The sequence below is a fragment of the Anser brachyrhynchus genome (assembly GCF_964034855.1).
Source record: "Anser brachyrhynchus genome assembly, chromosome: W".
Classification (NCBI taxonomy): domain Eukaryota; kingdom Metazoa; phylum Chordata; class Aves; order Anseriformes; family Anatidae; genus Anser; species Anser brachyrhynchus.
Genome location: NC_137704.1, coordinates 26,494,990 through 26,566,369, shown reverse-complemented (window position 1 = coordinate 26,566,369; position 71,380 = coordinate 26,494,990). Strand labels below are relative to the sequence as shown.

Sequence of the window (71,380 nt, the reverse complement as noted above, 5' to 3'; positions counted from 1 at the left end):
CACACTAGTGAATCGCTCCCCCTAATATCCTGGATTTCACTGGCATTGCTTTTGCCCCTTTAGCCTTATTCTGTATTTAGAAATTAACTAGTAAAATTAAAGTTTCTCTTCCCACATCTCTCCCCTGGCAGGTGACAGGTAATTAATTATTCACCCTGCTTTTCCCACCTTCCTGCCACGCAGGAGCCGGGTGGCTGCGTTTGGCCCTGGGGGGCAGACACCTCCTCTTTGCTGTCACAAGGCATCTTGTCGTGGCTCTGAGAAGAAGGCATGAAAGGAAAGAAACATTCAAGCTCATAAAGAAGGAACGCAAAATCATGTCCAATTATCACAGCTTTCCTAAAGATTCTAAAATATTGCTTCCATAAGTCAGTCTGAGACAGAGAATCACATTCATTTTATCCTCCTGAGATTAGAGAAGAAGTTCAAGTTTCTGTTCTAGATAAATAAGATTTCCTTAAAGCAGTTTAACAGCTGCAACAAAAAAAAAAAAAAAAAAAAAAAAAAGGAAAGAAAAAGTGAAGACATCCATTTTCTGCAATCAGTCGTACAGTGGCAGGTGCAAGTCAAGGGGCATGGCCTTTAGCAGGACCCAAGGGTTGGCCAGAGCATTGCCAATTAATCATCCAGTAAAATGCACTTGACAGCTTGGAGAAGTCTCCAATTCTTTTTCTCATGATTGCATTGCTAATTTGGTCTTTAAACTTACTACGAACAGGCAAGACTTAAAGAAAAGCTGTCATGTTTTCTAAAATATTTTTTTTTAAAGGGAAGCTTCTCTAAGTTGGTTCAGTCAGTTACAGCTTGCAAACTGCTAATATAGCTCAGCGAGAAAGCATTTGAAAAAGCATTTCACCAGTGATGGGTATTCTCCATGGTGTTATTCTATATGAGCTAACAAACATTTTCTTTTACGCATGATGTCAGCCCCTCTTTTATTTCATCCACCTGTTTTATCTTAGGCTAGGCTGGCGAGAGCTGGTGCCTGAAGGCACAGTTTAGGTGCCAAAGCCCATTCAGAAAGGGCACATCGGCATGCCCTGCTGCCTCAGGGAGGTGCAAGAATGGGGCTGAACGTGGAAACCACTCTGCCCCAAAAGCCTCCTGGCTGTTTTTCCGCAGGCTGAAAGTTGAGGCAATCCCATAGGCTCAGCAGCCTGTGCTGATCACTGATTGCCACGCAGGAGGTGACGCCCCAGTATTGCTCTTCCAGCACAGACATAACTTGGGTATTGCTCTTCAGCTTGATGCCGTCCCCACCATGCTCTCTGACTCCTGCAGGTCCCCATCCATTCCTGCATTGGACAAAGTTAACATTCACTGCAGGTCAAGGAGAGCGGCCGTCCAGAGCATTTACAAATCAAACTGAGTGACTTAGTTTCTGAAGAGAACAGTGACAAGAGTCTTATAGCCAGGAGACGAGCTCCAACGCGTCTGACAGCTACAGACTGAATGGATGTGGCAGTGCACCTTGTGTCCCTTTAAAACTAATAAATAATAATAATAAAAAAGGCAATAGTCATTTCTGTATTAGAGTTGTTATCATTATACTTGAGGTGAAGAGGGTGATGGAGAAAATGCAGTTTAAGAGTCAGATCAGGATGACACTCCCACATGGGAGGGGAAGGGACCAGAGTTATCGTGGGGTGGTGCAAGGTGGCACCACCACTCCTGGCTACTGAGGCTCAGCTCACGCCCAGGCGAGTGCTCGTCCCTCTGCGCGCGAGTACTGGAGCCGTAAAGGAGACAGAAAGCTGTCCCCAGCCTCCTCTGCACCATCTGCCCCGTGGCGGGGTGCGCTGGGCTCCTGCACATTGCTGCTCAGAAATGCAGCGTGTGTTCATGCGTGTCTGTGTGCACACGTGTGAGTGTGTGTTCGTGTGGTTGTGTTGGTGCCCATGTGCATGCAGTACTCCACACCCAAACCATTACATTATATTGTGGGGAAAATCCATAAAGCAAAGACATGACCTTGTGCTTACAGCATTTAGACAAAAGCACAAGAGTAGCTTTTTAGTGTGTTTTCCTATTTTCTCAAAATAGTCAACTTGTTTGTTTGATGCCAACATCTCACAGACCTGAACAGCTCACTGGGGGATTTGGGCATGAGTTGGCACGTGTTACTTCCAGTTTATGTAAGGTCTTACTGCAGTTTCTATTTTTAACCACGTTAATAAAAAGGATTGTTCATCATTATACCAGCTTAGCAGACACAAATCACATGCCTAGGCAAATCTTAAGGGGAAGTAAGGTGATTCATTCCATTAATCCTCTACTGCACAAAGTCACAGTAAATCCTGGTTCTAATAAGTGGGTTGAAGGCTAAGACCTTAGGGTTCCTCTGTCTAGCTTTTGGCTCTACGTGCTTTTGGGATGTCAGATTTTCATTTCTAATACACATTATTTTTTCTCTCACCAAACTAGAACGAAAAAAAATAAAAAAGAGAACAGAAACAGGGCCCTCTATCAACACAGAAGACTGATGTTAAATCAGTAACAGACAAAAATTAATAACGTGCAGTCTAAATAAGCATTGAAAAGTTTGAAAGCTTTTTTTTTTTAATTATAAAAATAAACATGAAAAATGTTTTGTCCTAGAAACTGAGCCAGCAGTGTTTTATCTCAGCAGACTGCAGCTGGACAGCAAATGACATGAGATTGTATTTTGGTTCCTCTACTTCAAGTGAAACATTATAGAGCCAAGTACATGCAGAAGCTGTGCTGGCAGTGTGAGAAGAGGAAATGCAAGTGTACGTGAAGTTAGCGGGGTTACTCGGGTGCAAAGCGGTGAATCAGACGCTTTCCTGTAAACAGCCAGGCAGTGCCATTTGCACAAACACAACTACTGTCAATGACAGAGAAATTTTTAATCTGAATGAATTAAGAAATATATGTTCTCCTTTCCATTGGCACCCACTCTGTCTTGATGTATTTATGGTCTCTTGTTCCTAAAAAACATATGCTCTTCAATGAAAAAGGCAGATGTAGTGGATTACAAGGAAAATAAAAGCTCTTGAAATATACTGAGGATGTCAAGCCCAGGAGGAGCTGTTAATATTTACTTTGGCGTCAATTCACAGCAGTGATAAGGTAACTTGAGTGTTGTCTCAAAGAGAATGTTAAAGTACATGCTAATGTACATAATGTACATGTTAATGACGTCCAAGTTGTCCACTCACCTTTCAGCTTCACAGTGAAGCTGTCATCTCCCTGATATCTCTCATCAGGACCTACCTCCACTTGGAAGGCTGAGTAGTGATGGGTGTATCACCCAGATAAGTCCATAACACCAAAACTAAAACTTCCTTCCAATTGTGGATGCTGCTACAGCAATATAAAGGTACCTGGAAAGGGAAATGAAATAAACTGTGCTGGTTGTAGACAGTTTTATTTTGCTGCGAAAGAAACCTCATCCGTGTTTGGGCTTGGATGAGATTATAGAACACAGCACTATTAGGAAGAATTAAGAAAATTCAGAATCTGCTGCAGATGACACGAAAAGATTTCAGAAAGATCTGCAGGACATCAAAAGGTCTAAAAGCCTTTTGTCATATGGGAATAAGTGGGTGCCAAGCCAGGACCCTGTGGCCATATCCTGCAGTGTCCCGAGCTGAGCGGGGCGCTCTGCTCACCCCAGCAGGCTGGTTTCAAGGCCTGAGCTCGTGTCCCAGCACAGCCCCTCGCTGCCGACATGGGTGTGCAGCGGCCAGCTCAACGCCGGGCCCTTACCTGCTCTGGACATGCCTAGAGCGGGCTGGAGTGAAGATGTGGTGGAAAAGTGACAGCGATTAAGGTGTTACGGGTGGACTGGTGAGCACCCGGCTGGTGCAGGCCACCACTGTGCATGGCACCTGCATGGTCAAGGGTCTTTCTGCAGTGATTCTGCCACTCTTCTGTGAAACCAAGTAGCAGGAAAGAAGAAAAGCAAGGGACGTAATTTATCTTAAAGGTCTCTTATAAATCCCCCTGCTCATTCCTTCAATCAAAAAAAAAATAAAAATCACCAAGACTTAAACCACTCAACCGCCTGTCTGTTACTGTAACATTAAGCATCTTATATTCAGAATTAATCCAATAAAGCGCAGAAATTTGGAGTTAAGTATGACACCCTGTCTTTAAATCAGACTGCTGCATTAATAGAAAGGTGCAATTAGGTAAGCAGAGGCCTGAATGCCACGTTGGAGCTGTGTGCCACTGCTAGGCCGCAGCGCCAGGCCCTGCCCGGCCTGCTGCCCTGCTCCGGGCAGGATCCCAGCTCCTCGCGTCCCCCCGGCCCCTCTCCCTGTCCCTGCCCCTCTCATTCACACCCGGGGTTCCCAGGGCACTCTCGTCCACTGCCACAAGTGGAGCTTCTCTGAAGAGCCTTAAATAAATGAATAAATGCAGCGCCTCGGCTGCTTTGACACTGGCATGAGGTGGGGAGTTTGCATCTCTGAGCTGGCTGTTGCACCCCGGCCCAGCAATGATTTTCATTGCTTTTGAGAGTCAGGATTAGATTAGGATTACATTTCTCAACCGAAAGAAAAAAAAAAAAAAGGAAAGGATGAAATCTGGGATTAACAGCTCTGGGCAACAATCTAGGGAAAGCTGTTGGTCACTCAAAGATCTTGAACTTTAGGGTAATACAGAGATTTTGTAAAATTAGGAGTTTGAAATGCTGCTTGTAGCAGTCTGTACTGGGCATATGGCTAAAGCTGTCCTAATCTCTGAGCTATCCAAATCCATGTGAAGAGCTGGAAGATGCCACTAGGCTCTCCCCTTTTGCCATAAAAATACACAATTTTGAATGTGAAGAAATAACAAACAACAATACTTGTGTGGAAATAACAAAAAGCGGTGCTGCTGTTCAGAAAAGCGCGCCCTTACTGTCCGTCCCATGCAGTCAGTGTGCCCAAAGCTGCTGAAAATTATTAGTAAAAGCCATGGACTCTTGTGTCACAGGTGATCCCAAACCACAAACTAAAATGCAATTAGATATTATTTCCAGTTTCTAATAACTTCTCATGCAAACATTACACTTTCTTTAAGGCCGATAGTCAGGAAGCACCTTGTGGCTGCTGCAGAGATTATGATAACACTCCAACCTGTTTTAAAATGGAGGGAAAGTGTCATTATCAAAATGTCATTCTGGCATGCTTGCTGGCTGCTTTCATGTCTTTGTGCTGCCTTTAATAACAGGAAAAAGACATCTGATGCATAAGGATAGTCTTCCCTACTTGTTTCCACCCTCTGTTTTGAGCCCGTGCAGGCTGGGGCATGGCTTGTGTCTCTGCACGTGGGTATGGGTGCACTGCTGGAGAGAACAGTGACCCTGGTGGGCAGCAGGGCTTGGATCTCCATCCCCAGCCCATCGCTGACCCCCGAGCCAAGGGGCTGTGGCTGGCTGCACGGCCCACCAGAGGGCTGATGGATGGGCTCCTTCGGTGGGCACGACTGCTCTGAAAGCCACGTGCTGTTACAGCGTCCCACGTTCGGCGGATTGACCATCATCTAAGCATGGAAACCCCCATCTGCCTCATTGCCTCTGATAGGAAATGTAACATATTGCCTGATTCAACATAACGATAATGCAATAATAATAAATAATAACATTACACTCCTGTTGTCTTACTACCGAGGTTCAACGAAAAGGGGAATTTTGCCAATATCGCTTGGCTGGGAAATGAAGCAGAGAGCGTTAATAGCAGAATCATTAAGTTCTCTGCATAAATTCAGAAGTGACTGGTCCTGTATGGTAATGTCACGGGAACGGGCACAAGGCAGGTACGGTTGCAGACATATCACTGGGTGTCTAACTCCTCCAGGCAGCAAGCAGGCTCGGTGGGGAGCGTGGCTGCATACCTGCTCGGGGAACACAGATGGATGGCATCAAAGCCATGCATCTTTATTAGCAGCCGTGGTGCAGCATCTGGAAATGGAGCAGGAAGGTCTCGGTAATTACTGTGCAGTACCTGTCCCTGGGACAGGTGTATTGTTCCAGGGTGTTTCCATGGCTTGTTTGAGGCTTCCTGAGATTGATGGAAATCATTACACTTTTGTGTAGTCAGCAGCCTGGTACTGATGCCACATGATCTGGTTTGTATGTTCTTCAGGGGGAATGCAGACCAGAAACTGTGGAAAAACAAGGGTACTGCTTTGTATACCTGTCACTTACAGTAAATGGGGGGTGGTGGTGTCAGATTTTTATATTTTATAGCAACCTTTAAGGCTTTCTATATCAGGACGTGAAGGAAAGTTAACTGGAATTAATAAAAGGTGTGAATTTGTAATGAGTTAGTTAAATTCAGGCATTGTAGAAGCATGTGCATTAGGAATTAAAGTGACCTTAATCTAATGTAGCTTGATTTTCTGCAAAGTGGGGTGAGTTAGACTGAATTAAGGCAATTTTAATTCTAAGTAGGGTGTGGTCAGATTCTCATCTAGCAAGAGCTGTGGTTTGAGATATTACCACCTTCCCACACGGTTTTACTTCCTGACTCCGTACTCGGATATTGCCAAGCCATGGCATTGCAACTGCTTTTGACCACGTGTCCTTATTCCTAAAAGTGAGGTGTTAATACAATTTACTAATTAATATTATTTTTTTAAAAAATATTAATTTACTAATTAATATTAATATGCCTTGATTAATTGGCAGAGCCAAAAGGCAGTGGGTGGAGCGAGGGGTCACGAGTGGCTGCGGGGCAGGCAGGGGGCCCTGGCACGCCGGTGGGACCACAGGGTCAGGCAGCCCAGGGGATTTCTTTTGCGGGCTAATAGGTATGTCTTTGTTTTGAAATCAAGCTAGCAAGGAACAGGCAAATTTCTTCATTTCAAACGTTCAAATTTATAAAAAAAAAAGTTGTCTGACAGAGCAGTGAGTGACGTGGGGTGGGTATGGAAATCAGAAGGAAACAGAGGGGACAGTGAAGGAGAGCACGTGAGCACTGAAGTCAAGAAATGCGAATGCTTTGGAGGGCCAAATCCATCCGGTTGGGACTGATCTCCTGGGTCCCAGCAGAGCTCCAGTCAGGGAGGAGTAATGCAGGCTTCACAGGGAAGAACAATGCAAAATGAGAGATCTATTTCAGAGCTTGATTTACGGCTTTTACTTTGCTTTCTTGGAACAAAGGATTCCATGAAAATTCTGTGCTGATGTTCTTACTTCCAGAAGGGTGCTAGTGATTTTACTAGCTTTTTTTTTTTTTTTTTTTTTTTAATAAGTTACATACAAACATTTTTCAGCTCTGGCCATGCATATTAACAAATATTAACAATTAATAGCAATTACTGTTATTTATTTTTTTTAAATTTTGAGTTATTCCTAGGTAATAGTGACGCTATTGACCGATTTCAAACAAACTTTCAAACCCCAGGCGTGGGGTTGTGCCGGGGGATGGCGGGGCGCCTGCCCGCACGGTGTGCTTTGGGCTCCTAATGAAAACATATTGCCATAGTCAGCCAGTTACTGCTGTGTGAGCAGACGGAAGGCTAATAAGGACATTATGGGGGAAAACATATATGAGTCAGGAAGACGCATTCTTTTCCCAACATATAAACATCCCAGAATGATGAAGATGTCTGCCATTCCCCGATAACTACAGGCTGTGCATCAAACGCAGTGCCGTGGACAGTAATACCATCCCCATGACTAATGCCACAGGAATATCTAATAGAATCAGGTCCCAAAATATCCCTTTTTTACCTGCATTTTTTGTACCTCATATTTCCATCCTGTCATTCCAAGCTTCATTTTTCCTAATACAATTTAAAAACTTCCTGATATGATTATATTATTCATTGTATCCTATTAGTGAAAACAAAATTACTCAAATGAACCTATTAGGACATGACAGAAAACTGCTGACATGATGGAAAGTTTCGGGGGTTCTTCTGGTCGGATCCACCGAGCCATTCCTCTCCATTACGGCCGGCGCTCCTGTCACAGCGCGGGGGGTGCGGATCCCACCGGGCTTTTGGCAGGTCCAGGGCTCTTGTTTGGGTGGGCACGAGGCTTGGGAGCCCAGCGGGGCAGAGATATGGGATCAAGAGCTGGGTGGCCCCGCCGAGGCCAGCAGAAGCCCTGGTGGGAGCATCGGGCCTGCTGTGCCGCTGCGCCCTCGCCACAGTGACGAGGCCAGTGACGAGGCCCTCCGCCTCCTCTTCCCCGAGGAGCGACAGCCTAAGAGAATTAGAGGAATTTATCCAAGCGCTACAAGTTTAACGTCCCTTTTCCCCCGTCAGGTTCAAGGATTTAGAGCAAAAGTTGATTCAAATGAGCGTAAATTGAAATATTAACTAGGCGATGCTTGCAGGCGGAAGGTAAATGTCGTGGCGCCCGTTGGACAGACAGATTAAAGGTGACAGCGAAGGTGAGCACAGCAACACAACAACTTGTGGAAATAGCTGATTTGCCTGAAAATCACCTGTGCTGGCTGAGAAACGCAAGAGAAAAAGGCATATGCTGTAACTACTTGTGACCCCTTCATTGCCAGCAATAACGGCACAAACGTTTCTCCTTCTTATTCCTGCCCTCTGTTTTTTTAGGATTTCAAAGGCTGAAATCCGTATTTTATTCCACGGCTAAAAGGCAACGCACTCTGATTACAATACTACCAAAAGGAGTATTATAGTTACGGAAAATAGCAACCATTGTGCTTTCCTTGAAAGTTGCTTTAAAAGATTTAATTTATAGTTTTGATGATGAGTGAAATTTTTTTACTTAAAAAAAATTAATCAGCTGTCAGTGCTGGAAATTTTAATTCTCTATTCACTAATGTTTAATAATGCCATTATATAATAATACATTAAGAAGCAAAATAAGACTACCCACTTCATTTTGCTTTGGTCTGCCTTGAGGACTGGCACTTGAATCCCACAGATGAAAGGCTAATACTTTTATCCCTTAAACTACTCAGTCAGCCCCTGAAACTAAAGGACTTAAAGAAGAATAATTGGCTCTTTACAGAAGAAGAACAGAACAATGTGCTCTCTGCCTCTCAAGTTCTGTTTTGCATCTGTCTCCATATTCATTTCTTTGTACAAATAAATTAAATAATGCTACCTAAAGAATTAGATCACAAAAATGTTCTCTATTTACACTTTGTTCAGAATTAATCTCCAGATGGCCATTCTCCTATGTCTGGCCGACAAGGTAGAGAAGGTCTCGGCCCGTGTGAACCACGGCGGAGGATGGAGGCAGTACTGTCACTTCGTCTTTGTATGTTTTAATTGTAAAGGCATCGCAAGCTGATGTCCACAAAGAACAATGTGAGGACAGAGTAGCATTTGCTTTGAATAGTCTAAATTTGCAGCACTCAGAGAGAGGAAGGAAGCAGGAGAAAATAGAGGCAGAATTGTATGGCCAGTCTTCATTTGTGTCCTGAGATCCATAAAGGATGCTTTCACTTGGGAGAGGACACTTGTGCTCTCCGTTTTGTCTCGGCAAGGGCGGTCTCAGGCTCCTGAGCGCTGGCTGTAACAGCACACACTCGCCAAACCTTGATCAAGGCTCAATGCCAAGAGGATTTCATCTAGCTGAAGCAAGAATTCAATGTTCACTTGAGCTGAAAACATCCCCGTGCTGTGGCCGGCACAAGGTTATGAACACTTATGTCCTACTTAAACCCTATTTTGAGACTGTAAATGTGACATAAGTGCTCTGCAGGATGAATAACAATCTTCAGCACAAAGGTGAGATTCAGCCCAGGTTTTAGGTATGTTGTATCTATTTTTTTCTGCTTCTTGTTTAAGTTGCTGCATGCACTCGTTGTGCATTTGCTCTTTTTGCAAGCTAACTTTCCTCCCCTTGAAGCTGCTCCCATCGCTTCTGTGTCCACAGGCATTGCAGCTCCCTCCTTATTCACCTGATGCGCCTAACAAGCACCATTGGCTTTGCCAATGAAGCTTGCAAGTTCCTTTTTTTCCACAGCTATTTGCAAATCCATCATGTAGATCTTGCATGCTTGGTTTGTAACTTGGCCATCAGAGCTTGTAAAATCTTTCAGCCAACAAATATGCACACATGTGCAGTAACCTTGATTTAGGATTTTAATCTTAGGGATGTTTATGTAAGCAAAGACACATTGCACTTTGGTTGCCAGTGAACTTTAAACATATGTGAAAGTATAAGGGCATGTGTAACTCCAAGTGTGTGAGTAGGCTGCTGAAACTAATCACATTATGGAGTTCCCAACTGAACTCCACGATAGCAGCACCCAGTGGATTATATCTATCTTCACAAGTCATAACTGATTAAGGGTCAGATGGGGAGACAAGCTGATGTTCTTGCAGTTCGTCCTTAGCTGTAGAAAAGGATACAAGGCTGAGAAGTCCTCCCTGCTCGGGCTCAGATGGCCAGGGAGGAAAATGAGAATCTCTGCTCGGCACTCACAGCCCAGAGTTTGTCGTCTTAATTAGGAGGGAGGATTGCTTCTTTTAACACAGAGCTGAAAAAATGCTGCATTTCTTTCTTAACAGGACACTCTCCTGGGAAATTGTTGCCTCAGGATCAAATGTCATCCCTGCCTTAAGAAACAAGAATACAGCTCAAACTCTTAGGAAAAAAAAATGGTAAAAATACAGGTGTGATGTCTGTGTAGCTCGGCTTTGCCCAGGCACTTGACCAAAGCCTAAGGAGCTCAGCTAGGTAACAGGAGCTACAGAGCTGCATGGTCCAGCTAATACACGCTTCTTTATAAAAACTAATACACACTTCTTGTGGCATGCTGGCTGTGTCGGCTGTAGCTGCATGGCAGAGCCCTGTGTGCGCCTACAGCTTCACACAGGGTTGTAAGGAGAGCCTCAGCCTCCTCTGCTAAGCTGTCCCAATTTGCATAGATTGATTAATTAACTGGGTTGAACACAGAGTCATCTCCACCACTTCAGACTTACAGATTTGGGAAAACATCATCTCACGGGGGGGTCCAACAAATATTGCTGCATTTCATGCAACATGGAGCAGGAGAGCCTGAAGTGCAGCAAATGTCACAGGGTCTCCCCTGTGGAGCAGGAGCAGGCACTGCCTGGGGGTTTCCACTCCAGGGCAGAAGGGATCTGTGCCTGCTGCAGTGCACACTCCTGGGACGTGTTTGTGGCTTTCCAGGGTCACACATGCTTTGGTACACATTTGCTCAATGGGGCTGGCTAAGGGGCAGAACATCTGCTTGGGGAATCCCATCAAGGTGCAGGCATGAGCCAAGACCACCAAGGCTTTGGTAACTCTCCAGCAGATGAAATTTAACTGCGACACCATCACCAGGACCAGACACTAGGAAGGCTCCAGTGCTCCCGAGGCCAGGCAGTTCTCTCCCACGCCTCTTGGGATTTCTTTATGGTGCACTGTCTCCCATTTTCTTTAAGCCTCCAGGACTGTTGGCTTCCCTCTGCCTTCTCTGAGCTGTCTTTGCCATTCGCGTGCTGCCAGCAGCTGCTGTAGGGCCCGTGGGCAGTGGGCTCTGGGCTGAGGTGGGACCCCCGGGCTGGGCAAGGTGCTGGGCTGTGGGGCTGGCATGTTGCTGTCCAAACCATGGGTGACACTAGTGCGTGTGGCCACACCGTTCACGGCTAGAGCCCGCCACGCACACGTCGGAGCGGGCAGAGCCCCGCGGGGTGCACGAGCTCCTTGTTCTGCAGCGGGTGGCGGTGGCAGGTGGGGATGCTCCTGCTGAAGGCATGGGAATTGCCCGGGTGCGCAGGCAGAAGGAAGCATGGCACTTCTCCGGGAGGCATGTGTCTTTAAATTCAGCCTGTAACAAATGCAGGATTTCTTTTTGATATTAAAAAAGAAGTAGAAAGTCAGCTCCCAAACCCAGATTTCTAGAGGTCTAAATCTGAATTCCCTCTGCTCAAATGCTTCTGTAATACTACTTGATTTCTCCAAAGCAATCTGACGGCATGTGAAAGTTATTCTTATTTTTACCCTTCTTACCCATATGAAAAAGGAAACACAGTCCATTTGCTGTAAGCCCCTAAGCATCTGCTGATTTGTCAGTTTTATTTAGTTAAAATGGATTCACTTTTGCTGCAGAGAGGACCATTTAGACAAGCTAGCTGGAGAAAATTAGTTCTACTTTACCAACATTAACTACCCTGATTGTACATTAATTTAGATATGCTTTGTGACATGTGATATGTCCTGGCAGAAATATTTGGGGAATTAGGCACTTTGACATTTTAAAATTAGTACAGAAGGGGTAAAGGCAGTGTTTGTTGGCAAAACTATTTCTGCACCTTGAGTGTGTAGGTGCCGGGGTATTCTGTGTGAGCTGATGTTTAAGGTTATTTCACTGTTTTTATTTTCAGCTCCAACGAAAAGTTCAGTCCAGTAAGGCACTGTCTATGAGGTGACCCTGCAGCCCCTGCGAGCTGCAGAAGACAACATTATAACCCATCCTGCCCTTTCGAATCTCTCCCAAGCAGGCAGAGCTGCTAGAAATGTGCCGGTTCTCTAATCCAGGAATGTTTCCCGTGGAAGTGCCTTGGTGAAAGGCTTAAATGGGGGCACAGCTGCTGCCAGGGGCAGCGGACGTGGCCCCAGCAAAAGGGAGGAGGTGAGAAGGTGTGTGCTCAGGCAGACCTGGCCTGTCGCGCTCCTCCCTCGTGGGATTTTAAATGTATTTATGAATGCATTCCCATCTTTCCTAACCCCCCTGCCCAGCTCTCCTGCGCTCTTGCCACAGCCTGAGAGCAGTGTTTCAGGGTGCTCAGGAACCACTTGTTCTGGGCCGCGTACCATCAGAAAAGCCGGCCTGCCAGCTGGGTTCCCCTCCCTGCGGTACCTGGAAAACGCAGCGGCGCTGAGAGCGCTGTGGCTCGGCAGCTCAGGACAGCGAAGTCAGCGCTGCTCGGCTCCGGCCGTCAGCTCCCAGCCTGCTTGCGGGAGCTGCTGGTGAAAAGGGGGCGAGTTCCGTGTCTGGGTGCCGGAGCCCAGCCTGGGAGAAGAGCAGCCCGCCCGCCGCTGGTGTTAGCACGGCGGCACCTGTCCCCGCAGCTGTCCTGGGCATGGTGCGCACGTTGGGACTGGGGTCAAAAGGCGCTTCTTGTAATACCCGCAGAATGCAGAAGGCACGGCACGTGGGAAGGGGAGACACTCTGTGCAGCTATAGTGCAGTGTAACATATGTTTACAGTGATTAAAGGTATATTAATATTACTTATTAACCTCATTTTTTCAAAAATGCATCTATTCGAACGTCAAAAGTACAGGTGTGCCCATACTGGCTTCTGCCAAACTACTCGTATGTGAGAAGTTAGATAGTATCAACCTTTTAGAGCCTCACATCGCATTTAATCCACTGGTTTTCTAATATAAAAGAATTAAAAGGTTAACGTCTGCTAGCAAGCATTTCCCCTGACCACACTTTTCACAGCTCCTTTTTGCAGTGAGGACGAACACCATGCGACTGGCTCAGAAAAAGCCAGCATTGACTGGTAATAATGCAGGGACGTGGCAGCCCTGCTCTCAAGACCAGCTCCCGCAGATCTTTCTCCCCTTTTTCAACCCTTTTCTCCAAATTCACGTGACCGTGAACAAAGGGCTTCAAGGGTCTGGTGAGCCGTAAGTTATTTGCAAGCAATATAAAAGTAGTGATAAACCTTTAAAAACAGCTGTAGAGCATTTACCACATAAAACAAATAGATATAAACCGTGTACGGATTTTTTTCTTCTTTCCATGTATGCTTTTTAAAGCAGAAAAAGCCTGCCTAGGTAGCTGGCCTTTAAGCCTTCAATTAATTGAACAAAGATTTTAAAATTGTTCAATTGGTTTCATTAGGAAGTGTATAATAGAATAATAAAGTAAAACAAATGATATAAAGCAGACCCACTAATTAGCTCTACATGATTGATACAGCTTTGGACTAGGCATTTGATCTCAAACAAAATGCAGTTCCTTGTTAAGAGGATTTTTAATTGATGTGCAGAGAGGTATTAGATGATGTTGGAAAATAATTACTCAAAAGCTATTCATGCATTTGGCTGAACATAACAAATGAAGTTTGGGCTCTGGATCTGGCGGAGTGGACACATGCTAATTAATAATGAGAGGAACAAGCATCTTCCAGTAGTTTTTAACCCAGTGTTTACTAGGAGATTGCTTAGCAATTATGCACCATAATGAGGTTGTCATCTAAACAAAATCAACATTACTCAGATGTCATTTGAGATTGCTAAATGTTGCAGCCCATATATATATGTTCAATTCTTTTTACAGATGGCAATATGTTATTAATCAACAAGAGCTGTTGCTAGCTATCCAGCTGCCGTGAGCACGCCGGTACGAGAGGCCAGCCACGCTCCTCTCCTCGTCTCAGGCTGCAAAACATAACGGCATCAGAGCGGCAGAAATTCTCAGATTTATTCTGAAAACCCCAAGCTTAGGTGTCTGTTCAGCAGGGAAGCAAGAAGGACCTACACACTCCTCCTCCTCCCAAAGCTGGCAAGAGGGATGCCCTCTTGCCTTCACACGGAGGCACTGACCGGGCACCGTGAATCCTCCCTGATAAGTAAGTAGGTTTGTGCAGGTTCAGTTGTGTAGATACCGTCTTCAGTCTTTAAAATCCTCCTGGTTTGGGGACCTTCTTTGTCTCAATAATGCTGCTTAACTTTTGTCCTGTGGCTTGAAAACGCATTTTGTCCTCCAAAAGATAAAACAAGACACTTGCAGAAACCGGAAAATAAATCAGCAGTATCTGATTTGAGCTTCCATCAGTAGGAGTGTGTGTGTGGAAATATTTTCTTCCTCAGTTCTTCATTAGAACTACCAACAACGCGTATGGGGTCAGTTCTGAAGATACAGGAGGTTGGGCATTACTGAGACGCAAACTAAAAGGGAATTATTCTCTCTTTGGACACTTCCCCAAGCAACCATAGAGGGTGGCTCAAGAGAAGAGCTCCTCCTTTCCGAGGCACACAGCTTCCAGTTCACGTCCCCGACAAGGCACCACGAGCGTCGGTGCCCTGGTACCACCGCAGGCCGAGTTTGATTTTCAGCGTGCATTCAGTTAGCTTCTGTCAGGCCCAGGAGTGAGATTTCTTCCTTGTTGTCTTTCAGTTGCTTCCAGGTTTCTACGTTTGCACACACACAAACACGTGCGTATATGCATTTACGTGAATGCACGCGCATGTGTGTGTGCACAAATAAACCAACCTTGTCAGAAAAATAAAAAAATCCAAATACGACCGTGCAGTTGTATGGCTGGCTGCACTGGGAAACATAAGCTCCATTATAGGCAGGAGCCTGTTGTTCGCAGGACTGATTATTTAAGACAACTGTTGTTCCTGTGCGGAATCCTGTATGCGCTGTGCAAATTACATTACTAATTTACTAGCCGGCCAAATGTTACTCTTTTGTAACATGCCACATTCCCCGTAGCTCCAGACAAGCGCTCCGCAGCATCCCTCTCTGGCAGAGAACTTCTCAGTTGATTTCGAGAGCGGTGCCAGAAGTCTCACTTTTCTACTTCAGACAAATTACTCTGACACTTCACAGCCATGGCTTTATATTTTTACTTAAATGTGTGTTTTGTGGGTGAGAGTGCGGCATGGTTTGAACAGTTGTCAGAAGTTTTATTTTTGGAAAAAAGACAGATAGTATTTTGTGAGATAATTAAGAGTTTGTGAAGTTTCCTCAAGAAATGAAAAAGGCCCAGGCCATCATCTTCTGCTCCTATGTGCATGTTACACTCAGTTCCTCATTTGCCACCTCCTCCTCCACTAGTTTATGAATCTGTTAATTAATGGTGTTTATTCTCCTCTCAGCCTGGCCTGAGAAATGGTTTTATGATTATATTATTAGGAAGTGATGATAACGTATGTGAGAAAAGGTATTTTTTTGTACGTAGGCTTACCAATCGCTATGGAAACAAGCAAATATTTGCAGACCTCGGATACTGATTAATACCTACTGGTGATTCTGGCTTTTTAAAGTTACTGTCTGGATGTGAAGAATTTCTTGAGAGTATTTCTCCATGACAATTTATTTACATGTGTAGCAGCCTCATCAGAAATGACTCCGGTAATTTCAGGCTCCATCACATTGTAGCACTTTCTGAAACAGCCATTTTATCAGCCTGTGACTGAAACACAAGCACCAGGATTTTTTTCTTTTTTTTTTCTTTTCAAAAAAAAACCAACTTTGGTTCACATTTTGCTGAAAACAGTTTTATTACACAAATATTTCTCCCTGAAGGGAGGGGTGCAGATACATGCACTGACTAATAGTGTGTCGTTACGGCAGGATTGACAAGGCTGGGCTGCCAGGAGAGCTGTTTAAGAAGATAAACTCTGGCAGAGCAGCACGAGAGTACCTTGCCAGCAGCGAGAGCCAGGCCCCTCTCCTCCTCTGGGGAGAAGCAGAGCAGGGACCCCGGTGCCTCGGCCCGAACCTTGAGTAAGGAGGGAGGAAGATATGAGAGGGGAAGGCCAGGTTTATCTTGATGTATGAAACTTTGCAGAAGTGTCACAGAACTTCCTAGAAGAAGAAACTTTCTTCTGAATGAGCTGTTGGACATCTCCACTAGAAGAATATCCTGATGAAACGTCCTGTGGAAGTGTGGTTCTGCAAGTCATAAAACCATCACGGGATTCTCTCAGCTAGAAAGTATAAAAATAAAACTTCTTAGTTAGGAAATTCTTTACTCATTTCAGTCTTTCTAGAACATTTCAGTCTTTCTAGAGAATCTTAAATTCTTACCTCTTTCCCTCTGCACGCTTTTTCAAAAGAAAATAAATAAACATATTTGTTATTGGATTTGAATGACTTTTATTTCCATGATGCTATTGTAAATGGGATTTGAGCTCTTTAATTATTTAAGTATTAAAAATACTTTGGGAGATAGACAAAATGCAGTATCAAGGGTCCCTCTTACTGAACTATGATCTTGGCCAATAAATTACAAATCTTCTTCAAATTCTTGCTCATCATAGCTCCACAGTGACTCACATTTTCATGAAATCTTCTTTGGTTCTGTATAAATTCATGGTTGGTAAAAAAGCTCGGGCAGCTCTGGAAACTCGGCCCTGCTGTATGCGTGCAAAAAGGGAGGAAGCACCATGGGGACCACCGCGGGCAGTGCAGCCACCACGCCAGCACTGGAGCCAAGCTGCTAGCAGATGTCCATTGGTTCAAGGACGGCACCCTCTCTCCCTTCGGTCCCCACATGGTGCTGAGCCGCGGGACGCATCCTCCAGCCCTCCAAGGTGCAAAGAGCTGAGGTCTTCCTGCACAGAGAACGTCAGGGCTGGGCGGGAGAGACAGAGCTCCGTGTGTTGCTCGATGGCACTGGGCTGACGTGCAGCTGCATCCAGGGGTGGACCACACATGTCCGCTGTGGGTCCGAGCTGGCTGGCTTCCCCCACAGCTGGAAATCGGGATTACTCAGGAGCTTCTGTGCACAAACAGCCTCATTATAAATTTTGGTATGAAAGCTGCCTTCAATTTTCTTGTAGCTCAACCATGGCTCAAGAACCAGAAGTTGGCCACCCATGAGCTATTTCGTCAAGGCAGGTGGGGCTGGGAGATACGCAGGCTGCAGCAGCGGGCAGCGAGGCAGAAGGAAATGCGAAAGGTAGAAAGTGAAGGCATGGTGATCTGCAGGGCCTTGGGGCATCACTCTGAACATCTGCAGGCACCTCGGGCAAAATTCTGTCCCTGCTGAAGTAAATGGAAAATCTGCCGCTGACCTCAAAACGGCCGGAATTTCGCCCGGGTGTTGCCAGGCGGCGCGGCGCGGTGTCACGGTGTGCGTGCTGCCGCACGATGGCTTTGTCCCACCACGGGCACCCTGCTGGGGCCTCCCCACCCGCGGCAGCTCACGGGGGTTAGCAGGGCTGGGGGCTGCGAGCACGGATGGAAAGGGAGCAGAAAGAAGAAGGGTCAGAAGTCTGCAGTTTTCCCTGCTCCGTTGTTTGATGGGGATTCTTTTTCTCCAGGGAAAACTATTTTTAATCCAGTTGGGTTTCACAAGTGAATACTTTAATAGTTGTGCCCAAGGTCCTTAGTCGGTCTTAATCTATGTTACAAAACCAGCAAACGTGGCAGTTTACCAGAGGGCTGGTTGAGGGAGGCTCACAGCTGAAATCACAGGCCCAGTACCTCGGCTCTGACTGGGACAGGCCACGGGCACTGGCAGCCCCCAAAATGCTGCCGTCCTGTCACCAGGGGTGGCAGTCCAGCAACTCTGGTGTCGTTCTGGAAGGTCAGACATATGGAGAATGTATACACCAGGGCATGGTTTTGAGCTCTTTTATGTCCTAGCTCCTTTCACTTTGCAGAGGTTTGTGAATTGCTTACATAGTCACTGAGGTGTTGGCCTGAGAGCAATTCCTTGAGAAGGCCTTGTTCTCCCCTCACTTGATGAATATTTTAATTTTGTTGTGAAATATGCAATGCTTTGCCTCTTCATCTCTTCCTGTGGATCTTGAACTTTTTTCTAAGTAATAACTTTGGTCCTGAAATAGCCCTGTGAAGGGGCAGACCCCTTCCCCTCTGGACAGAGGAGAAAACTGCAACGGAGGAATATTAAGGCCTGAACTGTGTTGTTGGTAGAAAGGATGTTGGACACCTCGGCAGCTGAACTGCAGGGTTAGAAACAAAAGTACATGGTTAAACATATAAATCTAAATCGTGCTTGTAACTACAGAATAAGTGACTTTAACCATATAGATATTTATTGCATAAATATTACAGTAGTAATATATCTGATGATTTATCCCTTCGTCCTGACAAATTGCCCTTAAATGACTTGCCCGAAGACACTCGTGAAGTCCATCTGCCCAGGAAGAGCACAGCCTGGCTCTCCTGAGCCCCAGTCCCACGGCTTAATGGCAAGACTATCTTTTTCCAGTCAGTAGCTTCATCAATCATCATTTAAGTCAGCCCGATGGTTGGCTTTCTAAGGCCATTCCCGATGATTTATTCCTCCCCTTCCCTCTGCAGCAGCGTGCAGCCTATGGCTTCTCAGTGCGGGCAGAGACGTGCCCTGTGCCCGTCATTCCCTCGGGCCCGCACGAGGAGCGGCCCGATGCTCTCAGGAGACCGGTGGCAGGAGCCTCCCATGGCCGTGGCCGCGTGCCCCCGGGTGCCGGCAGCGAGCGGAGGCCCTGCCACCGAGCGGTGCTGGGGCAGGGCCGAGGGAGGGAGGCGGGAGGCTGCAGGGGCCTGCAGAGCTCTCGCCTCACTCAGGGCAGCGTCTCTGTGAGTCTGGAGGGCTGCGGAGGGCTTGTGTTTCGCCCTCGCCCAGCTGGTGAGGTTTCTGGCCATGGGAGGCATGCAGGGACTGATCACACCTCGCGTCTGGGCTCAGAAATCCCCTCGGGCTGCCCCTGCCGAGGGGTCCCAGCTCCCCACTGCAGTGGCGTGCATGTGGGGTGGATGCTGCAGGAAGGGAAAGCGTGCTGCAGGCACCTCAAATTGACTTGGAGAACATCAGTGCCGGTTCTCAATTTCCACCCTCAGTCCCACTGGCTTCCCTTTCCCCTCTGCTTTATCTGGTGTCAGCCCAGCACCTTGCTTGTCAAATATGTGTGTCTCATGTATCATCTTCTGCTACACCGAGTCTCATAATTCATCCTTATTCTCCAATTTTCTATCTCCTTTCTTGTCCTTTCTACTTAGGATTGCTTTTTATGTGGTAGTTCTATTTATTTCCACGCTCGGGTTTTCTTCTACTGACTACTCCTCTGTTAAAAATCACTCGTGTTAATTTTTCCCACATTAGTGCTTTTAAAATATGACATCTCTGTGCATGCCCTTGTAAGAAGCGATACAAAGCTTAAGTCAAAACATTAATGGTAGGATTTTCTTTGCATTGATCTCATTCTGCTCCCTCTAAAATCGATGAGACAGAGCTAGGCTAATGCTGAGCAATTCTGAGAAAAAAAGTGCCTCTGACTGTGGGAGTAATACCGCGAGGTTTCTCAGTGTGTTATTAACAGTCCCAGCCCCTGAAGACAACTGATGATAAAAGCATAGCGGATTTTAATAACAGCAGGGTAGAGCTTCTAAATATGACCTCCAGAGACCCTGAAAAGGAAAGAAAATTGAAATAATGCAATACAGTCATACCTGGAATCCTTTTAAGTGGGGGGGTACCACACTTACATTTTTGGCAACACCAAAATCCCAGCCAAGTCCCTGACTGTACCGGCTGTGCACATTTCCACCTGCACTTCTGGGTGCAGATCAACTGTAAAGAGCTGCCTGGGGTGTTTTTTTCCAGCAGCGCCAGGTCCTCTTCCCTTCTGCCTCCAGCAGCAGACCCACAGCATCCTGCAGAAGAGACGGGTTCTTTAAGCAGGAGATACCCGACGTGTAGCTTTCATTTTTTTGTGACTTCTCATGGAAAGTAGCATACATCCGTAGCAGGGAGGAACCTGGAGGTTCAGCCAAGGGACGTTCAATTGCTTTGTCAACCGGCATCCTGGAATACCCACCTCGTCCTGAACCCCACGCCTGGGCTCCCAGCTGAGGGCAGAACAAGCCCTGATGAGGAAACAAGTCTTTGCCTGAATTAATTCACCGTTAGGTCTTCACGATCATTATTTTGAGTGCCAAGTGCATCACTACAAGAGGATCAGTTTTACCTTCTGCTTTCCCGCTTGCCTCTGCAGCATGCATCAGCGTACATGCATCACAATATTGATAATAGCATCAGCTTGGTATTTCACTTAGCAATGGTCTGCTTCCCTTAATGAAGCAGTCCCCAGCTTCTTCATTTCCTCTTCTTAGTAACCAGATTATTGACTTGTAATTTGTCACAATGATATAGCTTGGTTCCTAAATGGGAAATGTTTAAATCAAGCAGCAATTAATGCATTGTAAAGCACTTCAGGTAATTGTGTAATAAGCAGCACATTACCTAGAGTAGTAACACTTTTTACAGCTAAACCAGCAGGAAAAATAATGGTTTTTGCCAGGTTATTTTAGGGTGTGAAACATGCTGTTGTGGAAAGACAGTGTGAATCCATATTATGCAGAAATCAATGGATACCCATCTTTTCAGACTACAGTAGGAGCTGTGTGACAAGGGCACAACATTTTTCCTAATCAAGCAGGTTACGTGAAAGCTAAGAGTCAAGCTGAGCTTGCTATATCCAGCTGTACTTTGTTTGCTACTTAATGGAGCAGGTCATAGTTATAACACCCCAAAGAAATCAGCTCGTCTCAGCCTGAGGAGCACAGAGAAAGTGTTGGAACTCCAGCGGCTCTGCATTAAATCACTTCTATAGGTCATCTGCAGAGAGGGGACTCAGGGAAATAATAAACCAGTGTCGTTCTTCTGCTGGTGTTTAAGACTTGTCCCCACGGGAGGGAGTGTCTGGTTTTAGGTTGGGGAAAGCAATATGGCTAAAGAAACAGTTATTTATGTGCTATACGGTTCTTGGCAAACCATCAGACACCGGGTTTGCAGCTCCCTCTCCTCTGGATACAAGGAAGAAAGGTTTGTAAAATAGGTTGGCGTGGACAACAATCCCCGGGGCAACAACCCGCGGGCTGGGCTGCAGCTTGGTGACTGCTCTTCCCACCCGTCCCCTCGTGCTCTTCCCACCCGTCCCAGCTGCTCAGCTCTCGCTGCCTGGGCAGGTCCCAGGGACAAAGCCGTGGTGCCACCCTCAGCCCTCTGCACAGTGCCGGAGCAGCTTTCATTTCCTCCGGGGCACGAGGCTGGGCTGCAGGCAGGGCGCCGTGCGGCTGCCCCCCAGCGAGTCCCGCTGCGTGCCTGGCGCTCTGTGCTCCGCTCCCTGTCTGCGTGGCCTTGGAGCAAAGATGAGTGGGAGAGAGACGATCCGTAATTCTTTCCCAGCAGTAAATTTCAAAAATGTCATTTTTGAAATTCAGAATTTCAGGATTAACAAAGCACACGTTGATCTTTTTGTTTTCAAGGAAAATCTTTTTTTTTTTTTTTTTTAATTGCATTTTGAAGAAATATCTGCAGTACATCATACTTGGCCTCCCCAAAGAATGACTCCAGTTCTGGGTCTTTAAGAGGAAAGAATAACACGTACATCATGCTCGCTGCTTTTCATGGCACTCCCAGGGAGCTGCTGACCAAGAAAGTGCTAACCATCGTGTTTTCACCTTTAACTTTGAAACATGCTGATCGCATTTTCTCCTTCAGCCTTTTTCTCTCAGCTGCTCATGTATACAGTTTATTCAATTCATGGCAGTGTACAACAAAAATCAATAAAAAGCATTTATTATAAAGTACCAGAGATTAAAATAACTGACTTAGCTATGCTATTAAAACATGGGCAGCTCAAAGCAAGGATGTACACTTCACACAAAATATGATTTATGTTTTGCAGGGGGGGAAAAATCCAGTAAGCAGAAAAGGAAGTTTTTCTGTCTTGCCAATGAATCACTGTCCTGCTTTAAAGAAAAGTTAATAAACATGAAATGATTATTTAATAAAAGTAATCTAGCATTTTATTAGAAATATAGCTCTTCTAAATAATGACTGTCTTCCCTGGCTAGCAATAATACCTCCAAAACTTTAATCAGGTCAGCAAAGTGGCGGCCTCAGTTTCCAAGATTTACACAAGATTAATTTCCTTTTAGCAGCCAGTTTTAGGTGTACACACTTTGTAGGTATGAAATGTTTGCGCCTATGCTTTATGAAACAAAGCCCGGTTTTCAAGCAAAGGTATGCCGAGCTTCCCAGGCTCATCTGTCTGTAGGTGCGCGCACCCAGGTAACGAAGGTCTCATCCCGAAGGACGTTCCCAGGGCCAGCAGAGGCCGGTGGGAGCCTGCAGCTCCCGGGAGGACCTCCTGGCGCAGCACGCAGCCCCGCAGCCTCCCTGCTCCAGCGCTGCCTTATGCCACGCTAATGAGCCGGCGAGGACGCAGCCCTGGAGCCCTGCATCTCCCGTTGGCAGCAGATAAGCAGACAGTCAAATTACAGAACTGCACAGCACAGATGTCTTCCGTGCATGCTGCTGGATGGAAACGCGACGTCGTGAAAAGCTGAAGTCCTAGCAAAAGCAGCAAGACGTCTCAGCTGCATCGTGAGCTGCTCGACGGAGAATTTCACAGGCGGGTTTGAAGTTTACTCAGCTTAGTAAAAGGAAGAGGAGGAAAAGCTACTGTAGTTTGTTGCAACAGGCAAACTGAAATTCATTTAATTTGTTACTTGCCGTTTTGTCCTATAAACTCAACTACTTATTAACACTGTAAATATGCCTTTTTACTGGCTCCCTGACAGCTCACATGCTTTCTGTGCTGTCTCCTTAAACATTTATGAGCATTCATGAATATGCAAATTCACAATCTAATGTCTGCAAAATGGTTGCAAGTACAAATGCTGTGTTAATATTTCATACAATGATGGGAGCAAATCAACAATCATAAATTTTGAACAAATATGTTGCTTCATTAATAACTAATGAAGCAGGGCATGGAGCTCTAGATTTGGCATTTAATAGTAAAAGTGGTGTTTAAAAAGAGCTTATCAGGCACCACGCTCATTTGAAAAAGGGTTAGCAGCCTCTGCAGCTTACAGGAAGGTTCCAGGATGATAAATACTGGAGATGCACACACAGAAACAGTTATGGATATATCTCCAAGAACTACTTCTCTTCCCCAAGTCTTTGCTGGTTTTGGAAGACCAAGAAAATTGTCAGACTGCACAGCACTCACCTCAAAGCCTCAGCGGTCTGCACGTCTTTGTGAAGTAGGATTGGTAGCCTGGGGATTTGCTTAAAGAAGCCGCCGTGAGTTATCGGTAAACCTTGGCCACCAGTGGAGGTCTCTGCACTGACCCAGGATGCCACCACGCACACCCCTCCTCTGAAACACCCAGCTCAGCGTCCTGCTGTCTGTGGGCATCCCAGAGCCTGATAGCATTAATTAATTGGATTAAGGGCCATAGAGAAGGGGAGGAAATCATTAGGAACGCCTCCCAAGTTACCCTGTGCCTGAGTATTTTATTCCAGCATAATTTGCTTTACGCAGAGTTATTTTGATTGTGATTTAATTAAAGTCTGTGTTTAGCGTTTCCCCACACAGAACCTACTCTATTCCTCTGATTAGGTGGAGGGGAAACAGTGGGGAAATGATGGTTTTGTGTTTTCTGTCTCTGACAAAAGGCGGATCCCAGTGCTGCTCCCAGGTACACTGCTCACCGAAGTTCCTCCTAATGTAGCCCAGTGAGCACAGGCAAGGAACACCAGCTTCAGAGTTACCGAGCGAGCAGGAGAGCGTTCCCGTGACCAGCCTGTTTATTTTTCCTCTCCCCTTGCTGCTGACTTTCTCTGAAGTCGGGGCAGCGGGGCGGGGGCGAGCTGGGGATCAGCTGCATTCCCGCACGCTGGCTGGGGGGGCACCGCCGCTGCCCCCCGACAGCCACCTCGCTTCTTGTCGTTTCCACGTCCTTCCTCCAAAGGATTGTGTAAACCGTCTGACAGCAGGGCGGGACGCGGCAGTAAATGTCAAGGGAAATGGATGGGGGTCAGGCAGATCGCTGTTTTGCAGCCCGTTGGTTTGGTTTAGGTTGACCAAAGCACAACCAGCCCTGCCGTTTATCCCGGGGAGGGGAGGGCCGCCGAGCCCAGCAGCAAGAACTTGTTAAAAGTCTCCAGATCCTGTCAAAATGCCTCCGTTTTATGGCTTTCAGTTGAAGGTTGAAGTTTTTGATGAGGTGCATGAACAGCGACCTCATAAATTGCTCCATAAAGTGTAAACATGATTTCTAAAAATTCTTTTTGAAACACAACTTTAATAATAAGCCAAACTTGTTAGAACTGCCTTAAATATTTATGTGCATGGCATGCTCTCTGCACAGCTTGTAATTATAGAATATTATTTCTCTTTTTGTACATTTTTAGGCTGTACTGCCACTAGCATTTGACACTTTAATTTAAGCATAGTTAAAAAAAAAACAGGATAATTTCTTTTTTCCACCTTAGTATAAAGATAAACCAGCGAAATCATTCCTGCATTTGCTGGTACAATTTCAATTTTTAGCTATGTTGATAATTTACTTTTGATGCTAATTAATTACAAGTAATCATAAAAACAAATTAAAAGCACTATACTTGCAGCAGGTTTTTTTATGCTTATGAAATAATGCATCTTTATGCATCTGTTTACTTGCTATGTAAAAAAATGTAATCTATATTCATAGGAAAACAACTTTAGCACTCTACGGTGGTGCTGTAAACCATTACCACTAACGTGTTTTTAGCTCTTTCCTTTTTGTAGAAAGAGGGCAGTCCAGTGCAAAACCCCAAAGTCCACCAGTTTGGAAGCTTGTGTTGAAGGTAAAAGCTTGTGATTTAGAGATGAGACATAGAGGCTTGAGAATATGGATTTAAAAGGAAGCGCGCTTTATTTGAAGATAAATATCCATCAGAAATGACTCAAAATCAATTAGCAGTGTAAAAGTACCTCGTGCTGAAAATGCACTATCATTTGTTAACGCTGCAGGCCGGGCTTGGCAGGGCAGGGAATGCCCTGGGGCCTTTGGGGCAGGTTGTGCACCTAAAGGAGTCGGTGCTGCCCCGTAGGGGGAAATGTGACCCGGGGTCGTGTGATGGCGCTGCTTCGCTCCCCTCAGCCCTCTGTTTGCCAGGAAAAAACCCATATCTGGGGAGGTTTTATGAGGGAAAGGCCCAATTCTTCGCCCAGGTCTCTGCCTCGAGTAGCCCCGGAGGCAGCTTTGAGGTGGTGCTGTCTGCATTCGCCAGGAGGCCGGAGACGTGGATGTCACCCGTGTCCCGATGGCACTCGGTTCCCTGATGGCTCCCGGTCTTCTCATGCATTTTTCCATATGCGTTAAGAAGTTTGTGGGAGAAGATAGAGACTTGCAGATAACCCGCAAGTTTTGGGTCGAGACAGCGGTGCAGCTGGTCATTATGACCCTCTGGGATCTTGTGGGGAGGAAGGATCGGAGCCAGCTCCGAAAACTTCCTCCCGCCCTTGCCAAGTCTCAGAGCTGAGTCACCAACAACTCATTATCAAGACTTTGTGTATTGACCTAACTTCTGGAAGAAGGCCTTGAATTCCTTGGCAACTTCCAATATTAAGAAACAGAAGCTTTTATGGGATTAGATGTGAAAATGAATAAAACAATGCTGTGCAGTCATCTTTGCGGTACTGAACTCAATACCAGATTCAATATTTTCATTATGCCTCACCGTTATTATTATTTTTTTTTCAGTTTTCGGCTTAGTGCAAAATTCGGTGTTCAAAGATTTTTAATGAAAAGCATGAAGAGGTGTGTGGGTGGGTGGGGGAACGTCCTGTGCCATGGCGTCTAGGAAACCTGGGGTGTTCACCGAGCCCAGCCGGGCTGGAGTGGCTTTCCCAGCAGAAGGAAAGCTCTCCTCCTGCAGCAGGACTGGTGACAGGCATCACACCCGGCAGCTCTCCTGGTGGCTGCAGAGCTGAGGGGTCCCTGGCCACCCTGTGCCACTGTTGGATTTTAAGTGCCCTGCGCGGGTAGAAGACCTTCCTCCAGCTTTAATGGTGGCAACGGTTCCTCTGGTGGGACCCAGAGGGGTGAAAGCTGAAACGTGCATTCTGTCCCTGAGCTGGTACCAGGAAGGACCTGCCCGTGACGAAGCCCACCGCCAGGCGCACAGGGGAGCAGTCTGTCCTTCCAGCCGGCAGCCTTCTGTGCTGGCCTCCCCCCCTGCCCCCTGCGCGTCCCACTCCTCCGGGTCCTCCGCTGGCCCCAGGGCAGCAGCCAGGAACAGCTCAGGCTGTGGGCTGCGGAGCTCTTCAGCGAAACCTGTGACAGTAACCAGAAGCAAACACCAAACAAAAACCACAAGCGTGTCCCTGTCGTATAAGCCCAATCAGTCACAATCTGTCCCCTGCCTGCCCTTGTTTCCTATTATCTCCTCGGCAGCATTCCCCTCCTGCCCTTTCATATATACGCCCGCTATATCCATTAACACTTCAGTCTTCTCATCTTGTACATTTATCACAATCTTTGGATCCTTGATCATCAAAGTTAATTTTCCGTATCTGCTCCAGCCCCCTCCGGCAGCCTGTCTCACTGGCCATACCTGCCGCCTCCGCTCCCCCTCCGCTGTCGCTGGACCCCTATATACAGAATTACATCTAATAATCAGCTACTGCATCACAAATATCCAACAAATCTAGAAAGGTACACTTATGTGCACGCTTATTGTATGTTAATTATTAGCACCACGTATGCCAGAGAGGTTTAACTATGTAATAGATATAGATCTAACTAAATACCATAGGTGTTAAAGCTCAAACAACACATTTTTGTTAATCAAATGATACTGAATTAACATACTGTACAATAATTGCCTTGTTAAATTTAAATTAAAACCTTATTTGAGACACATAATCTGGAGTGTGACTCACTGTTCTAACCACATTTAGATTGTTGTCAGTACAATTAGGATTTTGAATTTACAAGTTGCTTTTTTTTTTTTTTTTAATTTAATCAATCACTATAGCAACTGCAAAATTAAATAGGAGACGTTCCCCCTTCCAAGTCCACTTTGCTGTGCTTGCTCCTCTCGCTGGTGGAAAGGCAAACTTTAAAAGTTTCTGGAACCCAGCCGCCCCAGAAGCTCTCCCCAGGCTCCTGAGCGCGCCCCGCGGGAAGGCAGCTCACAGAGGCGCCCAGCACCCAGCCCAGGACAATCCCCGCGTACTGGGTGTCGGAGCCCAGCACCCGGGCAGCTCGCTGTGGTGTCCCCCGGCCGCGGCTTGCTGCTGCGTGCCTGCTGCTGCTGGGGCCGTTTCAGCACAGGCACTGCCTGCCCTCAGCAAAGGCACCCGACGTCCCCAGCGCCTGGCCGCCCCGGAATGCCCCCCGGTAATTAAGGGATGTTCCCCTGTTTGTTCGTGTTTAGTTTCATGTGGCTGTGGTGAGGGTGAGGTTTCTGCAGCCTGTAATTCTCTGAGTCCCAGCAGCTCGGCCGGGAGGTACGGTTCAGCTGCGACGTTTGAGAGCACGCAGGCACAGTGAGAGCTGCTCACAGGAGCACCGGAGGGGGCGAAATGGCTTGTTTTGAGTACGAACACTGGAGAAAGGGTAAAATTAACAAGGAAAGTCATTTTCCAGAAACCGTTTTCTCAAACAAACAAGCAAACAAAAAATATTCAGCAAAAACAACAAACCTTCTTCTCTGTGTTGTAATTCCCAGCTAGGGAAAATAGGGGAAACAGCTCTCTCACTGTCAGAGGGAGCTGCAAAGTCCATGAGAGGACTGCGTGTTTAGATATCCCCATACCCCTTAAAGTCTAGCCTACAGATAATGCTTCCACAAATGCCTACAACTGTTTCTCCAATCCATTTCCCTTGTTGTGTTCGTCCTTACACCATAGGTGCGCTCTCCCTTTGGACTGCAGACGAAATCCCTTGCGTGTTGGTGCGCGTGACCTTTTTCCTCGACTTTTCGCCTGGCTGTCTGTCCGCTCTGCTTTGCAGCTTGTATTGGAAAAACTGTGAGAAAGTCCCTCAAAGAGAGGAAAATTCCCCTCCGCTCTGCTGCTCGAGGGCTGGGAAGACTCCCACACCGGCACTTGCTCTTTGCTCGATTGCGTTATGTATTTACTCAGTTTGTCCAAGTGCTGAACACGCCAAGGGGAAAAAAAGCAAGTGAATTTTTCTTACAGAATAGAAAGTATTTGGGCTGGCTTTGAACCTTAACCAAACATTCAAGTCGGTTTATACAACGCACAGCTTAGCTGAACAAAGTTAAACATTATAGAATTACACCGAGTTCGTTTTACCGACGTGCAGTCGGAGAAAGCATTCGCCGGGCTGCGGAGAACACGGGCCCCGTCGAGGACGGCTTCAGCAGAGCTTAGCCCCGCTCCTGCTTCCTGACACACTACACCGGCCGCCGAGGCCGGGGCCGTTACCAGCGCCTTGCCCGGCCCTGAGCACCGCCAGCACCTGGCACCATTAATAACCCCATTCATGGGGCTCGTTATTTGTACCCTTGCAGGTTTAGGCATTGACCTCAGATTTACAGGTGTAACTTAACGAGGCACATGTTGCAGCCAGATGTCCTGCAAACAGATACCACATATATATCTTTGTACATGAATAATCCTGAAATACTCATTATGAGGCGCGCTCGTGAGATCTGCCTTGTTATTAGAGCACCAGTCTTGCACGTCAGCCGGAACAGATGGAAAAAAACTGGAAAATGTATTTAACATTCCTGCTAGTTTCTTAAAAATAATTATCTGATTAAAAGTGCCAAATGCAATTTTCATTTTTCCTTATTCATCGTACTGGTAAAAGTGTAGTTGAATTGGCAGTGATGCAACACCACAAAGTTATGACAGGAATCATAAAAGGAGCAGGCCAGCGAGTGAATTTTAACTCGAGAATACGGGATTTAAGTACCGTCCAACCTCATTAATTTACAACTGGGGCTTTGTGCAGCAATCATAACATATAAATTATACATTAGGCACTTTTCAATCACAATGAATGTGTTGAAGGTATTCTGCAAGGACCAGCTCGAGCAGCGAGCTGTGGCGCCCGTGTGGAAATGGCCCACGAGGGCCTTGCCTGCCATCCGTGGGCTGGGGGCTCGCCGGGGGCTCACCAGCCCCAGGGAGGGCCAGCATCTCCCTCCACCAGGGCACTCAGTCCTGGCCAAGAGGCCAGGAGCCTGCCTTGGGCAGGGTGGTTGGTGGTGGCCCCTTTTCCTACCAGGGAAGTGGTGGTGGTGCCCATAGGTGTGTCAGAAGCCACTGAAGGTAAGGAAGCACAAACTTTAATTGTCAGAGAAACACCTGGGAACCCTGGTTTGCATGTGCACGCAGTGACCATGGGCTTAATCTCACCAAACATCCTGTGACTCCTGTCTGAGCCTGTGCTGATCTGCAGCAGGGGCTTGGGTCCCTGCCGGGGGGTGAAGGGGTGCTCCCGAGGACCGCGGGGCGATGCTGGTGACGGCGCGGGACGGACACCCGGCAGCTGGGGAGATCCCGCCCGCGCTCCCGGGGGCTGTGCAAGAAGAGAGAGAAGCCCCAGCTGAATGTTTCAGCCCTCGCATGTAGGTGAGAGACGTGGCTGAATGAGATTTTAACTTAATTTTGGCAGAAAACTGCCAAATTGTGATTCAAGACCGTGCGTTATGCAGACTGCCTTTTGTCTTTGACTTCTACTTACGCTTAACCCAATGAAGATCATTGTCTTTCTCAATAAACACCTGTTTGGAGTTTTTTTAAATGTCTGGTTCCCAAGAGTTGTGTTATAATAAGGCATGGGTTTAATTGTATTGAAAGGGGGAAAAAAAAGGTATGATTTCTAAAAGGACAGAATACTTATGATATTTATGGACCCATTTAACACACTGCTTTGGTTTAAAGAGGTGGGGATTTACATGTGTTAAGTGCTCCTACAAATCTCCTTTACCCTTTCTTGGAAAAGGGCAACACAATAATAATTGTTAAATTTATGTGTTAAGACGTCTGTACTGTAGAGCTCTGCACATCAGTAGCTAAGCACAATAGACTGTCTGCTTCTACTTTTTATCCTGTATCTATTCACGGAAGCACCCGACGGTCCCGATGCCTGGCAGAGGGGTGGCTGGCGCGCGCTCCGTCGCGCAGCTCTGCTCTACCTGGCGAGGGGCTCAGGCGAAGCTCAGAGCAGGGCTGCCTGGTGTTAAAGCTAGCAAAGTGCAATTGCACAGCCCGCACGTAGCGCGGTGATTCAGTAAGTGGGTGAAATCCTGAAGCTTGACACGGGGAACGGGTTGGATTTGTGCTCGCGGCAGCCCTGAGGAGCCGTTTCCAGGAGGAAGACCGATGTGCCCATCAGCCAGACCCCCCCGAAGTGCCGCCAAGCGCCATGGGGACCAGCTGGGAGCGTGGCCTCGGCCAGCCCACCCCGGGGTGCTGGGGTTGGGGTCCCACTGGTGTGCCCATGGCTCGCGGGCAGCCCGGCCACAGCTGCTGCACACCCCGGAGCCGCGCAGAGCCAGCGCTGCCCGCGGGCGTGCAAGCCCTGCCGCTGCCCGGCGAGGTCCCGGAGGCAGAAGTGTAACGCCGTGCTGAGACACAGCGATCTCCGGAGCAGATCTTCCTCTACCCGTGATAGAAATAGGCTCCACAAAATGTCAGCGATGTTAAATATGGTGCTAATTGCTGTTTGTTTATTCTTCTCCTTAAAAACCTTCAAACCAACTGAAATGAACCCTCAATGAACTTTTATCACTGATAACACAATCTCTTAATTTAGATGCCTGTAGATGAGCAGGCTGGGAAAAGGCACTCGTGTTTATCTTACCCCGTGCTCAGTACACAGCCCTGGAGAAAGTGTGTTTCTAAAGGCACTGATAGTCAGACAGCCTCCTCTGGGAGAACGGTGTGTTCCCAAATGAGGCTTGTTATGCTGATATTTATCACAGTTTGATTTTTAGAACTCCTGAATATGTTTGCTTTCCGTATTTTTCCATACTCTGATGACTTCACTGCTATTTAGAGCGATGTTTCTCCGCTGAATGCATGCTTGGGTGAGAATATCATATGCACTTACCTGCAGATATCACGATTCTCAGATCAGCGCAGTCCCTGCGGCATGTGGGTGTGAGACCTCAGCCACATGCGCTGCCCATCCGCAGCCGGGATGGGATGGGGTGGCCCCGGTGCCGTCGGCTGAGCATCCCATGCCCCACCTAATGCCTACGGCATTATTTAGTAACGCATCTGTTTGGAGTCATGGCACCACCAGCACCGTAGTATCAGTGTGGGGCCTGGTACTGTGGTAGCCTTCAGAGAACATACAAGAATGCCTCTCTGCAGCTGGTGCTGATCTCTAAGTTTAGCCTGAAAACTAGAAGAAAAAAAAATCTTAACCTTTACACTAGCAGTGTCTTTGCAAAAGCTGTTGGAAGACACCAGGGAAAGAAGTGTACCAACTTGTAAGATGGCTGGATAAGCATGATAAAGGGATTTGTGTCGACATAATTACTGGGGACTGGACTTGACAGGTCTGGAAGCTTCGTCTACTTTCATTCACTTTGTTTCTCAAATATTTTTGCAGCATTTTCTGTTCCTGGTTCCTGCATTGAAGGCTGACCCTATCTTCTCAACAGCCAAACCCAATGCACAAAGATGGGCTCCTTGGGTGGGACAAGCCAGCAGCAGGAGCAGCATCGCCCTCCTGCTGCGTTCATTGCACCACTGCATGTGGGGTCCTGGTACAGTTACGAACCCCAAATCTGCTGTAGTGGAAGGGCGTAAGAGCAGGACCACTCACAGGTCTGTCTTGCCCAGCTTTGTCTCTCCTAGGGTGCAGTGCAACCCTATCCACGGCTTATGCCGTATCATTTTGAGCACGTCATTTCAGTGAGCTAAGAAAAGCTAAGAAAGCCTTTCATGGCAGAAGGGCTGGTAAACCACAGCGGAAGGAGTCTGCAGTGAACAACAGCTGCTGGAGAGGAGGAGGGAGCGGCTCCCCAGCCGCCGGGTCAGCCCTGCGCACCCTGCTGACAGGCCCTGCACTCAGGGTCCTGCGGAAACGGGGACGCCAGGAAACGCCGCACCTCTGGAAGGAGCTGCTGCTGCCGAAGAGATCTGTGATGGCACGGCCACCCCTCCAGCTGCAGAGGGCTTCCTCCTGCTCTCTGTCGGCCTGGACATGGTGTGCGCAGAGCGTGTGAGCTGTACAGCGCAGCTGCCAGGCAGAGGGCATGGCGAAAGGAACGTGTACCTGCCCTTGCCTGGCGCTGGTGTCCACCTCTTGCCATCACTGATATATTGTGCTCTTCGGCCCACGTTAAGCACCGGCTAACTCAGGCTTCAGCAACTGCAATCAATTACAGCTGTTAACCATTGGATCTGCTTGCAAAGCTCCAAAGAAAATCCCAACGTACAAATCCAACTGCAAATCCGTATGATTCACTGGCTACTGGTGCCAAATGATTTTGTTTTACCATTTATGCACAAAGCATTAGTGTATCATACACTAGTGATGTTTATCATCTTGTATTGTACACACAATATTTGGCAGCTCTTTGCCCCGAGAAAGGCACTAATCAAAGCCACGGCTCAGCAGAGCACTTACACGTGTGCTGAACTCCGAGCGTGCACCTAAATTCCCACCTTGCAGGAGAGAAAGTCACCTTTTGCTTAACGTAGTTCTGCCGAAAAAAAATTGCTCCCGTTGGGCCAACGGAGTTTGCTTCCTGAAGGAAAGCTCCGCCAGCAGAATCGGGGTGGTGCTTTCGGGCCTGGCGCTGGCAGCCCCGCACGTCCTGCACAGCCCTGGGGCCGTGTCCCCTGACCTGCTTGGCCTCCTCAGAGACCCCAATTCCAGCAGAGGGACAGGGACAGGCAGTGCTTTCCTGGCTCACCCCTGTCCCAGATGTGCCCCCGCGCTTCCTCCCACCTGTGCTCTTTTGGTGGCCCCTCTAAATGACTGTGTCCGTTGCCCTGCAGCTGTGCATCACCTGTGACAGCCTCTAGTGAGGCTCATTTCCAAAACTTCAAAAGCTCCCCCGCATCACGCCCACCACTCCCTTCTCTCTTGTTATCGACATGTACAAAAATTCAAAGAGATTCGTGGATGTGAAGCCGTGTAATTAGTGGAGTTGAGATTCAAAGGTAAAATCATGGGAGGGACGTTGAAATTATCCACAGGACAGCCGTTTTGCGGCTAGGGAGCGGTGACTGAGACCCACGCGCACCAGGGGATGCAGGCACCAAACGCAGGGGCAAGGACTGCACAACGAAGGCCACGCACCACGAGCGGCGTGCCCGGGGAGCAGCACGGGGGGCAGCGTGCCCCCGCCGCCGCTTTGGCACCCCGGCGCTTCCTCTGCGAGCTATCCACTCCCATTCCCACTCTCTCCTCTTTTCAGTTTGCCTGTTTATCTACAATCTGTCTATTTAAATTCCTTCTAAACAAGATGGGAATATCTTTGTGCCTGTTTGTAAGAATATTCTGCATCCATCTGTTATTTACATCATTCATTTTCCTGAGGTGTCTCCAACAAATCCTGGCTGGATGCTCTGTATGTGTTATTAATAAAACAGCTGTAAAAATATTAACTGTACGGCCTAATTGTCAGCCCTGATTAAGAGCCAAATTTATCCCCGAACGGATGCTGAGACACGGAACGTGGCTGTTCTCCAGATCTGACCCTTGCAGCTTGCTCCACAGTTTGCTCTTTGAACACTTCAATTGCAGAGCTGAGAAGAAAGCTTTCACCCTCAACCTCATTACATTTCTCTTTGTTTCTGTGTGCATAGCCCTGCCGGAGCCACCAGTGCTCATTTTATTCTTTTAATTTGCCACTTATACCCTGTTGTAATAAAGTATTACCAGCAGTGTTTAACCTCCACATCATTTCATTTGGGGCGAACCAGCAGCGCTCCAGCAGCGTGTTACTTTACGAATTCGTCAGCATAAAGACAAGTGGAAGCTCCGTGTGCTTACTCCCTGTGTGGAGCTGCGAAGCTGCATTTTGATAGCTTAACTCGGAAAGTTCAAATCCCTACTGACAGGCAGCAGCTTTGCCACAGAGAGGACAAGGAGGTGCTGTGGGAGAGGCACGTGTGGCTGCTCTTCGGGGGGAGCTTCACCTTTGGGGAGCAACTCCAGCGTACCACCTGCTGTCGGGACCAACACTGGGGGCTTTTTTTCTTCTGACAGTTTTGCAGAGTCAGAGGGAGCCTCCCCTGGCCTCCCCTGGGAGGAAGGAGCTGCTGTTTAAGCTCTGCAAAGGGCCCAAGGGCGCAGCACGGCGTGCGGGCCCGCATGCGGGCTGCAAGGCAACGCTCACACCAGGCCTCGGGCAGTAACGCTCAGCTCCTGGGCCTGATCCTGCCCGGCAGTCTGCACATGAAAATGCCTGTGCTTGGACCTGCTGGGCTTTGGGCCATGGTTTTCGTGAACACCCAGTTTACAAATACCGTTCTGTAAATGTTTAGTAAAAGTGGAAGAACTATGCTGAAGTTTACAGGCAGGAAAATGGCACAACTCTGCTTCTGAAAACATTCCCAGGCCCCCGCTATTTATTGCAAAGGGCTAGAAGAACACAAAAATAATAAGGAATTGGTCTATGCTCAGTGCTGCCCGGCTGGCACCAAGGGAAGTGCAAGCAAACGGAGCCGGGCGGGCAGGGGCAGCCGCTGCGGCCGGCACCTCTGGGACCAGCTCCTGCTCTGCCTCCTTGCAGTGGGATCTGGGGCTGGGCCTCCCCTCCTGTCCCCAAGGCCTCTCTGCCTCTCCGTCCGCCTGTCTGTCCCTTGCTTAGACACTGCTGGCCTTTCAGAAGAGCCTCAATGCCCGCAGCACCACACAGGCGGGTGTCTCCCCGAGACCTTGTTTACTAGCCCCCCAAAAGCAGCCGCAAGGCTGGCCGTCAGCACCGAGTAACGCAGGCTCCTGTACTGATTTGCGGAATTTAGCTTAAAAGTGCCCCGTGGAGCTGTAAGAGCTTAGCTGCAGTGCTGGTTTAAGGGAGCAGGAGGCTGGCTGGGGGCATCGCCCGCCCACCCACCTGCACTCCGGCTGCCGGTGTTCCATTCCGGGACAGCTCTCCTAAAACAAGGGCATTAGAGTGAAATATCAGGATTTAGCCCAGAATGACTCTTTTGGTTAATTTTTTAGGCCAAGTGCTATTTCAGCAGGTGTCTTTAATTTTCGTTCTGCGGCCAAAACTCGGCCCGTTTTCACTGACTCCTGCGCCACTCGGAGCGGTGGCAGGGTGACCTCTGGTAACAGTTGAGTGGCTCCAATGTCATCCCGTTTTGCAGAGACATGAGGAGATGGAGGAAAAATGTGAGTGCAGTGCCAATCTGAATGCAATACCTTGTGCTGATGTTTGCTAAGCTCTTTCACAACAGAGGAGTTATGCAAACCCAGTAGAAAGTTATTAGGAAGCCCAAAGAGCCTGAAGACAGATCTGGTTCCTCAGCAGGAAAAGAACCGTTCCCATTGCATAGCTGATTTCAGGTCAGAAATATTTTCTAAAGCCATGAGCTCCCCAGGGTTTATTTAAGAAAACAGTCTTTTTTTTTTTTTTCCTTTTTATTTATTTATTTATTTATTTATTTCCTGAGAGGTTTGTGGAGATTCAAGATACTCCTTTTTGTTTGAGGGCAGTAACTTCTCTCGAGTGCAATCTGAAAGACAACTGGAATTTGGCTCAGTGCAGCATCACGGCGAGGAAGAGCCGTCCCTGCGTTTTACCCAGAGTCGTGCTCTCGCAGGAGCTGGAGTCTGAAGATGAGTGTTTGTGGCATTTTTTATGTTACCATGGGGATTGCTATAGTAACAATTCTCCTAACCCTTCATTTATTAATTTACTTTGTTCTAAAACTAAAGGTAAACCAAATATCCAAAGAAACAATAGCTTTAAAGAGATTTTACCCTTCGCGCAATCCATGTTTAATGTTCAGCGCAAGGGCCTTGAGTTTGTGTTTAAAGGACAACATTTGCAGATAATTTAATACAGTCAAAGGAATGAGATTCCACAAGGTTTCCTTTGAGACTGGAAAACAACAGCTGATCTATGTCATAACACATTACAGCACTCGGCAGTTTAGCAATCCTGCAGCAGCGCTCCCCCAGGCAGGAGGCAGCTCCAACCTGCCCCTCGCTGCCCGCGGGGAGCGCCCGGGCTGGGCGGTGGGAAGCCGGGCATCTTCCTGGGCATCTCTTGCCAGTCGGGGGGTGACGGGGTTCAGAGATGCTGCCGAGTGGCAGCTCCGCATCCAGCACGGGAATGGTTTCCCTCTGCTTGCGGCCCTCCTCGCCCCTTCCCAGGGCTGCTGCCGAGGGTTTGGGGTGGCCGTGCCGAGTCCCCGCGGGGTGCGGGGTGCCTGGGGGCTGCAGCCCCACCAACACACCGGTGGGGGCCTGGGGGAGGCCAGCCCCCGAGGCAGGGACCCGCCGTGCTGCTCCTGTCCCAGCCACGGGGGGCTGGGGAAGGAAAGGGGCGGCAGCGCTGCGTTGTGGGGGAAACGCAGGCGGAGACACAAAGGAAAGCCAGAAAGTATTAAATATTTTTAAATGCCTGTTTTATTTTACAAGGTGCAAATATTACACTTTGCAGTTACGTAGTAAATACCAGATTACCAGGTAATTACGCTCAAACATTACCAAGTACTGTACCTGCAGAAATAATTGCCATATTAAGGGCAGTTATTCAGTCCCTCGATAACCCTACAGTTTAACAGTTAGAAACAAATATATCATTTATTCTCTTCACATAAAAGCTACCGACCGTTCAGGTATTGCATATGATCAATAGGGGTTTTTAATGGAAGTGCTGCTGATCTAACCTAATAACCAGAGTATCACAAAAGGCAATAAGCAGCTAAAACCAACATGTGAAGCAAAGTCTATATAGCAAGATTGGGAGCCGTTCCAGGGCCCCAAAGGGTCTTCAAATCACTTTATTTTTATGGGGTAAACGTAACCACGTCAAAAACCAAACTTGACATTTTAAAGTGGTTTAAAACTCACTGTAAAACCTTACTCCAGGCATGAGCTTTCTTTACAAGGTCTCAGCCCTGCAGCTATTGTTGTGTCTGTGTAGTTCGGCTTTCCTGGGTTTATTTTCCATGACTGGGTTGTTGTGTTCTTTTTTTTTTTCTTCCCTATTTTTTTGAATAAGTTTTATTGATGTTCTTTTCTTTAAAAAATATATATATATATATATATTTTTTCCTCTTTTCATTCTATACTATGTAGCAGGTCTGGCTGAAGGGTACCTTGGCCATACTGTGTAGCCACTTCCTTAGCACACAAAGCTGCATTTTCATCAGAATAGGCCGAATTACAGGCTGGAGCTGTAAATATAAACTCTGGGATTTATAAGGCAGTGTCGGGTAGTTTGGTGGCCACCTTCCATTGCCTTTCAGCAGACGTCTCCATCCCATAGGTGTGCTTGCAAATCCTCCCTTCGAAGGCTCTAGAAAGCTGTATTCCTCTCTGAGCGCTCAGGGGAGGGATGCAACCAGGGTCAGGCAGGGGCTATTCAGGTTTTGGGGCCAGGTTTAAGGGGAAAAAGGGGCTCTGGGCAGCAGTGAGCTCTGCTCATCTGCCCTGGCACAGGGACAGCTACTGCACGGGCAAGGATGGGGGCGAGGAAGGGGTCGCCTGGCAGCAGGAGCCCACCACTGGCCTTCTCTTGCACATGCTGCGGTGTCACTGAGCACAAATATTCTCACAGAAAAGTAAAAAGGAAAAAGGCCAGCCTTTCCCATTTAGTGTGTGTGATGCAGCTCGTTACTCGGTGCCGGTGAAAGCACACTGTGTCCCTGCTCTAAAACTGCGCTGGTCCGAGGGATGATGCTCAGCATGGTGACGGTGCCTTGTGGCCACCATGCCCAGAGCCTGGAGCGTTCAGCAGGCAGCCCACGTAGTGCTGGCTCCAAACCAGCATCTCCTGCCGCCGTGACTTACAGGAAAACCATTCCAGGGGCTGGGAGCAGCACGCGGGACGCCGTGGGGATATGGTTATGCATAGAGCGAGCGCAAGGAAATCTGTCTCTTTGTGAGGGAGAAAATGTCATTCCCTACTTAGCACTGCTTTGCATATTCTTTTGTAAACACAAAACTGTTGTTGGCAGCAAAAATTGCTTTTCTGTGGAAGTTACAGGGTCACGGCGCAGGTGGAACAACACGGCGGTGACAAACAAGGTCGGCCGTGCTCATCTGCAGCGTCAGGGCAGATGCTGCCCTCAGCGAGCTGCCCCCACCTCGTCCCTGCCTCGTGCAGGTGTCACCGAGCGGCTGGGCAGCTCAGCCGCCGGGGCTGGTGCAAAAGGAGTGCTTCACACGGGCGCAGCTCCTAAATCCCCAAGGGCCAGAGCCTCTGGGGCGCCCTGGGCAGGTACAAGCGCCTGGGGACCAGACCTCTGCCCTCAGCTCTCCTCCTCCCCCGTGCTCTGGGACAAGCAGATACCAAGGGCCAGGGGACGAGCACCCCCAGCAGCACTGTGCCGTAAGAGGAGGCTGTGCTGCAAAGGGAAAGGCAAAAACTGCCCTGCGGTGCTGGGGCTGCAGCAAAGGGTGGGGAAGGGCTGCGGGGGGTGGCCGCAGGTAGGACGGGGGAGGCGGCTCCGCGCCGTCCGCGCCCCTCCGAAGCGCTGCGTCTCCGAGCAGAAGTGGCTAACAAATCTCCATATGGCACGCGGCTCGTGCTGGCGGCCCCAAATCGAGTTAGGATGAGTAAGAGGAATTGTACTTCATTGTTATTTTTAATATTTGAAACTTCGCCTATGTTGGAGGCACGACATTGCTCAGCGTGTGAAGTACACAGAAAATAGCAGCTAGTGGCATAATCCCCGTTTCAGAGGAATCCAGGGAAACGTCACAAGGAGAAGCACGTTCCAGAAAGGATTTTTTTTTGTTGTTGTTAGTTTTCAGTGGCTCTAATATTGGTCAAAATGTTGTAAATCTGAGGTAGAAAATTCTATTAGTATCTCATTCGCAAGAGCCTTAACTGTGAAGAAAGAACTGGATTACTGTGAAGGGAAATGAAGGGTTTGTGTGCCAGACTGGGGGGAAATCCAGGAGCGCTGCCGGCCGCAGCCCGTGCGGACGCAGGCCCTGGGGGGCTCTTGCCACTGGGTTTCCACCTGGGCTCCGACCTCGAGCAGGGTTTCCTTCAGAGCTCAGTGGGTAGAGGCCTGGAGCTCACGGGCATTTTGAGCGTGCTGTTCTGCAGTAAGAAGGACTTAGGCACTGCATCACCTTGGCACTGACCTCCGGAGTCAGTCCCAGACCAAACGCCATGGTTTTCGGAAAGCCCCCCCCCAAAGCTGGGACTGGCCACAGCGGCGGTTAAATAGGACTGGGGAATACGGATCATACGGTGCCTTGGGAAACTTTGCTCCCCATCTAGAAAATCGGTTTACAGCTCTTTGAGACGATAAGACATTCTCTGCCCTACTTAGAAGTGGGGCAGATTTCCCAAAATGTTTTGGTATTAAAAGATACGTCGAAGATCTTACCAGGTCCTTCAAAAGCCGCTAAGCACTGAAACCTGTGACAGTGAGAAGCCTACTTTGGGAAGACGTATCAGGTGCCTGTCTCTAAAGTTTAATTTTAAAGGAGTGATCCCCATGTGTTGAAGTGCCGAGCAGATCAGCACCCAAACCCGGATCCTTGGAAGATTTTTTGGCACTTCTGAAGCCAGTAGCGTTGGGCACAACCCAGACCCATGCACCCAGAGCCAGGCCTCCGGAGGGGAACCCGGAGTGCCCATGTTAGCACCCGTCCCGCGGGACCACGGTGGCTCTGCGGGGTGAGCGAGGCACAGCAAGGCTGCTGGAGCTCGTGCTGGAATGGGGCTCGGTGCTTTCCAGTCACGGTGGTTTCACCCACGCAAAAATGTGTGACAAGGCTTTGGAAGGCTTCGGGCACCGGTAGCATGGCCGAAGGAAGGGGAAGAAGAGGCCAAGGAGGACGGGTGGGGAGGCTGCCCAGGCGCGCGCCTCCTGAGCACCTTCCCTGCCCAAGGCTTCCTGAGAACTTTTGAAAAACTCCATTAGCTCTCTCCGTTTGAAGGTGACATTTATTTTCAATTCTCCCCACAATATGATGATGAAATTACATGAACTTTAAATCAAACTTTCGTGCAACAGGATAAATAAGTCTCGCAGCTGACTGCGCCGATCCGGCGTCAGAACAATGGCGCCAGCGCTGCAATTTTATCATCTTAACAAGCGTTTGTTTTGCATTTGCATTTGACAATGGAATTAATAAACTATTTCACCAATTTAAGTTTAATGAAAAGTGTATCTCACCACTCAGCTCCTGACCCCACTTATCTCGTTTATAGAGTTTGCAGTTTACATAATGGTAAAACGAGGCATTTTCTTTACATCATTTCAAACGCCTCCGTTTCCAATTTTCGTGGTAACAGTAAGGGCGCTTAACAACAATGGTCCATTGATCTGGGTTGTCTCTTACCTGCCCCGGAGCCGCCGGGCAATTGTTAAATGCAAAAGCCACAAAACCAGATAACAAAATAGACCATTAGTGTATAAGTTTTGGCCACAATGGTTTCAATAATAATTAATATGCAGGATAGCTAGTCGTGTCACACACCATTTCAGACTCGAATTGCATCTGTCAGTCCAAATTCTGACTATGTACGCGGCATCCAGCACCGAATCTAGTTAGACAGCTAACTGAATTAAAACAAAAATCTACAGATGCATGATAAATGCACAGGATGCTATGTCACACATGAATGACTTCTGTGCAGGCCAAATGACAGATGTATTTCCTCGACTCCAGGCCAGACTCCAGCACAAACCACTCTTCATTTATCAATAATTGGGCCTTAATTTCATTTGGCAGTGCTAGAGCAGCATGCTCAGCTTCCTCTCCAATAGACTAACACTAATTAGACTTTTTTTTGGGCATCAATCTTTTTATTTTATCCTCTAATAATCAACCATAAGCATAGCTATATCTTGCCTTTTTCGAGGGACATGGTGCGCTTTACTCATAACTCATTATTAGCAATAATGGAATGGGAATGGGAACCATTCTATTATTTATGTCTGAGAGAGAGAGAGGCACGGAGGCAGGAGTGGGGGATCGTATTCTGCCTATTCACATCGAATCAATGTCTCGATTCGTTTGCCACCTCTTTTGAATAATAAATGTCATGTTCTATTAGTCCTTATATACCAAAAAGGAGATTTTAGTTAAATAGAGACTATTTATCAGGGAGATTTTGGGTAGAGTTGAATACAGGCACAGCAATTCTGATGTAAATGTGGCATGCAATATCCAGGCACTGGTACCATTAAGGCTCAGTCCCGAGGAACTGCTGAGCACTTCTGAGCAGTGCTGGGCATCTCAACTCCACTTAAAAAAAAAAAATAAAATCAGTTCCATGGTAATTATGGGCACCAGACTGGACTGTGTTTCTTAACTTCATGGTTTGCTAATGGCAGACAGTAAGATCCCAAACAAATCTGCCTTACTTAATTTTTTTTTCCTACAACCCACAGATATGTGTACCTTAATGATTCTGTGATTCTGTGTATGTGGGCATACATAGATACACACATGCACACACGTTTGGAGAGAAATGAAAGAATATGTAGGTGAGAGCATGCATGCATATGCATAGAGGCAGAGACGGGATAATCTTATAGCTTATTTACACTGCACATTATGCCATCAAAGGATTTACCCCTGCAGAGTTGAGCTTTGCAGCTAAATTCCCTGCAGTTTCAAATGCAGTGATTGAACTGACCTTGGTTTACGTAAGTTTTGATCTTATCACCCATCTTCCCCATAAGCTCAGAGACAAGCATGATATTCCCAAAGCCTTTTTCTGCCTTCAGGTGACAAAGTGAAAAGGCTGTTCCCATTTGCAGAGAAGACCTTCGCTTTAGGTAAGTGTTAAGCCCTATTGATTTGCTCCAGGGATCGGTGCTGTTCAGTGCCACTCGCGCTCCCGTCAGTGTTTTCGCACACAGCACTGTGTTTATTGGCACAGACTAAATCAGTGATGTGGTCCTCAGGGCTGATTGCTATGCCCAGATGATCTGTTGGAGTTTGCTGCATGATCCAATCTATGGCATAATTGAAGAGGATGAGGAACAAAATTCATCCTTGTTTCACCCCAGTAACTACGCCAAATTCAACAGAGAGCTCTCCATATGGTCCAACACAAGTTAGGTAATGTGTATATTATGCCATAATAAATGAAGTCTCATAGGTCTTAGTGGCTAGTTATTATCAGAGATCTTTCATAGCAATTCATTGTGATTGGAACAGAATGCAGCAACTGGAAAAATGATAAATAGTGCTGCTGTACGGTTATGATAGTGATGGAAAAATCTGGGCTCGCAGTCTTTTGCTAAATAACAATGTGCCCACATGTGTTCGCTCTCCACTTTTGGAAAAATCTAACTGCTCTGAATTCAAATTTATTTATTTCCAGGATGAATGCAGATGTATTTCAAGGGCCTCTTCCTAAATAAGCTGTGTAACTCCTGGGAGACATCTTTTCCCAGAGGGTACGAAATCTGGGAGTGCTCATTAGCTCTAGTGGCTGTTCCAGCAAGTGAGCGAAGGCAAAACATGCCTGGGAGTCAGACTCTCCTTTCCTTTTAGTTGGTGCCACCCAAATAAAAGCAGTGTTTAGACTCTTCCTTAAGGTGTCAAGCAGTCCTAAAGCTTTTTTTTTTTCTTTTTCTTTATTTTTTTTTCTCCTCTGGTTGGAAACGTGCTTAGATTTGTATCCTCCTCCTACTTCTTTGTTGTTGTTATAATTAAACTCTTTGTGTAATAAATTCACTGAAAAAAAAGTTCAGATGGAAAAGTCATATCATGGAGTAATATCCCATGGGGGCAGTGGAAGTGCCGTCAAGGATGCATTTAAATACAAAGTACTAGTAAAAAGTTGTTTTTCTCTCCAGCTCCATTTCCATGCCCTCAGTGCACTAAGTAGCCACATATTATATTGCAGTTCTGATAAATTATAGCGTTCCTTGTCGCTGCTACTCTCTACAGCAAGGAACTTTATTGTCAGTGTGATACCTGCCTTGCAGACTTACTTATTTCACTTGATGGGAACAATGAGGAGGCTCCTTCCCCCTGGTCCAGGCGCTCCTGGCTGTTAGCTTACGCCCACGGCCTCAGCGAGTAGAGAAGATCCAGCACTGCCCCCACATCTGCCAATAGCCTAGCAGACATGCAGCCCAAATGTTTGGCACAACCACCAAATCAGGGCCGCTTACCCCAAAAGAATATTTTTCCTTTCTTGTTATTTTATTACATGTGATTTTGAAAATATAGATTTGCTTCCCAACCTTACCATTGCTTTCTAAAGTAACCCCAGAGCATCAAACGCTATCTATATATACACTCATTTTCACCATAAAAGCAACAAGACCAAATCTTCAAAAAAGTCTGCTCCAACTCAATAGATTGATTACCAGATTCAGCTCCTGATTATCTGGAAATGTGCAACTGCTTTTTCTGTCCATTGACTCAAGATGCAAGCCTGCCACTTAAAAAAGATTTGTTAATGAGGTTTCAGTGCCACTGGGCCCTTAGCATTTCTTTTTTGCCTATAAACTAATTTTATTGTTTTACCGTAGTGAGGAAAATTGCTGCATTTGTCTCGGAATGAAAAATATTGCCCTATGAAAGATAAAGAGCTGATTAATAAAAGAAGGTTTTTAAAAATACATTATTTTGGGATAAAAACAAAGTCGATAAGCTCAGGAGCACTAGGGAGCTTTTTTACTTCCTTCGCGCTTCTCCAAGTTCAAATCTCAGCCCGAAACACCGGGAGAGGGCTCAAGCGGCCGACGTGCTCCGCGGGCTTCTCCCGAGCTTGGCCCGCAGGCTGAAACTGTTCGCGCCTGCCGGGTCCTGGGGAAGCTCGATGCCTGGAGGAGCGGCGTCGCTCCGGAGAGCAGGGTGGTGGTGGCACGGCGGCAGGGGCCCGCACCCAGCCCTGCTCCACGCTGCCATGCCCGCAGGAACCCGCGCCGCAGGAGCGTCCCCGGGGCGCCCGCCGCACCTTCCCTCCCGCTGCCCCCACTTATCGATACCTTCCTCGTTCCCAGACTTTTCTGGTCTGTTACCATGGCAATCCCTTGCCTCAATGGGGTCCTTGTGAACTTGTTTACCATCCCAATTATAACATTTTCAAATCCAGGCTGATTATGACAGCTCTGTGTCGCCCATCTGTGCCTGATCTGATCAGCACTTCCACAACAATACGTTGGCAGGTCACCACCGCCCGCACCGCGCGCTCCCCAGCAGAAACGCAGCGCGCTCGGGTAGATGCTTGTGGGACGCGGAGGATCGGCCGCTCTAAGCCCAGCCTGCGAGGCAGCCAGGGGTCAGTGCCACATCGAGAGGGCAGTCGCCATGCCGGCACATCCAAATCTCCTTAGAGGGAGGTAAAACACAAAAAGGAACAACTCCGCTGGCTTTGGGATCGTGGCCCTTCTGTGCATGAGCCGGTGCGGCCCTGCAGAGAGCAAGGTGCTGGTGCAACGACACCCAGGCTGCGTCCGGCCAGAAGGGCTGAATATGAGAAAAAACATGAGAAAAATATGAGAAAAATATATATGAGAATATATATGAGAATATATATGAACATATATATGAGAATATGAGAAAATAAGAGAAAAAATATGAGAAAAATGGGTGAGACGATTACCTCAAGAAGAAACCAAACCACATACCTTCTCCTTCACCTCTTTTTATGACTACTGTTCAAAAAACAGCATGGTTTCACATGCTTTGTAAAGAAACCACTTTTTCCAGTAAAAATGCAATTTGTCCAGGGCATCGGACATGGCGCAGCCCAGGTAAGGTTCAGGGCATACCCATCGCTTTTTCCAGTTGACAAAAACCAGCCCAGCTCTGAGGCGCACAAAGCCTTCTTCAGATCCTGCGTATTCGCAGCTATATTTTGTGTGGAAAACCTGTTAATTTAACAAAGAGGACGGGGAAGGGTACAAGAAACCAGAGGCCTTAACATATCTGCCAGGGAATAGATTTGAACGGGTCTCTTAATCCTGCGGGCAGGAAGCTACCGAGATCCATGGCGGAAGTCACAGCCAAATACTTTCAGGCTAGAGATAAGCAGGTTTTGGTACAAATTTTCAACAGGGATGAAAATTTAGCCATTGGAAGCATCTAGCAAGAAACATAATGGAAAGTCTGTCCCTTCAAGTCTTAAAATCAAGACAGATATCCTTATGAAAGGGCTGTTCTAGCTCGGCAGCAGGACTGTGCTGGATGCAGCTATTCTGGGGTTTAGATTAAATTAAATGATGATAATGGTTCCTTGTCTCTGAATCTGTAAAAGAAAAGTACACTTAAAAAAATATGTTCTGGTGTCACTTGTGCCAACTTGTGACTCAACTGCAACATGCGCATATTTCTCACAGTTGAGGATTTTTCCAAATAACTCGGTGTTCTCAATAGGTTCATTATGAACCTCTGAAAGAGCATTGTTAGCATCAGCCCGGGACCGAGCCTCCTCCCGCTCCATTTCCGTCCCCTCTCCAAATCTCCTCCGTCGCCGGGAATGCTGCTTCCACTGGGTTTTCCCAATGAAGATAAAGCAAATCTGTCTGTCAGCATGTGTCTGATTAAGTATTTTCTTACTGTGCTTAAAAAAATAAAAAGTGCTTTGGCTGGTAACCGGGAAAGTGCAATGTTGCAGATGTCCAAAAGAAGTTCCTGAGACACCATTATAAAAACAACATTGCTCTGGAAAGGAACAAAACAAAACACAACAGGAATTCGTGTTCCCTCGACGGAAACATTACAATGCTCCGCAGATACCACGATAACTGGCTGAACACTTGCTTGGCGCTTAGGGATGCCTGTCTCAGAAGACATCGCTTTCCTGTGTACCGACAAAGCTCTTCCTGTGCAGTTTCACCCTGACGCGGCGGAGCATCACCCCCTGGCCCTTCCCCAGCAGAGCTCGGGGCGCTGCGCACAGCCTCTGCTCGCCCAGCCCCTGAGGCAGGAGCTGGGAAAAACTGTGCTGTGGCTCCTCGGGTCATTTAAGAACTGAGGGGAATTCTTCTTTCAGAACGGATAGTAAAAAACGGCCTTTTTCTCTTTTTCTCTGGCAGGGTCCCAGCCCGAGGTGCTGTGGCTGCGGGCAGCCCGTGCCACCCAGCCTGGCCGGTGGCATTGCCCCCCTGGCCCGGAGCCCAGCGTGGGTTTGTTCTCTCAGTACAGACATCACCGGAGATCATAGGCTTGAACAGGCTTCCAAAGCACCACTGCTCTCTGTTTTTTTTCTCATGTCATTTTCATCCCGCTTCTGTTTCTCTGCTCCCAGTTCCAAATTCTGGAACAGGAACTGGGGGCGCTTTGCTTATGAGCAGTAGCGAAAGCCACCGATAACGGAGTGAGCGGGCAGCACTGGCACGGGGACAGCCGGGCAGCAGCCGCTGAGCTGCGCATCGCACCCTCCTCCTGCCCCCGGCCGGGCTGCCTGTCCTCGTGCGGGGAGGAAGAGCTCCGTCCTCATCCTCTGCATCTGCCTTCCCTGCGCGGCTGCACGGCGCGCGGCCATGTGGCCGTGGGGACCTGCCTCTCCTCAGGCGATTCGCGGCACCAGAAAAATGATGGGGTTTGGGGTGGTTGGCTTTTTTCTTTTGCGGAGCCATTTCCCGTTTTTGTTTGCCATTAAAGCCTAACTTAATTTCAGATGTGCCTGTGGCAGACCATTTTAGTTAAACGCCGCCTTGCCTGCCAGAATACTTCTACCGTACTTTGTTTTTTTTTAATCCCACTAAGCTGAGAACATCTTTTGCTTGGTTTGGAGAGACACAGCTGAAAAAAAAAAAAAAAAAAAAAGAGCACAGAAGGCCTGGTTTTAAAAATGGATGTGTCTGTGCGCTGGGGAGCGAGCTCCCTTCTCTCACTCGTGTCGGTGGTGCTGCTCGCGTCCGCAGGGCGGAGAGGGGCAGTTGCAGAGGCTTCTGCCCTGCCGCTTTATAGGGCCTGCCAAAAATCGAGCTGTATGAAGGAGAAATGGTGTCTCCCTTTCCACAACACAAGCTGCCTTCCTTGCCAAAGCGAAGGGAGAGGAAAGCAAACCGTGGCGGTGACAACCTCGTTCCCTGGCCGCGGGAGGGGACGCGGCCCGAGGGTGACTACAGCTCAGCCTCACGCCTCCGGAGCGTGGTGGCTTTCTGGGGATACTGAGTGCCACTGCTTTTGTTGTAAGGCACGGTGGTTTTGCCTGCTTTATTATTTTTTATATTTTAATAAATATTTATGATGCTATTATTAGGTTGTAAGTTGCTGCATTATGCTACTAAGAGAAGTTCCTGGCCAGAAAAAAAAAAAAAAAAAAATCATCTAAAATCCTCCCAGTCCCAAGCTCTGACAAATGGAAGAAACCCTGGTTCCAGTTTCCCTGTGGAGGGTTCCCTGTGCCATGGCCCAGCCCTGCATCCCACTCCTGCATCCCTTTCCCACCCGAGTGCAGCCCAGGCCTGCAGCACGGCCGGGGCGGGTGGCACCGCGGTGGCTTCGTGGGGCCGGGGCTTTGGCGAGCACAAGCCCTGGGTACGCCTGCCCATGGGTGGGTTGGAGCTCTGCTTGTTGATCAGATGATTCATCTTCCTTGCTGGGTCTTTGCTTTAGATCCGATTTCCAGGGCATTTGAAAAAACAAAGCAGAATCAGTTAGGTTACCTAAGTTGATTACCGTGTTTGTTATTTAAAACAGAAAACTTCTATTAATACATGACAAGGCAACCGCCTCTGGTCCTTCCAGGGGACGCAGCTGTGTCCTCACGCTCAACCCCGAGCCCGGCCACGCTCGCCCCTTCTCCCCCCCGGCCTGGTTCTCCCCCTGGCTGGGTGGTGGCCGTGTCCCAGCGCCGGGGGCAGCTCCCCGCGCTGGGGGTCCCCTGGCTGCGAGTCGTCCGGCGGGGCTGCTCGTGAGCATCCCCAGCACCTCCACGGCACCTGGCAAGTGCCAGGGCCCCTTCCTGCTCCCATACAGCCCGGGCTGCTCCCCCAGCCCCTGCCCTGCGCACACCAGAAGCCCCTTGGTGCTCTGGGTGCTCGGGGAGGAGGAGGAGGAGGGTGCTGCTGGATGGCAGAGGCGCTCTCAGCGCACGGCTCTGCACCGAGTGTCATGCTGCACATTTGGCTCTGGGCCCAGGGCTGGATTTAGTCATACAGTGTTAATTTTAAATTCTTAAAAATACCGAGAGGGAAGCGGGGAGGGCAGCTGGAGGACTCTGTTAGTGTCGGCGAGACAGATCCATCTTTGTGGCACAGCAGGGACAAAGGCAGGGAGAATCAGCTGGTTTCTGCAGCGTTTGAGCATTTTGTTAGCGATGGGCAGGGGGCAGGCGTTGGCCTCGCCTCATGCCCACGAGAGGGGAGGTGCCCTCAGCTGTTGGGGCAGGGGGCTTGCTGCCCAGCTCTGTGGCAACCCTTAGTCCTGCAGAAAGGTCCCACTGCCGCCAAACCCATGGCTTCAGCCAACAGCGGGGGCTCGCGCCAGCCCCACGGCCGCCCCAAGGGATGGGGCTGCGTGCCCCCCGGCCCGGGACAGCTCCCGCAGAGCCGGCGCTGACACCGGGGATTGCATAAGGCAGCCGTCAGGAAATAGCAACGCCACCGAATGACTCACACAGCCAGCCTCTCGCTGGAGCTGTGAATTTCTCCTTCAGGAAAACGTTTGGGGAATTTTCTGGAAATTGATAATTTGCTTTCAGTGACTGCATGGACAAATATTCACAGGCCTTTTCCCCAGTGAAGCCTGAGCAGCTAAGCGTTGTCAGGATGTGCCAGTAAAGGCCACAGGACAGAACACGCAAGCAAGCCTGGGTTTTATTTGATTTTCTGTGGCAGGTGGCTCGGGCTGTTGCTGTGTGCTGGTCAGAGCTGCAAAGGTGCCTCTGCCATCGGGACCCTGCACACGCCGGCAGAGCTGACGGGCACCACGCTCACTTTTCTGCAGGGGCTGTGCTTTTAGCTTTATTCCAACAGATCCCCAGCACCCCGGCACCGCAGCCTCCCGGAGCCACCCAGCAGTGACAACCAGGCGGCCGCCGGCAGCCCCGGCCCCGGCGGTGTGACACCAGCCCCTCCGCGGCTGCTGGGCCCGGACTAAGAGCCGGCCTCTTCTTTTTGTGGTGAATAATTAGCTTTTTTGCACAGAAACTTTCCAATGTGGGAGCGAGCACTACTTTGCCCAGGAAGGGCTTTTTTTAATTGGGGATGACCAAAAGACAAATAAGAAGAAGAACAGGCTCGCTGTGAACCTTGGGATGATTTGCAGTAACCCTCAGCTCCCTGGAAATACAGATCGTATGTCTACTGGAGATAACATATGACTAAGATTGGGACTTTTTTTTCAACCTCATTTTCAAAGCATACACACCCAAACAAGCGCTGTTCAGGTCTTCATAGAGTCATCTAGGTTGGAAAGCACCTTCAAGGTCATCGAGTCCAACCACAAGACCACGACGCCCCTTACAAAGCATCCTGCAGGAAAAAACATCAAGGGTCACACTTCGGCTTTGCCACAAACGATACGATATGAACTCCTCCACGAGAGGCTCCAAAATGTTTTAATTTTCTGTTTGTTTGTTTGTAATCTGGTACGGTCGCTGGCAAAGCCGGTGGCAGCGTCTGCCACAGCGCTGCTCTGGGGCAGGGACACGTCTGTCCCCACCGCAGGTCTCTCTCTTTCTCCCACCCACTTAATTTATGCTAATTGTCAAATGCTGAATGTTTGGCTCCAAAATATCAGTGCTTCCAGTTCCTAGGTTTTCTCGGCAGAGGGTGAATAAAAGCGATTTGCTTAAATGGGGACTTAATATTCAAGTTTCTGTATCAGTCACCTATTTTTGATGGTTTATTATGATCAGAGGTACAACTCCATTGAGCGATCAGTGCCTGCGGAAATTTTAAAAAGAATGGGGAAAATTGTATACGGTTATAGAATTTTTGATATGCATGTTAGTTTTAATCTGAGCAACATTATCATAATTTAACAGAGGAGATGTGAAACATTCAGATACAATAGCTGATGTAATTAAATGTAGAAGGGAGCTGCAGAGAAATGACAGGTTTCCATTTTCAGTACAAACACTCTTCCAAAAATTATGGGTGCTCAGCAACAAATATGACACCTATCTAAATTCAGGAAGTACAAAATGTTCATATTCATATTAAAAGAGAATGTGCAATCAGAAATCAGGCTGAATGGCAGAAAAAAATGCAGACGCGAAGACCACATCAGATGAGGGCGAGGCGCAGCTGACCGAGCCGGCTCTGAGCAGCACCTCTTATAAACGTGGGGGTAAAATCCTACGTGCTCTGATACAAGCGGAGCTGTGGGAGGCTAAAAGAGGTGAAATATGGCCCTACATCCCACTGACACGTTGCAACCCCTTTCTGTTATCTGAGCAGTGGGGAAACTGCGCTCTCCACGGGACTCCTTCCTGAGCCTTGACCTCCTCGTCTTCACCCTTGTCCTCCTCTTCTTCCTCCTCCTCCTCCTCCTCCTTCTCCTCCTCCTCAATCTCCTGCTCCTCTCCCTCCTGCTCCCCACGGCACCGTGCCCGGGGCAGCAGACGGGGCCGGGAGGAGGCTGCTGAGACTCGGGGAGCACTGGGCAGAGGTGGAGGTGTCGCCGCGGAGCCGCACTGTGTGAAAAGGATGGGGAGGAGTGCACAGAGATGGGGAGAAGGCAGATTCGTGGGTGTCTGCTGATTTTATTTGCTTTATGGAAATGTAACAATTGCCTCCATTCAGCAGATGAAGAAATGAGTCACGGAGGAGCCGATGGTTCACATGTAGCTGTGTAGGACATCTGTGTCACGTCAGGCAACTGAGGCCTTTCCAAGGGCTGGCTGCTGCCCCCGCTCCCATCCTTCCTCCTTCCCCTTTGTTTCCTTCACCAGCTCCTTTTCAACCTAACGTGCTCCGTGGCGAGGGTGCTTCAGAGCAAGGGTGTTTCTCTGAGGCAGGAGGATCAGGATGGCTCTGCAGTCGCAGTTTCTGAGCTGAAAGGAATGTCAACTATTCCATTATTGAAAACTAGGGGGAAGAATTACACCGGGCTGGGAGCAGCGGATAAACAGGCAGCTGGCACGGGGAAGGAAATTTCTTCCTTTCCCTACCTTGTGCTTCTGCAAGTCACAACTTTGTCAGTGTGTGCCTAACTGTGGATTTAGAAACCCGAGTGTAGACTCCCAGCCTTCCCCATGTCTATTTGCGTCTCAGACATGAGGCCAGATGCTCGGCTCGGAGAGGCTGGTGCGCTTCCAGGGGAGCGGGGGGTGCGGGAGCCTTCCCTGCCCAAGGAGCTCCCTCGGTGCCTGCGGGCAGCCCGGAGGCACGCAGGCGGAGCAGCAGGGGGCTTCACCTTTCCCCCATCGCTCCTGCCGCAGGATGGGGGTGGCAGGGCCGCAGTCGGGCAGATGAGGTGCCTGGAGGCTGCAGACACCGCTGGCCCCCTCGTGCCACCGGAGGAGCCCCAGCTGGGTGCAGCCGCTGGGAGCGCGGGGCTGCGGGCACTGGGCTGCCACAAGGCTGGCGGGGGTCCCCACGGTGCCATCGGCCCCTGCCCTGACAGGGGGACCCGCGGGCAGCCGGTGCTCAAGGGGTGGGCACCAGGCTCAGTTTGCATGAAACCTGCAGAAACGTGCGAGGTGAGCGTCCTGGCGCTGGGCAGCGTGTGCAGCCGCCTGCCTCCCAACACTGCCACGCCGCGTCTGCCGTGAGAGGACACGGCCCCATGGCAGCGAAGCCCTCTCCCACGACTGGTCAGAAAAGCAGAAGATTTGGTGCTGCTTGTAAGGCTTCCTCCTCCCCTGGTGCAAAGCTCGTTTGCTTGGTAGACAGTCCTCATGAGCATTTCAAGCAGAAGGTAGAGCTGGCGGCTTGGCAAGGCCCACACTGAAAATCCGTATTTGGATCATGAATCAGTACCATAATTTCTGTGTAAAGGAACATTTCAGGAGGATTTATAGCATAGCATGCTAACATCGGATCTGCTTGTCACAGATCGTGTTAAAGGCTACAGATAAAAGGTTTGCAGTTTACAGCCCTGGAAAATTAGAATGAATTCCCTGCTGTGAGCACAGCGCAATGACTAGCAGAAATCTTCCCTCAGACACTAAGTTGGACCAAGAGCCACAGCTGACTGATGGCAAAAACAGCTTCGAGAAGATGGTTATGTACCCAGCCACCGAGAAACAAAACCTCGGGGGACAGTGAGCAGCGGTGGTGCCACAGCCCACGGCCTCGCATGGCGAGCACCAGGGGCCGGCAGGGACAGCACGAGGGTGTGCCCTGGCAAAAGTCAGGGGCACCGTGAAATGGCTGAAAAACACGTGAATAAATCTGGAGACAGAGTTCTTAATCCAAGACCTCTGACTCGTAGTGCACATCGTTTCCCTGTGTAATTTTTTTTCTTTCTTAAAGTTGCCATCTTATGTCGTGCACTGACTTCTGCTGTTCCTCAGGCCTTCCACGAAAGGATGCTGATACGAACTAACCCGCCCTTGACACTGGCAGGATTCAGGGAAGTTCGGCTCAGGCTCAGCTCCCACAGCCAACCTGTCCACGTCGACACGGCTGGGACCCCGCTCCCAAGCACGCAAACACGTTGCAGCTGCATGCCACCACCCTCCAGATTTGCTTGAAATTAAAGACTTGTGCTTAAAACTGTGTTCAAATCCGCGCACCCCTGAATAAAATCAGACATGTGCACGGCAGTTACATAGAAAACAGAAAGTCTACTTGCAACACAAAATTAGGCTCATTGGACTTGTTCAGATTTTTTTTTGTGCAATTTTAGGATATTCGAACTCAAAAGACAAAGTAGAATTTCCAAACCATTGAAACTAATATGAAGAAAAAAATTAAGAAGTTTGCCTAAAAAGCTTCTGAAATGGGACCGGAGAATTTTTCACATAGAAGAAATGTACAAAAGCTCTATGAACATGTTTTCTCTTTTCAAAAGCTGTTTTCTAAATGTCAGTTTTATCGCCTTTTTTTTAAACCATTTATGACCATATGTGTTTTTATGATATTCACAACATGCTTGTGCCACACAAGATGCAAATGTAATTTCCTGTTATAATGGCACAATATGCATAGCAACAAATGAGAAATGAGTGACACAAAATAATGAAAAGTGGCTCTGTGTGTGTGTGCCGGGAGGTTTTTTTTTTTCCCCCAGGAGGGAATTACCCAGGGAGGTGACAGAGGGCTCCGGCACTGGGTGTCCTCGGGATGGGACCTCCCGCACCTCCACCTCTAACACGTGGAACCTGCATCTTCCCCAGAACGACCCGATACGTTTGCACGTCAGCAGCGATGTCGTTGCTCGCAGAGCAGCGATTTCAGGGCGTTTGGGCCAGGGCCACCCTCAGCAAGGCAGGTTGTCCTCCTGCTGGGCTTGCAGCAGCAGCCCCCAGAGCAAACCCCACCGTCGCTCCTGGAAATAGCGGCGCGTGGTGGCACATCCCCTGCCAGCACCAAATGCCGGGCGAGCTCCTGCAGGACCCAGGGCAGGTGCTGAGAGCAGCCCTGTGAGGGCCACGGCACCTTGCAGCCGAAGGGCAGCACCACCCCGGCTCCTGGAGGTTCAGGGCCCGAAGCCTGCCTGGGCACACCAGCAGGCCGTGAGAAACGAGCACGGGGCAGTGCCTTTCTGACGGGGTTTGAAAGAGAAAGGGAAAAAAATGGAAAAAAAAAACAAAAAAACATAATCAGGAAATGCTTGATTAAATGCCGTTTGTGCGTGCTGTCCAAAACACCAAAACAAATGAAATGAAGAAGCAAATAAACAAGAAAAGGGAAAGAATTTCCTCGCAGGCAAAAGCGGTGCGGGGGCTGCGGGGCCAGCTGGGTGCCGGGGTCCTGCCTGCACGGGGTGGCCCTGGTGGCGGGGTGCAGCCCACAGCCGCTAGCACTGCACCACGGAAAGGTGTTCTTAAACCAGCTGCAAGCTTCAAAAGCCTCAAGTGAAATATTTTATTGCCTATTTTAAGCAAGCTCTGAGAGCACGACACGTTGTGACTGAGGCTGGGCAGGAAAATGCTGACTGAAATTGTTTCTTACAGGAAAGAACAGTTTGAATAAAACCATTTTTGTCAGGACATCACACTTGGCAAAAATAAATTATAAAGAAAAAAACATTTGGAAACAAAAATGTACATTCAAAGTTTTATTCTGCTATTTTAAACATTTCAATTTTTCTCATGCTTTTCTTCTGTGTTCTGTTATCACAATGGTGTGACATACTAGCACTTAGTTTGTCAGTATAGAATCAAGTATAGCATTTTTATTATTATTATTATTATTATTATTTTTGTTTGCATCCTGCTTATTAATCATCAAGGAAATTTGCAAATAGATACCAATAGAAACATTTTATCCTCCCAAGAACAATGTACTTTTCATCACTCTAAAATGATTTGAAAGCCTCATTTACTGTTTTATTCCAGAATCCACAGCCGATTACACGATCCTTTGGGTTGATGTGCTCCTCACAAAAGGCCAGACCTTCCCAAACACGCAGCGTTGAATTTGCAGATTCGCGGACACAGAGGAACCACCACAGGCAACGCTGACACACGGTCCTGCGACTGAGATCAGCGGTGCAGTGTAAGCAGTACATGTCTTATGCACACAGAAATTAAAACGACATCTGAGGTGAAATTCTGAAAAACAGAGGAGAGTCCAAAAAATAGGAGTCGGTGGGGAAACCCCTTTTCCTGAGAAATTTTAAAAACATTTATACATTTTTTTTTTCCAGCCTGGAGCAAGTGTCAGAACGTTATCATTCCTCATGGAGTGTAAATTAAGAGTTTTGGCCAGTTCTGGCTATGGCCTGCAGTGACACATACAGTCTGTTAAAAAGGGAAAAAAAAGTTGTCGTACTTAAAATATTCATACCTCGGCTCGCAGACTGACATGTGTAGCAGTTAGGAGGAAAACATTCCTGAGGGCTTCAACTGCCTGATTTTAGCTTTTGTAGGAATTACTCATTGAATAATAAATTCCTATGAATTATTTAGAGATTTTTCGTGTAGCACACTGGAAAACAATTCCCACCTTGATCCGTGTTTTAAAGTACACAACTTTATTACAACTTCAGAAGGGCGATCTTGCACCTTGCTCGCCGTGTGGCAGCTTGGCGCATTATTCGTGATAGCCTCGGCGGAAGAGTGCTGACATATTTTTCTCACACGTCTCCGAGGTCACAGGTTTAAATCCCAGCGGAGACCAGGTGTAGGCTTCCTCCACCATCTGTGAATCCAAGATGAAATATTTCTGCTGCATTTGTGAAACGCGCGGGAGGCAGCCGGGCGCGTTCCCCGCCGCGCATCCCCGACCTCGAGCCGCTGCTGCAGGCAGCAAGAGGGGGCACTCGCCACAGAGGGGTGTGGGGTGCACCAGAAGCACGATCGTGCTGCCAGAGGAGCTGACTGAATTACTCGTGTGTGGTGTTTGATTTGGATTGATCATCTTTTGCCCTTCATAAGTCATAAATGTCTGACACACGACTGGGGTGCGCTGCCAGCAGCCGCTGGCCGGCCTAGGCCGCTCGCGGTGTGTTTGTCCAGACTGGGGCTGCCCCGCTCGCCGCCAGCCCTGCGGTCACCGGTCAGACAGGAGCCGGCACGGCCCAGCCACGAGAAGGCCTGGGGAGCCCATGAGGGACATCACAGCAGCATTCGCAGGCACGGCCAAGGCCACGAAGCCTTGCACCAGCCGGCTGCTGCAGTACAGGGACAGGACTCCGCGAGTGGCTGCGTCACCCGACAGCGTGACTGGGTTCCACGCGTGGGTTCACTGATTAAGAAAACGGGGTTGTCCTCATCACCCACTTCATGCCTGCCCCAGCCATGCCATCGGGCGGCTTCTGACCGTGTCCCTCCACTGCCACCTCCAACAGCTGCCCGCCCGCCTTGGCACGAGGGGACGGGCAGCAGGGACCTGGGGACCTGGGGACGGCACCAGGACTTCGGGTCAGGTCAGGCCGCGCCACAAGCATCAGCCTCCGACAGAGGGGAAATGAAATGAATTTTAATCTTTAACAAACACTCTGGAAGTGCACCGGTGATGGAGTCAGAGCAGGGGGCCCCAGCAGGGCTGGCTGGGCACAGATCCCTGTGCGAGGAGTCGGGGCTGGCCTGCCACATCCCGTATGTGTTCGTCAGCATCAAGCCGGGGGACGCTTCTTCTGAATGTGTGCGGGACCGTGTTGTCCTAATTTAGGAGCTTTTGTGTCTCACCATAAAGAGCCCTAGAACAAGACGATTAGGGGAAAACTCTTTGAAAATCAGAGCCCATGTTATTGCTTCTTGATGGACTAACAATTCAGATCTAATTGATCACAGCATTAATTATACATAATCTCTACGTACGAGGGCAGCCTTGTGGGATATTTCTAATCAAATTAAAACTAATTCAAAGCAATCTGACATTACAGAATGTTTTGTCTCTATTTTAGGACAGGGAGTCAGGGGATATGAAATGCATATTACATCTCGATCTGAGTGCATGCACTGTAAAAAGGCCTTTAATATAATCACTTCCACGCAGCGGTGATTATGAGTACAGTAGTCGTGCAGCTCACAGAAATGATTTAAAAAAAAAATAAAGCGGACTGGCAACATGAAAAAGCTGCTCTGCTGAAATGTCGGCGTGAGTAGGTGAGCTTGTGCCCGAAGGAAGAGCTGTGAGGACGGGGCGCTGCTCGCCCTCCCAGGCCAGCACGTGCCCATGTGTGCTCGAGCACACCTCCAGTCAGCAGAACATTTGGGGAAAAACGTTCTGAACAGGGACAGACTGTTTAATCAAAGCCCTAGTAACATATATACATTTGCGGATTAAAGGGCTTTTCATCATTTTTAACTGAAAGCACGGGTAGATATGTTTTGATTTCTTTTTATGAAAACACTCTGAGGAGTTCAGAGGATGTATTTAAGTTAAAAATAGTGTTTTTAATTGCAAGTCAAAAGGCAGTGTGCTTACCTCACAGCTTGAATGGAGCCCATCCAAAAACACACAGCAAGAAAAAAGGCGCGGGAGCAGATTCTCGTCTGGTGTAAATCAGCGCGGCGTTGCTGGCTTGGTCCCGCCGAGGGTCTGCTCTCACTTATCCGCTCCTCCCAGCACCCCCACCCCTGCCACCGCCCCCGTCCCCATCCCCGTCCCCATCCCCGTCCCCATCCCCATCCCCATCCCCGTCCCCATCCCCATCCCCATCCTGTCCCCATCCCGTCCCCGTCCCCGTCCAGCAGCTCGGCGGTGCTGGCGGGGGTCAGAGCCCCGCAGCCGGCGCAGGTGGGGCGGCAGCGCTCGCCTTTGACCCGAAGCTGCTAAGATCCTCGGGCGGCTGGCGTTAGCGGCTTCCCGTGTGCTCGGAATCCAGCACAGGCTGGAAACTTCAATAAAAAGTGCTTTATTGATTCTAATTAAATCTTTTTTTTTTCTTTTTTCTTTTTTCTTTTTTTTTTCTTTTCTTTTTTTTTTTGAAATGGATAGCAGACACCGATCCTAGTTAACTTTAATTTAGGACTGACATTTACATGCTGTCTAAGAAGTGGGAATTCAGAGTGGACAATTCATTTTAATTTTGGTGAAAAATATCATTTAAATGTCAGAAAACTGCATATTTAACATTTGCAGTAATTAAGTGACTTTAATTTAATAATAAATCTCTCTTGTCTCTATCTATTTACACTCACTCCTCTGTCCTGTCCCGGCACTTTCTGTAGAGATTGAACTACTACTAATTACTTCTTTTCAAGTGTAAATATCTTTTAATACTTTCTTCTAGCCAGGTAGCACGTTTACTATTTAGTTGATAATAACTTTTTGTAATGAAATCCTTGGTTCAGGGACTTCTTTCCTACGACAAGCTCCTGCGTCTGTCCCGCAGCAGAAACAAGTCTAGACGAACCAGGCTGCATCTGGTCTGGGTGTAAATTCCTCCTAACCACCATCTGGAACGGTTTTCGTGTAAACACAAAGAAAACCCTACAGTCCCCCCCCCCTCCACCCTTAGACATCCTCAAACCATTGCTAAAATTCACTTTTTCCATTTTCCCCCTTGGTAGCGCTGGGTTTTACAAGGCACGCAATGCAAATGCAGAGCCTCGATGTTAAATTTTCTAATCGAAGATGAGGATCCAAGGGCTCCCGGCATTCTGCACCAAGGCCCGGTAGTCGGTGACACTTCCCCTCTCCCTCCCCTTCCAGGTTTCTCTTCTAGTTTCTGTTCAAAGTTCAGAAGAGAAACACTTTTTCCATAAAAATTTCTCCTTTAGTGCAAACATCCCTTAGGGGCTTATTCTGCATGAGGAGCTAAACCTTTAAAATTTAATTTGGAAGAATAAATGTTCATGCTAAAATGTTCAAAAAGTCAGTCTTGCTGTCTTCTGATGCGGCATTAGCTAATGTGTGTGAAAAAATTAAATATATTTCTGCATCGTGACGGGACTCCAAAGAGGAGTGAGCAGTTCTGGGGAGAAATAGCGAGGGAGAGGGAAATTCTGCAAACAATTCTCTTTTTGCTCCCTGGCAGCCCTTGGTGCACCTCGCTGTCCTGTGCCAACCCCGCCTATGGGATCAGCTGTTCCTTGGGGTGAAAACCCCCCAAGCACCTGGGGCAGCCCATGCGCCCCACGGCTACGCAAACCCAGCGTGCCCACCTCCGCCGGCGCTATGCGCTGCCCTTCCCCTGTCCTTACAAAATGCACCGGTAGCAAGCACCTGAGGTTGCTCTCTCCGCAGGATGCCCTTCACCTCGGCTCGCTTTGCTCTCCTGCATCCATACATCTTGCGGGGCTGCGATGTCCGGCTTCAAGCTGCCGCTGCGCCTCTTTGCTGACTGCTCGGGATTTTGCTCCATATGTTATAGCTAGAAGTGTACACGTGTCAAACCCCTTTTTGAGCAGAGTTAGCTTAATGATACCTATTATTTAGGAACTGTAAATCAGTTTAATATTCTAATTAAGCCGTTCAGTACCTTCAGACACACGGTGTACTGGAGTCCTCGGGACCATATGGATATGCAGGGGGCAGCGCGGCACGCAGGGATTCGGCCATATGACTCCCATTAATAAATAGGAGGTGCAGGAAACCCACCTCTGCTCCCGTGGTCTGACACCCTGCAGACCCACCAAAAGCAGGAACCTGGGAGATTTGGGCACCTGAATACGGCAGTGATGTGTGCCTGCTGTAAGGCTGTGGGTAGCGCTGGGTTTGGGGTCAAGCTCCACGTAGCCCCGGGCTCACAGTGTCCCCATCCAGCCACGTGAGGGTGGCTCCCCGCAGAGCTGGCCCCAGGGAAGGGGATGGGGACATGGGGACACAGGGACACGGAGGGGCTGGGCCGTGCTGGCTGCGGGGCTGCGTCCCATCCGTGTCCCCTACACTCATGGCTACATGCACCACAAGCAGGAAAAACCTTACAGCATCCCACCGCCCACCCCTGCACATGCCTCAGCCCGACAGGCTCGCTGCAGAGATGCCGTTCTCACACATCACACAATTATTTATGAGTTAAAAATTAATCCTAATTAATATTGCAAAGACCAGAATCCAGCAGGAAGGTGCTTTGTTATAGGATGTGCCCAGTCACACACCTCCGAGGCTGGACTCATTCAAAGAAATCTTGAGCTCCACAACAGATGTTCCTAAATGTTTGGATTTATTTTTTATGAAGGTTTTACAAGAATCAATTCCAGTTTATAAGGCTTTTTTTTTTCTTTTTTTTCTTTTTTTCTTTTTTTCTTTTTTTGTCCTGAGGACAGAAGAAGATTTGGAGAGCACTTTCTTTCTCCTGTTCTGGTTGAAGCTTTACTTATGGCTTTTAAAACTCCCCGGTTTTATGTGAGCTGCAGCCTTGCAGACAGAGCAGCTATCGCATTTCACAAATCACTACTTCTCGTACCGCGTTACATGTGAAATACTGGAGCTGCTAGACTGCGGGATGATAGATTTACTGGGCACATGATGCAGAAAGAGAAATTAGCTCTACACAAGGCAGTAAATATTTTTTAATTTTTTTTTTTTTAGGTGAAAAGGGGCCGCTGCCAGCGCTGATCACCTGAGGCATGGGAGCGAGCTGGGCTCAGCCGGGGCCGGTCCCCGAGCCCCCATCCCCATGCACACACGTGCACCAAGGGTCAAAAAAAAAATTCAGCCATTTCTGAGAAAGAGGCTATGGAAAAATGCATTCTTCCTATTTTAAAATACTCTGTCAGGCTTTTCTTTCATAACAATGTTATATCAGACAGCTTGGGCCCACCTATAGCATTCTGTGCAGCATAAACACTCACCTTTGTCTCTGTTGTACCAGCGTGTGTATATATTTATAGAGAGAGAAAGCAAATATCATTTACAAGCAAAGGTCTCAGACGAGATATTTGTTGAACAATCTTCCTGAGGTGACTAGAAATTGATTTTTCTAGTAATGTCAAAGTCTGTTGACAGAACGAGATAAAAAGAAAAAACATTTATTATGAAAACATTCCCAAAGTTAAACCCTGCCCCAAGCTGTCCCCACGCACGGGGGATGCTCAGGGCTGCCGACAACCGGACAGACACCGGGGCACTGCCCCAGCCCGTGGCAGCCCGTGGGGTGGCCAGCACCCAAAATCCCAATCATCCATCCCAGCTCCTCGAGCACTGCCCAGGCTCCTGCTCACCCAGCGCAGCCCCCCGGGTGCAGCCCCTGCGCCGCGGGATGGGGTCTTCTCTGTCAGCGTTCAGCCCTTGATCAAGTTCCCAGGCACTTTGTATTACACTTGATTTAGCTTTGCTAGACTAAGCACATTATTAATTGGTTCTCTTTTTATTTACAATACTATTGCTTGAAATATATACTACACTCGGTAATTGAATTTTTGGAATACAGTAATTAAAAAAGTCAAAAGAGCAATAAACAGAAGCGTTAGTAAATAATTGCATCTGAGAATGAGCATAAATCATCCAGATTAAATGATTTTATATCATATTTGAACTCTTTAATTTTAATTTATGGTTTCCAGACAATTTACAACCACTGCTGACTTTGTTTTCCTCTGTCTGCCTCGTAGCCTTAGCGCTGATAAAAAGGGTTTCAAGAATCCTTAGACTTTTTTAATGCCGTTTTCCCATGTCGTTTTTTTTCACCCTCTCCAGGTGCAGGCAACGGTCGGACACCGGGGTCAGCAGGAGAGAAGCGAACGGGGACCAGCGACGGCCACTGGGCGAGGGCTGGCCCGTGCAGTCTGGAGACGGGAGCGGGGCTGGGGCTGGGCAGGGGCAGCACCCACAGCCCCAGCGGCTGTCCCAGGCTGCTTGCCGAGCCCAGCACCCCTCCAGCAGGGAGGGGAAGGACTCATCCCAGCGTGTTTTAGCCCAAGGATTTCCAAACGGGCTGTCCCATAGCGAACGGTGCCGCTTGCACAGAACCGGGTCAGCAAGGTGGGCAGAGGCCACCGGCCCCCAGGGCCGCGGCTGTGGCAGAGCGGGGTGGGTTTACGTGGTGTTTCACTTGGCATCTCCTCCTTGAAATCATACATTATGCGGCTTTGGTGGCCTTAATTTCACTGAAAATTCCTGCGAGTCAGACTAAGAGAAAAGAGCCGTTATTTAGCACAGTATTAGAAGGAAATTCACGGACTGCTAAAGCTACTTCTGTTTGAAGTTTGTTTACTTTTTTTGCAGGGAGCTGAACTTTATTCATTGTCACTTTTGAAATGTGCCATCTTTCTGGATTACACTTGATAAGCACTTGCTGAGGATATAAGCTATCAGTTTTGTAGTTTTGATCTCCCAGAATTCAATTTTTTCTGGCTTAAGATCAAAAGATGACAAATATCTTGAAAGAAGACAGAAGCTTTATTGTTGCTATTTGAGGATATCAGCATGTCAAAAGTAGAGACGGGTTGTAAACTATCCCGTTATTCGGGACAAGTATTTCCAACCTACACATTAACTTGGGCTTGATAATTTTGCACATCTTTATTGGGAATAAAAGATGTTCTGTCGCGCTGCTGATGGCGTCCACTCGCGGAAATCTGACAGGCGGTGCGGTGACTCTTCTTCAGGCATTTGAAAATGTCACTGGGGAAGTGCTGCTGCCAGAGGCAGATTTTAACTGGCACTGGGAGGAATCGGCGTTATCTCAAAGCATCTTTTGGGGAAAAAAAAAGAAAAAAATAAAAGAAAGAAGAAAGAAAGAAAGAAGAGACTTGCAATGCTGGCATCCAGAAAAACCTTCTACAGGGAAGGAAGGATTACAGTTATTAGAAAATGCTGAATGAGGTGGGAAGTTATCCCGCTCGGATCCCCCTTTTCCCCAGGGGAAGCACAGAGTTGCTGGGGATGGGTCAGCCAGGCTCCAGCTCCCAGGGAAATAACAGGCCACAGGCAGCAAAACCATGGAACACAACGGCCAAAACACGGGGCCAGGAAGGAGAGGAGAGGAGAGGAGAGGAGAGGAGAGGAGAGGAGAGGAGAGGAGAGGAGAGGAGAGGAGAGGAGAGGAGAGGAGAGGAGAGGAGAGGAGAGGAGAGGAGAGGAGAGGAGAGGAGAGGAGAGGAGAGGAGAGGAGAGGAGAGGAGAGGAGAGGAGAGGAGAGGAGAGGAGAGGAGAGGAGAGGAGAGGAGAGGAGAGGAGAGGAGAGGAGAGGAGAGGAGAGGAGAGGAGAGGAGAGGAGAGGAGAGGAGAGGAGAGGAGAGGAGAGGAGAGGAGAGGAGAGGAGAGGAGAGGAGAGGAGAGGAGAGGAGAGGAGAGCATCACCTCCTCCCTGCAGAGCTGCCACCCCACGGCTGGGCGCTGCGGGCAGGAGCCGCTGCGGCGCTGCGTCCCCCTGATAACGGCAGTGCCACCCGCGACAGCAGTGCTTCCAACCACCACAGCATTAATTGTTCTGCGGCATTAATTATTAATTTTCTTCATAGCAACCTGGTGCCTGGGGAATCACCTGCTTTTCTGGCTGCCGTACAGCGGGAAACAAACTTGCCTCCGAGTGCTCGCAGCCCCTCTGTGCCCCTCGATTCCCCTGCTGCAGGCGGCACTGAAATAACCCTGCCCTGCACCATCCTGCCCAGCACCATTCTGGGGATGGCTGGGCCTCCAGGCTCTGTCCCACGAAGGAACAGGGCAAGATAAACAACTGCTTTTCTCTAAGTGCCTGTGTGCATTTGAGAGACTACTTAACACATCGCTGGCTTCTAAAGAGCCCGGCCTCCGCCTGGATTTATTTGTACTTCTGGAGCAGCACAGAAGACGAGAATAACTTGGTGCAGCAGCAGACTCACGGCTGGTGGGTAAAAGCGGAGGCAGGGAAGGATTTGTGACCTGTGCACCTCGGGCAGGGGCAGAGGCGCAGCGCTCCGGCAGCAGCCCCCTCCAGGCAGCATCGTTATCTGCGGGCACCTGCTCTTTGCAGGATTGGGTCTCTAAGCCCTCGCCAATATTACTTGTGTCGGATTTTTTATCTGTGGCCATCAGAAAGGTCTTTTGGACTCCTAAGCTTATGTCAAATTACTCTTTCATGACACATTGCATGGCTTTCATAATGTGCTTTAGCACCTGGTGGAGCAGTGGCTATTTGCAGTGGTTCTGCCTTTTGAGGCAAGGTTTGAATCACACCTAGGTATTTATAAAGAAAAAAAAATGCTGTGGTGCATCAACAAAAAAAAAAATGAGAAAGATGTGGACTAAGTATGTCTTTAGATCTGCTCTCACCAGAGAAGAGACACTGTCATGTTACTGTGCTGTTGGATTAAACGGCGATGCTAATTAAGGATGTATCAAATTACCAAAAGGTAATTCAATTTTTTAGCCCACAAGACAGTGGCAAAATGCATGCTGAAGTATCATATCAATTGGCGTACATTATTTAGAAATGTCTTTGTAACGTAAATTGGATGCAAAAAGGCAACACTTAACCCAGTCTTCCCAACATTTCTTTGCCTGAAAAAAAAGAAATCCCGAACCACAGAAATCGTGTTGACTAGATCCACTAGAAAGATTAAAAACCACAACATTTTCAATACATATTCAACCTTTCCAATCCATATTCTAAGTCTTTATACACCAAGAAAAAAAGAAAAAAATATAGGGCATAAAATACCCTAAGAATCTGAGCTGAGAAGAAGCTGAGGTGGGTTTCCTGGTTTTGGTTTGTTTCCGTGTTTTCAATCCAGATAAATTACTTTCAAAGCCACGTGATAAATTTCAATTCAGTCCTGTGAAAGACAAAATGTGGACATTAGCTCTTCGTTTTCCTCATTAATTCTTATACTTTTGCAATTATGACGGCTGCAAACCTTTAGCATCACAACGTAGAAATAATTTTTTAAAGAGAGGGAGAAAGAGCTTGAAAACAGAGATAAATTTATTTCTGTAAATCACACTGACAAAGAGGTGTGAGGCCAAATTCATCCCCGGACAAGCCCCCCCTGAACGCGGCGTGCTGCACCACGAGGGCATTTGGCCGCTCAGGTTTCAAAGCAGTGGATGGGGGTTTCTCGTGTCGGCGACTTCCCAGGTGCCCTGCTGTGGTGGGACTTTTCCCCCCGTGAAAATGGTGCAACTGGGATCAGCAGGAGGGGACACGGGGAGCTTGAAGGCTGTGTCCAAGAGCCGAGGTGCTCGCTGTTTGCCGGGGGGCTTGCCCACCCTCGCTGCGGCTGCCCCCACACATCACCTTGGGACGGGGTCTGTCCGGGTGTCTGTCCGTCTGTCTGGCCGCCCGTGCAGGTGGAGAGGGTGTCAGGGACCCTGCCGGCTGCGGAGATGCTGCCAGCGTTTACACAAAGGCGGCTTTTGTGCTGGATGTGTGCAACACAGGGCACTATGAAAAGCAAAAAAAAAAAAAGAAAATTGCGCCTATTGTTTTGAGTGTGATTAAAATTTCGTTGTTAGGAGAATTTATTGGAGAAAGATGGTGTCGGGCTCCTGTAAAAGCTGGCGGCTACTGGAGAGCCGATAGAGGTGGGGCTGCAGCAGCCACTTCGAACCCTGGGAAATCTGGGCTGTAGGAATGAGCAATATTTTGCTAGCCCTGCAATGCTGGGACTTGAAGCGTCCCCACACCACGCAGCACCGACACCCAGCTGGGGCTGCAGCCACGTGGATCCTGTGCCCTGCTTCGCCCCGCTCTGCCGCCTGCGGGTGGGCAGCAGGACCAGCACCGCCTGGGGAAGGTCCCTGTGCCTTGGGAGCAGGAGCAGCAGGAGGAGGAGGAGGAGGAGGAGGAGGAGGAGGAGGAGGAGGAGGAGGAGGAGGAGGAGAAGGAGGAGGAGGAGGAGGAGGAGGAAGGGCTCCTGCTGCCACCTGCACTGTGGTGGGACAAAGCAGCTCCTCAACACAGCCAGCATGGCCAGGGAGGCCCACAGGGACAGAGAGGGGGAATTCCCCAGCATCCTCCTAGCCCACATCCTGAGCGTTTCACCCTACTGAGCCGTCTGGTGCTGTGACTTCACGGCACAAGGTCAAGGAAGGCCACGGTGGCATTGAAGATGAGCTGGATGACCGTACTTTGGTTAACATGAGCATTTTCTCCACAGTGGAGATATACAAAGGGAAGTTGATAAAGCACTAGTCCAGAAATAAGGTCTAAGGCCCATATTAAGACAGTTTTAAAATGTAAGGAGGAAACAAAGGCTGGGACAGCATCCTCTCCCTGGAGGAGTGAGGAAGCATGTCCTCTTGCTGCAGCAAAGCGTTTGTGTGTTTTTCTTCTATTTTTCTTCTATCTTCCTGTTACCAGATTGGTCCCGTTCTCTATTTCACTATCATTATTTCAGGAAGGCAGGATTTATTGACTTCACGTGTCACCGAAGCAAGGGCCACAAATAAAACAAAGCGGAGGCTGAGAGCAATGAACCCCCCTGGGCCACGTGCTGCAGGCAGGTGAGGCTGGCAGCACTGAAAAATGCGGCAGCATTTGGGAATCCTAAAGGTGGAGGCGGGGATGGATCGAAACTCTTCTCCTCTCCTGAATTTCCCACCTCCCAGAGCAGACTCTCCTGACAGCCCAGCGCGGGAAGCACTCCCCCAGCCTCACGCTGCCTTAGGCTTCTCCCATTTTCCGGAGCCTCCGAGCTGTTGGAAGCGGCTGCAGGTGCGAGGCTGCCAGCTCCGGGTGCAGCCTGCGATCCTTCTGCGCGAGACCCATTGGGTTTAATGGCTCAGATGCAAGAACAAGCTGATGCACTCTGCTTTTGAGCTTGGCATTGTGATACGCCTGACAGTTACATATGAATATTAGCCATCTGCAGGATATGAAGACACAGCTATGGCTTCTCTCTTTCTCTGTCTCCTCTTTTTCCTCTTTTCTTCTTTTTTCTTTCTGCTTTTTCTTTCTTTCTTTCCTTTTATTTATTTTTTGTTTCTTTTTTGGTGAATCAAATAATTGCTGAACCATGTTTACCAGTGGTCTTTTAGCTCTTTGATTTAGATGAACATCTCCGAGCTCTTTTTGGAAAATTCTACTTAGAGTAAGATAATAACACACACCCAAAAAAAAAAAAAAAAAGGAAAAAGAGAAAACTGTTTAAAAGCTATGTTGAGAGAAATGTGCTGCAGATAACGGCAGTTCTGATATAAAGAGTTTATCTGAGCTTTGGATTATCCTGTACTTGAATGGGAGCTTGGCTCTCGTGTTGAAACAAAGGTCATTTATCTGGATGGTTGGGATGACTAAATATATACGCCTAACTCGCAAGGCATTAATCATGCGCTTTTTAGCTCACCAAAATTAATTGTGTCTGTGCAGACGAAACTCCCTGCACCTACAGCTGCCCGCAGCCCCCTCCCTGCGGCCGTCAGCTCTGCCTGGAAGGAGCCTGGCGGAGAGGACGGGCCGGCCCGGCACGCAGTCCCACGGCGCTGCCAAGGGCAGAGGGCCCGTGAGGGAGCAGTGCCCGGCCCGGGGCTGCTGTCACCGAAAGACGGTCGGGCTCCAGCAGCCCGTCGGGCCCCGGCAGCCCCTCAGGCCCTGCCGTGGTGGCCGGCAGCTGGAGCAGGCCCAGGTGAAGGCCGGAGCTGCTCCCGGGGCTCCCGCAGCCGAGCGGCCCCGGCCGGCTTGCAGCGACTGCAGAGAAAGAGTGTAATTGAGTTCAAGAGCGCAATTAAGAAATCGCTTACTTGGGCTTTGTGCGATTTTGCCACAAATCATTTTAGCATGATGGGATGTGTATGCTGTGCCTTGAAAACATATGCTGGGGCATACTGGCATGCGGAGAAATTTAATCCAGTGCATTGATGTGCATCTAAATATGGGAATAGAAAACATCTTGATTGCCCATAGAAGGAATAACCTTCTCTGGGCAAAAACCATGCTCAAAGGGAATGTTTCTCCCTGTAATTCCATTGCCTTTGTGAGGATATATATAGAGAGAAGGAGGGAAATGGGTTGTTGGTTTATGTCCCTCCTATCATAAATACACAAGGAATTTGGGGGAATTCTTGGGACTCTTGCAACACCCGTGCTAAACCCACCTCACCCAATTAAGCACTCGGGGCAGCCGCTCAAGGAAGTAAAAGGCTTTGCCTAAACGAAGCACAAGAGCGCAGAGCAGCCCCGGCAGCACGCAGCCCCCCCGGGACCCACCCCAAAGGGCGAGCACTGCCCGGCACGCCAGGCACCGCCACCGTCTTCTCTCCCGGCTAACCTTACTGGGGTTTTTATCCCATGTGCAACAGAGAGGTCTCATTAAACAGAAATAGCAGATCACATTGATGTAGCTTTTTTGGTGTGTGGCTGTGGCATTGATCGCTTTACTTTTAGCTGTCTTACCGCCGAGAACAGGCGGTCAGTGCTGCTGTGGGCCAGCCGACAGCTCCCATCCCTATTTCTGAGGTGCTTTTCGCCATCGTGGCTCTTCAGCTGCACTTCTGAAACTCATCATCACTCAGCTATAGCTCATACTGCCCGCTGAGGCGAGAAACCCCATGCAGGCCCACGTTGCACATGCGGTGGGTACCCACGGTGTCTCCTGCACGGCTGGGGTCAGCACACCACTGCACGTTGCTGCGAGGGCAGCAGGGACATTCAGCTCCTCCTAAAGCAAAGGATAAACTCCAAGCCCCCACGGCTCCCACCTGCACCAGGGAAGAATGAGATGCCTGGGCCCTTGCAGAAAGTCACCCCTGTGATACTTCTGCCGCACCCCAGCTTACCTGGGTGGCCTGACCCTGGTGCAAGAAGCAGGGTGAGACCAGGTGGGAGCAGGCAGGAGAGGCAGGAAGAACGCACAGACATGCAGGGGACTTTTTGTGAAAGATGATTCACGATGAAGAGCTGACTCACAGCGGAAACACACACTGCATGTACTGAGCTGAGCTTGCGGCACAAATAAGAGCCCTTACCGGAGCAGGCACCACTGGGAACAGCCGCTTTCGTGCCAGCACCGTCTGCGGTGACCTGGCTGCTCCCGGGAGAGGGTTCGCGCTGCTGCAAGAAGGGACGGGGAGCCGATAGCCTGCTGCTACCGGGCTTGAAACTCCGGCAATGTGTTGGCTGGATGAGTTTTGAGCCAGAAAGCGGTCATAAGAGTGGGTGCAAGGAAGCACAAGGAGCAGCACCACCGGAGCAGTGCCACTGGGGAGTGGGGCACGGGGTACTGGGGGCCCAGCTGCTGCAGGGGACAAGTGGCCGTGACAATGAAGCTTCGGGCTGCGGGAGGGGGCTCCCTGGTAACTTTGCAACTTCATGATTAACAAAGGTTGCGCTTAAGATTCCTGTGTCTACTGCTTAATAACACCCAAATTAGTCTCGATGGAATTAGCTGTAATTAAGGACATTGTGAAATATGGTGGGGGCAAACAGAATTACACTGTATTACTTTATTAATAATATTCTTTAACTACACTGTAAATTGCTATTAGGCCTGCATATTACTGCCTGGATATGGAAATAGTCTTTTGCTATGCTAATCTAACACAATTTTCTTTTAAATGTAAACAAATTATACTCTATTAATATGCTGTTCTACTTGCATAGTTAATTATTGTAACAGTAAGGAATAAAATTGTTCTGCTTTCTCTGTTTCTGATGGAAAAAGGGCTACATAAATAGTTTAATGGGGAACTAATTATGCAAAAAATTTAGATGCCTAAAATGTGTTTGTAATTGCATTAAAATGGTCTTCTGTTCAAATATTGGAAAGCCTGCTAATTGGAGGCTAGCTGGAAATTTAAATATTGTGAATCAATGATTTTAATACAGTACATGTTTGGTTGTGTTTCTGTTCATATTTGTCTTTGGAAATGAAGGGAACGTTCGGCGGTGTTTAACAAGAGGAGCTCTGGGTTTCATACCAACGAGGCTGGCGAGCGCGGGGCACGCAGGCTGAGCACATCCCTCGTCCCAGCACGGGGCAGCGAGCGCGGGCGGCGATGGGCACCCGGCGATCGGCACCGTGGGGACACCGAAACGTGAGGGGCCCGTCAGCCCCACCGCTCCCGGCAGCGCCCCGGGGCTCGGCGGCTGCTCCCGGGCGCAGCAATTGGAGTGGAAGCAGGGGAACAGCTTGTGGTACAAAGACAAGGGTGGATTTCCAAATGGCTAATCTCCAGCCACCCACACAAGTTTTGTCTCTCTTTAGCACCTTTCCCTGTTGCTAAGTCTCGCATCCAAAAAACGAAGAGGAGACACTTCCAAATTATGCAGCAATATTGTGTCGAGCCGCCGAAAACAGGCGCCGAGGAGATCTCGAGGAGCGCGGCAAAATCGTCAGCAGCCCGGGCCTGCCGGGCCACCCCAGGCACCCCAGCGCCCTGTGGGCACGCCAGCGGCCTTGGGGAACCTCTGCACACAGCAGGCCTGGCACAGAGCTCAGCAGGGACACACAGCCGCGGTGCCAAAATAGCGCTTATTTTCTGAGCTGTTGCAGCAAGAAGAAGCGTGGCGGGGAACAGTGATGCCCCCCTGCCGGTCCTCATCCCCCCAGCGGGCAGGAGGTGCTGGTAGTTGTGCCATGGAAGGTAAAGGCCGCAGGAACAAAAACCTCCTGGCCGCAGACGAGGCAAATTCCTCTCAGCTTCTCCCAGCTTCCAGAGGGCTGGGCTGCGAAAGAGGCCGTGGAAAGGCGAGCTTATTCCCCGCGTGCTAAGCCCTCCGTTTGCCTCTCGGGACGTGGTGCGTTAAATAGAAAGACTTAACTTTGTTTGGCGGTATTTGACGTGACTGCCCTGTGCCGTGCTATTTCTGTATTGAGATGACAGGGGGAAGAAAAACCCTTAAAATATACCTGAGGTAGAGGACAGCCCTCGAAGTGAAAACACCTGACAAACTAGATCGGTCCATGAGTTATCACTTCAATTTTCATAGTAAATACCTTATCAAACAGAATTTCTTTAGCCTGCTTGTAAGGAGCTGAAGAAATCATTTGCTACGGGGAGAAGAAAAAGAATAAAAAAAGACATGTCATATCCCAGCTATCCTGCCAAAATCCCCAAACAGCTTCCTTGCTGTTTAAGAGAAGAGCGTTTTAAATATCTTTGCAGAGTCTTGTCTGTTTGTCTGACAGATGTCTGCAATGTACTGGGAACTGCATTCATGCTTAGAATGTAAATAAGATTATAGGTCTTTAAATATTCCCATTACAATGTATTTACCTAGATGCTGATGAAAATAAATAGGAAGCATTTCTGGTGTGTTTTTTTTTTTTTCCCTGGCAGGTTTTTTCTCTGCATCCCACAAACAGGCTTAGCATTTTTTGCCTTGTCAGTTAAATGCTCAGGTTTCCACTCTAATCTAGTGGCTAGTCCAAAGCACACATCTGTTAAACTAAAAGGCTAAAAATACAAATTGCTCATTTGGAAGCGCCACCGATAGCCTTTTTTCTTCAGGCCACATAACAGAAGTCCGAACAATAGGGTTTATTCAGGGCCTGCTCTGCTCACCTGGGAGCCGGGGCATTCCCCAGGAGCAAGGGGCAAGCTCGTGTGACAGCGGGCACTCAGC

General features: G+C 48.5%; 2 long non-coding RNA genes across 4 annotated transcripts; one reads left to right on the top strand and one right to left on the bottom strand.

The window, feature by feature from the left end:
- Nucleotides 1-16,124: 16,124 nt before the first annotated feature.
- On the bottom strand, nucleotides 16,125-24,821 carry LOC308184640. Of its 3 annotated transcripts, none has more exons than XR_013942737.1 (3): nucleotides 23,617-24,821; nucleotides 20,081-20,248; nucleotides 16,125-20,002 (listed from the first exon to the last, which is right to left on the bottom strand). It is a non-coding gene; the product is annotated as an uncharacterized lncRNA (long non-coding RNA). The 3 variants fall into 3 exon arrangements; XR_013942738.1 differs by lacking the exon at nucleotides 23,617-24,821 and adding an exon at nucleotides 20,334-20,445; XR_013942736.1 differs by having other exon boundaries at nucleotides 16,125-20,248.
- A 10,824-nt stretch (nucleotides 24,822-35,645) lies between these two features.
- On the top strand, nucleotides 35,646-62,936 carry LOC308184946. The gene is made up of 3 exons (XR_013943053.1): nucleotides 35,646-35,893; nucleotides 54,900-55,059; nucleotides 61,594-62,936. It is a non-coding gene; the product is annotated as an uncharacterized lncRNA (long non-coding RNA).
- Nucleotides 62,937-71,380: the final 8,444 nt, after the last annotated feature.